General features: G+C 42.5%; 1 protein-coding gene across 3 annotated transcripts; it reads right to left on the bottom strand.

Annotated features, from left to right (window-relative positions):
* Positions 1-31,901: 31,901 nt before the first annotated feature.
* Positions 31,902-54,730, bottom strand: ints2 (integrator complex subunit 2). 3 transcript variants are annotated; one of them, XM_079508056.1, is made up of 25 exons: positions 54,595-54,730; positions 53,583-53,897; positions 53,344-53,482; positions 50,816-50,918; positions 50,488-50,601; positions 48,857-48,987; positions 48,211-48,381; positions 46,923-47,140; positions 46,590-46,715; positions 46,224-46,295; positions 44,602-44,716; positions 44,069-44,137; positions 43,672-43,806; positions 40,776-40,955; positions 40,265-40,376; positions 39,306-39,410; positions 38,600-38,764; positions 37,145-37,349; positions 36,153-36,278; positions 35,622-35,823; positions 34,847-35,152; positions 34,475-34,582; positions 34,043-34,148; positions 33,646-33,822; positions 31,902-32,630 (listed from the first exon to the last, which is right to left on the bottom strand). In XM_079508056.1, the coding sequence occupies exons 2-25, from the start codon at positions 53,873-53,875 to the stop codon at positions 32,449-32,451; spliced, it is 3,660 nt and encodes a 1,219-aa protein (XP_079364182.1). In that variant the 5' UTR covers positions 53,876-53,897; positions 54,595-54,730; the 3' UTR covers positions 31,902-32,448. The 3 variants fall into 3 exon arrangements, with proteins under 3 accessions (XP_079364182.1, XP_079364183.1, XP_079364181.1); XM_079508057.1 differs by lacking the exon at positions 54,595-54,730 and adding an exon at positions 54,516-54,532; XM_079508055.1 differs by lacking the exon at positions 54,595-54,730 and adding an exon at positions 54,068-54,084.
* Positions 54,731-72,089: the final 17,359 nt, after the last annotated feature.

The following is a 72,089-nucleotide window of genomic DNA, read 5'->3' as shown; positions in this document are numbered from 1 at the left end:
AGCTTTGCATAACGTTTGTAGTAGCTAATTGGCTGTTGTTGGTTACGTAACCAATCTATGTTTTACAATCGTTATCGTTACAAGCGTTATAGACATTTTCAAATTAGGGAGGAGCCTATGTGAGCGACTGCGGCAACCACACTTTGCAATTTTTCAAAATTGCGACTTTTCTAGTTATTATTATTAATTATTAAAATGATGACGTCATGAACGGGGCCTCACGATCCTTAAGGCCGCCCCTGGATAGCTCACTCGGTCAACAGAATTGCCCTCCACTACAGTACATCTCTCTCAGCAGCTATTTAATCCTACACAATACCTCCACCAGCACAAAAGGAGAAACACCAGGACAGATAAAGGTGAGTCCAGTAGTGTGAGTCCAGCTTAAGTCAACATTTCCCTTAAATGGTAAAGAAAAGCTAGCCTAGCACATTAATAAGGAGACGGCTGACAATTGATTATAATTAGGGCTGCACTGCAACAGCTATAGCTTGTAAAAGCCCTCCACAAGTCTTCCATCACATCGGTCATGCTGTCTCTGTGCCTCTGGGGCTGATCCGTCTCTACCCTGGAAGGACCAGAATAGAGGCAAATCTGGAGCTGTTCACCCTTGTGTAAGCCACCACGTTTCAATCTCAATTAACTGCCTGGGGAATTGATCTTGACTGAATGGAAGGAATTATGCAGAGTAGTTGAGATAAAGCTGAATTATCTGCCAGACCAGGCCTCACCAGCTTAAAGATAAATGTCCCCATTAATGGATGGGACAGTGACATGTGAATACTTTTTTGTATTGTTTGGTAACTTCATACCACCTTTACTTTATAACTTTATAACGCCTTATACGAATGTTTATAAAGCAGCATAGTCATGGAATGCATAGTATAGATAGTGTTGCTGTGTGTGTGTGTGTGTGTGTGTGTGTGTGTGTGTGTGTGTGTGTGTGTGTGTGTGTGTGTGTGTGTGTGTGTGTGTGTGTGTGTGTGTGTGTGTGTGTGTGTGTGTGTGTGTGTGTGTATATTGTGAAATAGGGCGACTGTGGCTCAAGAGGTAGAGCAGTAGCCTGGCTAATAAGCCAGACTAATATCACACAACACTGTCGCGGTATATCAGTCTGGGCTGGCTCCACTTGGATTTCATTTCCCGGGGAACATTTTCTCTTTGACGCAATTGGTCAGAGCTACTGTCAGTCAAAAGTCTCAAGCATTGAACGTCACTGTACCAAAGCCCGCCTATATTGCATACCGTGTCCCGATTGGTCCGACCTGTTCTCTGCTGTAGGAAAGAGGCGTGCTACTGAGCCTCGCCAGACCGTAATCCGCTGGTAGGCAACTTTTTTTTGCCAACGGCTGATTCGGTCTGGTTTATTAACCAGGCTAGTAGAGCAGGTCGTCCAATGATCCATGGGTCGGCGGTTCGAAACCCGGCTCCTCCTGTCAACATGTCGAAGTGTCCTTGGGCAAGACACTGAACCCCAAATTGCTCCCGATGTGCTGGTTGGTACCTTGCATGGCTTCCGTCCGCCGCAATCAGTGTTTGAATGTGTGTGAATGGGTGAATGTAATGCACAATCTATGTAAAGCGCCTTGGATAAAGGCGCTATATAAATGCACCATTTACCATTTTAGTTCCACCATTTGCTTGTGCTGATGTAGGCTAGTTAGTTTGTATTGTTAGCCAACATTAGAAAATATGAACACATGTTGGTTGTGAAGATTATAAGAAGAAAATGACACGATGAGGACTTCCATGGAACAGACAAAAATAATAAGGTATTTGTTTGGTGAAATGAATTGATTTTTAGCTTATTGTTGAATTATTGAAAGGTCATTGATTGGAATGCACTGATTTTATTGAATGAAACATTGAAAGCATTTTTTTATTTGATGTGAAATTAAGTACAAAATTAATAATATTTATTCGATTCTTATTCAACGCGTGTATTTATTTCATCGTCATTTCATAACCGAGGGCAGCTACACTAAGATTTAGACTTGTAGATGTATTTTATTGATTCTGACCCTTGTAATGATTCTGACAAATGACATTACAAGCGTCAGAATCAATAAAATACATCTACGAGAGTATAAATCTTAGGCTACCCCGATGTTTGCTAGAACCAAACAACATTGAACAAAACAGTCATTTCTATTGCAAGACGTGGCCTGGAGTGCATTTTTGTGGGCTCTCTGCAGCGAGCACACACTAGTAGGCCTATATACCGGTAATACAATACCACCCGTCATTTATAAATAATGTACTCGGCTCGCCCGTCCCATGGTCTCTCAACCATGACATTATTTGTCCGAAGTTTAGAACGTCCCATGGGGAACAGGGCTTGTAGGGCACGGGGGACCATGGGAGTCGAGTATGATTTTGCAACCATGCAACATTTACCCTAAAAAAAACCTAAAATAAACACGTCAACTCAATGTCATTACAATTAAGACATCAAGTTTTTCCAAATACCTTAAATCACTGAATATTCCTTTAACACCAGAATATACATTCATGAAAATGACAACATACTCATACCCAAAATTCATCTTAATGTCTGCAGCACACATTCAAGTCTTTAGCCCCTTTTACACGGTTTAGAGTGTTGACACACTAAACCCAGTGTTTAGTGTGTATTAAAGCCAGCATGCTAGATTTGAAAATAACATATTTTGGGCGATGATCTGGACATCCCGGGAGAAAGACAGTAGAGAATATATACGGCTGGTAATTACGTGCCATGCTACTCTTTCATTGCTGTAGGTAGAACTCTAACTGCGTACATATAGCTATTATTAGGGTTAGGGATTGGTAAATGGTGCATATAATATATATATATATATATATATCGCCTTTATCCAAGGCGCTTTACAGAGATTGTGCATTACATTCACCCATGCAAGGCATCAACCTGCACATCGGGAGCAATTAGGGGTTCAGCGTCTTACTCAAGGACACTTCGACCCAAACTCTGGGGAGCCAGGTATCGAACTGGTAACCTCACAGTTCCCTTCCAGCTGCTCTACCAGCCACTCTAGTCTTGAGTCACTGCCGCCCCGGATTGAGAATAATTGCAACTTTCTGGTGTTGATTTTGTGATTGTGCCAAATGTCTGGTGGTACGCTACAGTAAGTATTGATCTGTCTGGCTATAACAGAACTGCTGAATCAGAGTAAGAGTTTGTGCAAGACAAACCTAGGTGACAACCTTTTCAAATAAAGTAGTCCACAGGCTTGCTATCTCTCTCTCTCTCATACAGTATCTCCCTGTTGTATTATCCGTCATATGTGTTATGTATGTTACTGTGACCATACAGTACATCTATACATTAATCTATAATGAGCAACTTTGAGATGTAATTTCGTGTTTTTGTAGTGTATTTACGCATTGTACACGCAGGGACACCTTGTTCGCTGGTTCCCAATGTCTTCTGATACCTCTGAATTGAAGCAGCCAATCTGTTGGCTTGTGATAAGTAGAAATTACTGTTTCTGAGTAGAAAGACAGGCTTAGAGAGAGAGAGAGCGAGAGCGAGAGCGAGAGCGAGAGCGAGAGCGAGAGAGATCTTTTGGCAAGCCTGTATTTCCCTTGTGTCCATCTGGCTGTCACTCATTTTCCTTTTGAACTGAACTGGGAAATATCAGTGGCATGCTCCAGGAAGAGGTTTAGAAGACTTCATTTCTTGCATGAGTAAATTTACAAATACCTATACCTTGCTGTACTTAAGACTTGAGCAGAGAGAGACCTGTTCTCCACACAATAGCCAATTAAGGCATTTCCCAGAGAGCAGCAGACTGGGAAACCGCAACAGAGGTGACCCAACCCTGTCACGCTTTGTTGAGAGTTTTAAACCATGCCTTGGCATGCAATGTGACTGTGACATGGGAAAAGATGAGAGAGAGAGAGAGAGAGAGAGAGAGAGAGAACAAGCCACTGAAGCCAGAGTGCAGTAGGAACACATACTCATTGACTATGGAATCAGTGAATCATCATGGGCCCAGAGGTTTCCACATAATGTTGGAATGCTGCCTGGGTGACTAGTAGTTCCTAAGTGATTTCCATAACAACCAAAAGCTCCATTGGCAGGGTCACAAGCCCTAGCCTACAGTGGAAGCGCTGCTGATGTCACAGCAATGAAGCCTCATGGAGAGCCTTTAAATCCTATGCTTCTTTGAAGTAGGTGTTGTTTAACAAAGTATTAAACGACTTTGGTGGATAATGTCTTAATGCGCTACAATGCTAAGAACAAACAGTTCTTAAACAATGAGAGGAGAAAACATACGGTAGGATGCAGGATTGTTTAAAGAGTTGGGCTTATTAAGAGAGATAGAATTGATTGAGAATCTGAGATTCACAATTATCACAAAATAAGGTGCTGAACTCCACAACAGTGGTATTTAATCTTAATGTAGCCACTAGCCAAGCAGGATGTGCTGAGGTGTAATTTGTTTGAGAATTTATAGGTAAACATCACCCCCCTGTGGCCAATACCAATTATCAGTGGGCACTCACTACAGCAATTACCCCTTAACCCTGATCATAAGATCATAAAAGGATGCTTCACTGGGTGGGCAGAGGCATATTATGAGACAGACACAGCTGGCGAAAATAATTTAGTTACTCATTGCACTTCAGGTCTACCGTCTAGTATATTTTCTACAACATTTTCTGAGGTTTGTGAAGAGCCACACTCCATCAACTCTTGTACCATCAACTAGTGAGTTTAATTTATAATCACTTTACAGCTCAAATAATTACCAAAGCAGAGTCACTGAAATAAACTAATGAATAGGAGTCATAAGGGGAAAGTTTTTGGCACAAAGCAGTATTATTGATTTAAGGTAGGCCTAATAAGGAGCGCATAGTTAGTACCTAGCTGGGGACTCCCCAGCTAAATGAGGGAGTTGATAACCAAATGGACCCTTATTAGATCTTTAACTATTGACAGTGTAAAATGAAACCTTGCGGGTCCATTTGGTTTCATTTTACACTCTCAAGGGTTAAATTATTGTTAAACCTCTGCATTACTTAATTTACAAGAAGTCTACACAATTAGAGAATGTACAATAATTGTTATTTTGATCAACGTTTGCCTGTTATCTCTTCTAATGGTACCAAATCTTATCCAATGACAAAACATTTTAGGTCTAAGAGGCTAAACCACTGATGTAGAGCTTACATGCAATACTGTAACATGCTTTGAATGGGCACTATAGCCTACTGTTAGAAATGTGCAGGTGAAGAACTCACAGCATGTGAGGAGATCAACCTGAATTAAACATTAGATCATTTCTTGAATCTTACGGTGGGCCTCAATTTAAGTTCTCCTGATGCTTTCTGCGTAATGCATTTCAATGACACACTTCTACATGGTGTGTGTGTGTGTGTGTGTGTGTGTGTGTGTGTGTGTGTGTGTGTGTGTGTGTGTGTGTCGGGATGTGGGGGTCAAAGGAGGACTAAGTGCAAATTGATGTGACCCTCTCAGCACAGAGTCTTGGTCCCGGTAGAGATGTCTGAGGCTATGGATCATTCATCAATCATTGACAAGAACGTTTGACGAGAGATGAGTCGTAGCTTAATGACGGTGTGGCAGCGTTTAATGGCTATTGGAGACATGCTATTAAAAACGTTTTTTTTTTAATGATGACTCATTTTATGTGTCTGTGAAGTGCTCATCTGCCGCCATAAGTGGAATGTGTTTAACAACGCTAATACATTCCTGTGATCTGAGGGATGAATTCAACTATTGATTTTCTTTTCCCCCTCTCCGTTTAATCACTGGCGAGAGCTACCGAAACAAACCCAGACACTTTTTAGCAGTGCTTTTCATTCATCCAGACATTGATTCACTGCATGCTTCAGATTACCCAGCTCGCCAGTCAATAGTATTAAGAGTATTTCAGCTATTTGAAATATTACACGATTGGTTGGGGAGTCAATGCAGAGCACAGTGTCTCTGAGCGAATGGGGGATTCATTCATTCAAACATTTATATATGCTCGAAAGAAGATAGACGGGGCACCAAGGCTGGTAATTCAGCCTGACAGGGTTCGAGTGACTGCGGGTTCGCGTCCCGATCCCAACAAACTTTGCTGCGTGTCTTCCCCCCCATCTCTCTCCACGTTTCCTGTCTACCTACTGTACATCTATCAATAAAAGGCACAAAAGCCCCAAAAATATCCTAAAAAGAAAAGAAGATAGACCTGATGCCTATGCTTGCTTGGTACCTTTCTTTTATTCCCCTCTACACACCAAATCTTTCCCCTGAAAGTGGCTGACCTATTAACCCATTCAGGCCTGACGTCGAAATTTAAAAAAAAAAAGTTTTCTAAATCATGACAATTTTCGGAAAGATTTGAGGCACATTTTAACGATTTTTCAAAAATAGCAGACCTACAAGTTCATAGCGCGCCACTCGGTGGCGCGCTATGAGCTTGTAGATCTGCTATTTTTCAATAGCTAAATTATAACAATGTTTAAAACACCAAAAGGGGTTCCCGCCCCAAAATGGGTTAATGGTTAATGTGGTTAAACGCTAACGTGACATGGATGAGTTCCAGGTCTCAATGGATTAAGCCCACAATGCGTCGGAACGGGGTGCTCTTCATGTGGTTAGTCTAATGAGTAGAGTACTGCATGGAGTGATGGTCCAACGGGGTGCTATTCATGTGGTTAGTCTAATGAGTAGAGTACTGCATGGAGTGATGGTCCAACGGGGTGCTATTCATGTGGTTAGTCTAATGAGTAGAGTACTGCATGGAGTGATGGTCCAACGGGGTGCTATTCATGTGGTTAGTCTAATGAGTAGAGTACTGCATGGAGTGATGGTCCAACGGGGTGCTATTCATGTGGTTAGTCTAATGAGTAGAGTACTGCATGGAGTGATGGTCCAACGGGGTGCTATTCATGTGGTTAGTCTAATGAGTAGAGTACTGCATGGAGTGATGGTCCAAGGGGTGGTCCAACGGGGTGCCATTCATGTGGTTAGTCTAATGAGTAGAGTACTGCATGGAGTGATGGTCCAAGGGGGTGATGGTCCAACGGGGTGCTATTCATGTGGTTAGTCTAATGAGTAGAGTACTGCATGGAGTGATGGTCCAACGGGGTGCTCTTCATGTGGTTAGTCTAATGAGTAGAGTACTGCATGGAGTGATGGTCCAACGGGGTGCTATTCATGTGGTTAGTCTAATGAGTAGAGTACTGCATGGAGTGATGGTCCAACGGGGTGCTATTCATGTGGTTAGTCTAATGAGTAGAGTACTGCATGGAGTGATGGTCCAAGAGTCTAATGAGTAGAGTACTGCATGGAGTGATGGTCCAAGAGTCTAATGAGTAGAGTACTGCATGGAGTGATGGTCCAAGAGTCTAATGAGTAGAGTACTGCATGGAGTGATGGTCCAAGAGTCTAATGAGTAGAGTACTGCATGGAGTGATGGTCCAACGGGGTGCTATTCATGTGGTTAGTCTAATGAGTAGAGTACTGCATGGAGTGATGGTCCAACGGGGTGCTATTCATGTGGTTAGTCTAATGAGTAGAGTACTGCATGGAGTGATGGTCCAAGAGCATGTGCTTGTTTGGCATGTATGCACAAAAGCTTCTCTTGAACGAAGAAGCGCCTTTATGCAATTCATCTGAAGAAAGGGATTTTCAGGGAGCTTTTAAGCACTGCAATGATTTTAATTGAGATGATTTGTAAACCCATTGCCAATTAGATTAGAAGTAATGAATTTTCCTATAAAAAGGTAACAGCCATCTTGGGACTGGTTTAATTATACCACATTCTCCACCGTGTGCTGGGTGAACTAATTCTCTCTGCTGTCAGCTCTTTACAGGTCTATAGAAAGCCTGCAATATACAAAACCTGAAGACAACAATGTGCTATAATGATTTGTTTATAATGAGTGATTGTGGTTACCCTTGCTTTTTCGCTATTTCTGCTCTGCATCAGAACAAAAATCAATACTTTTCAGAACTGCACGTTAACTGAGGCCTAATGTTATCTAACACATTCACCCTCCAATAAACCTTAGTCTTCAACACCCCCTCCCCCCCATCCCCCCAACCCAGATCATTCATCAAAAGCACAAAGTGCTCTTTGATTAAAACTGCTGTGAGCAATGCATTACAGCTGACAAATAGCCTCCCTCTTATCCCTTGCACCAGCCTTATGATAAAGCTCCATCCCCACACTGCACCTAATAGGGGCCACTGTCACCTCATAGAGACCTAATTTAACACGTAATGTGTGGTATAAATTGAATAATGATGGCTTTCTAATGGGAAACAGTCACCCCCGAAGTGTCTTTCCTACTCCCAGTGGCACATTCTCTGTGTGTGGTGTGTTTCAGAATGGGATCTTGTGGGAGTGGAGCGAGAGAGGCCTACTAACAGTCCACTGAGTTTTGTTGCTTTTAGGGTAATTTGTTTTACCTCTATCCCTTAGGCAGTGCACGCACGCACGCACGCACGCATGCACGCACACACACACACACACACACACACACACACACACACACACACACACACCTATTGTCGAAATGAACCCTTTCACAGTGAATAGTTATACAGTTTACTGTAAGGAAAACAAACCTCTTATGTCAATTAATACACAATAATACCTTGCATACACTACAATACGTCTTGAGAATGAAATAAGCGCTTTTGTCTGACATTTGCAAAGATGACAGCAGAGGTGGAGGCCGGTGATAGTGGCTGAGACCTCCCCACCTCAAGCCTTGTCATTCATTGCTCGGCATGAAGCACAAATGCATGGATGCATGCAACCACAGATGCACTGCTGTTCTGCATGCGCACTGTGTGTGTGTGTGTGTGTGTGTGTGTCAGTCATACCTTGTTCCTTCATGCATTGGGTCTCCACCAGGCTTTCCACACATTGGTCTGTCGTTGGTCAGACAGGGGCTTCGCTTGAGGCAAATGACGACTTGTGGGTTTTCTTGCCATGTCTTCAACAAAAAAGCAAAATGTAGCTAAGCTATACTGTAAATGTAGGCAAGGCAAACTTAGATAGCAGTCAAATCTGAAGATCTACCCTTATTTCAGGATGTCTTCTATCAATTGAAATTACGAGTAAGCATCTATGACAAAAGGCCATAAAATATGACTTATTAAAATTACTAAATTTAAAAAACAATTAGAGTTGCAAATTGCGGCTAGAATTATCCTCTATCTGCAAATAAGTGTTTGTTTCATGCAGGTGATTATATTGTTCTAGTGTTGGAGAGTTTGGAAGCACTCGTTTTCAATAACTGCATTATGTTACCTGCACGGAATTTCTTGACAGAAAGTGGCTCATACTCATAGTTATTTCTCAGCGTGGTCATTATTCACAGGTAAACAACACAGCCTGCTAGCTTGCCCTGCTCTCTCACTTCCTGTGTCGTCTGCCCTCTTGTGGGTAGGCAGTGTAACCATGTGTAGGTTCACATTAGTTTGCCGCCTAGCTTTAAATATCATATTTATTAATTTATCCATGTGACTTGCCGCAGTCAATTTTATTGCTTATTGCTGTGTGTGTGTGTGTGTGTGTGTGTGTGTGTGTGTGTGTGTGTGTGTGTGTGTGTGTGTGTGTGTGCGTGTGCGCGCGCGCGCGCGCGCGCGCGCGCAGCGGTGGCCGAACGGATTGCGGAGCGGTCTTGATACCGGAAGGTCGCCAGTTCGCATCAGCGGTCCGACACGTTACAATTACCACCGCTGAAGTGCCCTTGAACAAGGCATTGAACCACTACGATGAAATGTTCTATGAGCAGGGCCTGGCTGGAAACAAGTTCTTGAGCTTAGCCCAGATACCCTGGGTAAATATAGTAATCATTTCATTTCATTTGTGTGTGTGTGTGTGTGTGTGTGTGTGTGTGTGCATGCTGGTTAAAAGTCGGTTGAATCGGCCCTAAAAGTAGGGAGGCATACTATGGTCCGACGGTGCATTATTATATAATATTCATCTATTTATAATTATTAAAGAGCTATATAGCCTACTAATAGTTTGTTCAGTATTGGGTCTCTCTGGCTCTTCAGCTCTTTAATAAACAGAAGATCGGGATACCAATTATATCAAATCAGGAGGTAGAACTCATACAGGATAAACAAGTGAAATTAGAAGTGAAGAGACAAAATAGTTTAATAGTCTGTGAATATCTTAATACCTGTGTACAAAGCCATTTACTTAACTTGTAGCCTATATAACTTTATATGTGCAACATATCCTGCACACATTCACAAGATGCTGTGCTTACTCCTATGTATACTCATGCACAAACACCAGCTGATACTTATACAAGTGCACACCTCAAATGTAGTCAAATTAGTTGTTTTCTTTCTGCTGTCTGCTACTGTCTCATTTTGCACTTTTGTTGAGCTCAAACAGTCATGACGACAGTGTCTATTATCAGTAGTTGGTTCATAGAAATATAGCCCTTACCACACTTGGGCTCAGACAGGAGCAATAGATGTCTGCTGGGAAGCCCTGCAGTCAGCTTCCCTCTCAGACCACCTCTCACTGCATTTGTCCATGTCAACCTGCTTGACAACCTTCATTCCTTCATTGAAAATGAGCTTGCTCATCCTTCCAGAGGTAGAGGCAGGAGGTGCTTTTTATGTACAGTAATTGCTTCTTGAAGTTCTCTAGTGAATGGCCTTAGGATTTGACAGCCTGCCTGGCAACAGATATTTTTTAGCAAAACGTTTTATGAATGGAGGTCAGTCAATAGCTTGTTGGACTGGCGGATATTAACAAAATAAGAAGTAAAGGAAAATAAAAGCTGCTGACTACCACTGATGGACAGGTTCAGATATTACAGAAAGCCAAACATTCTTAAATAAAACAATTCAGACCTCAGAATCAGCCAGCAGGTTGTCTGCAGGTCTTAAATATTGTGTTGTGCTTGAATTATGTGGGTATGTGTGTATACAATTCAGAAAGAATGAAAAACATTACTAGCCTACTATAGGAACGACTGAAAATAAATCACAGTTAACATTTATTTTTCAACATTATTCATTTCATAAGTAGGCCTATACTAGTATTTGATTCACTCAGCAGCTGGTAGCAGCTCTGCTCCTAGGCGTCATCAGTCAAAAACTCCAAAACACATCTCAAAGTGGCAGTCTTTCAGGAACAAATACAAGAATCTAAGCATAAACCCAAGATTTCTTCAGTAGCCTTGAAAACACACACACACACACACACGCACGCACGAGAGGTGGACTAAATCGACAACTCCTGCTGAATGAGATTCACACTCCCAGGAAGGGCTACTGTCAAACAGTTCCGTTTATCTGTAACGTATTGGATTATTGGAGGGGTGGTGGCTGTCACTTTTGTCAAAGCACTGCTTTCTGTTGAATATGGATTAGACCTCCAATCCTTCTAGAGTCATGACATGAAAGTTATATAGAAAATGTATGTCTTGTGTGTAAGTGCTGTCATTTTTGTAGGTGAAAGGTTGCATTTTAAACGGGTAAATTGTCATGACCACTGTAAAAAACACATCTTTCTAAGCCTAAATTTAAATTGTTTCTCAACGATTCAGCAAAGGTGAAGTTCCTTGAATAATAGTGCTTTTGTACTGTATTTGTTTGTAATAAAAAAAATTATAATAATTTTAGGAGAGACAGGGGGGATGATTATGGTCAGCCTGCTTAAAAATGATCAGAGACAAATGTCTCATCCCCTGGACACATCTGGCATGCTGGCCACCTCCTCCCTCCTCCTACACAAGAACATAAAACAAAACACTCAAACCAAATGGGAGTACAGACAGAACATACAAATACAGATGAGCACAGGCAGAGTGAAGGGGTCATCATCATCACATAACTTACTATCAATATCTAAAGATTTGACATACAGTTAATAGACCATATATGCCTTGCCTTAATATGCCTTTATTGTTGGTTTATTGTGTTTAATGATTTACAGTTGCATGCCATGTGATAGACTATTGCTTGACTATTACTTTCTGCTGGGGGGCACATTTTGGAAGTACCCTACATGCTCTCTCTCTAGCTCTTGTATGTTAACCCCGTGTATGTTAACCCCTTGTATGTATCTCTATGATACTATGAACCTGAGTCTGCTAATAAAGTTGAATTGAATTGAATATCCTTTAAGTAGCATGTGACGTGTCAAGGGGGTTTTCATGATTCTGAATCCATTCCAAGCATTAGCTTTGCACGAAAAACACTCCTTGACCTAAATTCGGCCATTTGCCCAAATGTTGACCTATAATCACATTTGTGATGACCTAATCACAGTTGTGATGATGGCTATGGCTGTTTTTTTTTAGCCCAATGAGTGTTTTCCGTGCAAAACTAATGGATTGCAATGATTCAGAATCATGAAAATCACATATAACTGGCATTAAGCTACTGAATTGGAATCTGTATCATACCAAAATATAAACCAGAGACATGAATACAAAGAAATTACGGTCACCTTAGGACTGAGAATGCATTGGGCATTTAAGTTAAATAACTCCGAAACTACAAATCATTTCAAAGTAAAAAGTTCCAGCATGTGTCTCCACAGTAAGCTGAATTATAAAAAGTGTGAATGGAGTTTCTAGGTGAAAGTGATTTTTTGACATGCCATAGAGCTGCCATTGAGCCCCATTATACATTTCTCAAATTTGAAAGCACTATATTTCTAAAACTATGAAACATTTCAAAGATTTATTTTCAGGCAAACATGTCCACCGTAAGATGAACCTAAAATAGGTTTGAATGGGGTTTCTAGGTGTAAGTATGTAGTACTAGTAGTAGTAGTTTGTGCTATTGCCATTGAGAATTCATTGGGCATTTAAGTTAAATAACTCCGAAACTACAAATCATTTCAAAGTAAAAAGTTCCAGCATGTGTCTCCACAGTAAGCTGAAGCTGAATTATAAAATGTGTGAATGGAGTTTCTAGGTGAAAGTGCTTTTTTGACGTGCCAATATCTGCCATTGAGCCCCATTGTGAATTTCTCAAATTTGAAAGCACTATATTTCTAAAACTATGAAACATTTCAAAGATTTCTTTTCAGGCAAACATGTCCACCATAAGATGAACCTAAATAGGTTTGAATGGGGTTTCTAGGTGTAAGTATGTTTTGCTATTGCCATTGAGAATGCATTGGGCGTTTAAGTTAAATATGGGGGGGGACATATTTTGACAGCAGAAACTGCCTGTCATAATTTCCCCCACCTCCCTATTCCAAAGCCCCCCCAGGTACATTATATATTTAAACTATTTTCAGCAATGGTACACTTATTTTTTCAGTGGGTAGATCTTGTTGAGCTGGTCATTTTGAAAGTAGATCTCACGTCATAAATGTGTGGGCACCCCTGATGTAGGACTAGTAGCATGCCAAAGTTTGTGCTATTGCCATTGAGAATGCATTGGGCGTTTAAGTTAAATAACTCAGAAACTACAAATCATTTAAAAGTAAAAAGTTCCAGCATTTGTCTCCACAGTAAGCTGAATTATAAAATGTGTGAATGGAGTTTCTAGGTGAAAGTGATTTTTTTGACATGCCATAGAGCTGCCATTGAGCCCCATTATACATTTCTCAAATTTGAAAGCACTATATTTCTAAAACTATGAAACATTTCAAAGATTCCTTTTCAGGCAAACATGTCCACCGTAAGATGAACCTAAATAGGTTTGAATGGGGTTTCTAGTATGTAGGACTAGCAGCATGCCAAAGTTTGTGCTATTGCCATTGAGAATACATTGGGCGTTTAAGTTAAATAACTCCGAAACTACAAATCATTTCAAAGTAAAAAGTTCCAGCATGTGTCTCCACAGTAAGCTGAATTATAAAAAGTGTGAATAGAGTTTCTAGGTGAAAGTGCTTTTTTGACGTGCCAATATCTGCCATTGAGCCCCATTGTGAATTTCTCAAATTTGAAAGCACTATATTTCTAAAACTATGAAACATTTCAAAGATTTCTTTTCAGGCAAACATGTCCACCGTAAGATGAACCTAAATAGGTTTGAATGGGGTTTCTAGGTGTAAGTATGTAGGACTAGTAGCATGCCAAAGTTTGTGCTATTGCCATTGAGAATGCATTGGGCGTTTAAGTTAAATACATATATTTTGACAGCAGAAACTGCCTGTCATAATTTCTCCCCCCTCCCTATTCCAAAGCCCCCCCATGTACATTATATATTTAAACTATTTTCAGCAATGGTACACTTGTTTTTTCAGTGGGTAGATCTTGTTGAGCTGGTCATTTTGAAAGTAGATCTCACGTCATAAATGTGTGGGCACCCCTGCCTTAGGTGGTACCAAAATCTGACTCAGCCCCTGGACATCAAAAACCTCCACTACAAATCTCAAATAGAACAGAGTGTCAAGTATGATAAAGAACAACGGACTATGGAGGGGTCAAAGCACACAAAATCCCAAGATGAAAAATATTCCACTTTGCTTTGTGTTATCACACTTTGTTTCTGTTGTTATTCAAGTTGCATGTTCGTTCCTCTCATGGGACCCTTGCCGCAGCCCAAGTCATCCGTCATCCTAATTGGGTGTGTTTAGAGAGCAACTGTTGTGTCTGACAGAGATGCTTTTCCACTCCTTATGGTCATTTCAAAGCCAGCACCGGCTGCTATCAAAGACAGGTAGCCATGTAAATGGAAGTAGCCGCTGAAGTGATTACACAGTTGGTTTGTTTTGCTCAAAGTTTTGACTTTGTGTGTAAATGTATGTGTCCTCTTGTAATCTAGCACCTTCATCTCCCTGCGCCTCGGAGCACAGGCAGACACAGCTTTATTGGAAGCCAGCAGCAGCGGTGTTTGGTTTGACAGCAGCTTGGTTGAAATGTTATTGGGTATGGAAAGATGCAACAAAAACATTATGCTGGAACGCTGGTCATGGAGGGACATCTCAGTGCATGCTACATTCTGCATTGCTTCCTTATAGAACAGATTAGATGACCCACTTAATTGAAAAAACCTTCCACAAAGTATTCTACTCTTATTTGTATGCCTAATGACACATACCCCAAATTTGTACACCAGGGTTAAAGTGGTTAACATACATCAGTTTTGTAACATTCACACAAGGTAAGTGTGTATAGTGGGCAGAACCATTCACATACAACACAAATTATTTGCCTTTAAACACAGTAAAAGTGTTAAAAGCAGAGTTAAATACCCTCTTAAATAAGGTGGGTCCATAAAAAGGAAGTTAGAGAAGCAGAGACCATGCCAGGTCCCCTAAAACAGGGGTTCTCAACCTGTGGGTCACAACCCCTCGGGGGGGTCACCAAATTATTTTGGGGGGTCCCCAAATTATTATTATTATTATTTTGTGGCTGGAAAAATGGAAATGAAGAGTTTACATAGTACACATAGTACATACATAAACTTTCCTTAATGGTTATATCTGGTTTCAGTATTCATTTATGCTATATTATCTCTATTATTAAGGTTATTTTTGAAGTCAGTTTGTATTGGGGTGGGGAGTTGAGAACCCCTGCCCTAAAACGTAATGTCTGGGAAACTAAACCACATTGATGGAGGGGGAAAAAGGTCATCTTGTTAACTCTGCAACTCTTCTTCTTCTTTGACCCAGAAGGTAGATAACATACCAAACGTACGCTGTGGTCCCCAACAAAAGAAGGTGGCTTTGGGAAGGGACACACCATACAAATCGAATTCCTGTACAAGCTTACTGTACATGGGTCTGCAAGGAATAAAAGGGAATATAATTCATCCACAAAAATATATTGGAGGAAATAATCCTTGAATGTTGGTTTCTGGAGGAAAATGGAAAACAGGCTGTATTTGAACAAAGTACTATAGTTGAATTGTGGTGGACTTTTTATTGTGTCTGGAAGCAATACAGGTTTTATCCTTAACCCATTTAGGCCTCAGGCCGATTCTAAACACACCTAAAACCTAACTTAAGGTTTCTGAAAATCTTCATGGTTGTATTTTAATTAAATAAAATGTTGAACTGGTCATTTTACATTTTCCCCCAAGGCAACAAGTTATTAGCCTGGTTTCCAGCCTGATTCACTGCGTATGCAGCAAATTAAGCTGTAAAACATGTTATTTTCAGGTAGACCTATTTGCGGTAAAACATTGTGTCGTGGTCAGCTGGTCTTCAAGACAAAGTTTTGATGCTGTATTTGTGCGTATGCATGTGTACGCATGCGTGCAGAACCTAAGGAGATATTTCCAGGTGTGTCGTTGGGGTAAGGTGCACTAGTAGGGGAATGCAAACAAACCATGGACACCACCAGAAAACAGAGACAAACATCTCATTAGAATATTACCCACATGCAAAAACAGAACATCTGGACACCCACAGCAACTCACATGGGTCCACACAGCAGATGTGTGTGTATGCTTATGTGCATGCAGGGGAATGTAAGTTTGTGTCAGAGAGAGAGAGAGACACTGTTGGTAGAACACACTTCCAGAATCCCTACTGGCCAGCCGTCACTACCATCCCCCCTCCCCCTGTCTCTACCTTCCCAGGCTGCCCTCCAGCTGCTTGATGTCCCAGTGGTCTGCTGGCCACCTCAGCAGCATATGTCAGTGTTTGGTTTGGTGAGCCGAGTGCAGCTCTGAGGGTCAGCCTTTCATCTGGTCCTTTGATGGGCCAGGCCTCACTGGTAACGCACGTACGCACGCACGCACGCACGCACACATTGCGTGTTTGAGTCCCGGTCACTTTGCTGCGTGTCTCCCCCCTTCTCTCTCTCCCCCTTTCCTGTCAATCTTCACTTGAAACTATCAATAAAGGCAGAAAAGCAAAAACAAATCTATAAAAAAAACAGGGGATTGTTGAATACCTACCAACAGTCCTAAAAAATGTGAATCCCTACTCTCCTATCACCCCCCCCCAATTGTTTACTGTAGGCCTACATATTTATATTTTTAATTTCTAATTGTTTAAATGATGTTTGTCATTCAATGTTTTGATGAATTGAGTACGAAGGACCCCAATGGAAACAACTATAGCCATAGTGCTTTCTTGGGTTTAAATCCTCCAGAACTTGTATTGAATTGTACTCTCCTGTGCTTGTCTTTGCAAACGGTTAATAAAGTATTCAATCAAGCTGTGGTTCCAAATCAAAGGTGAATTTCCATTCAAATAACTTACTGTCTTGCCTTCTCCAATGCTCATGCTCCAGTCGATACAGAATATAAGAAATCTAAATATACATCAGGACTTACTGTGATCCACTGTCTTCCCCTGATAAGAGAAACAAGGCCTGTTGAGACCATCAGCTTTTTGCCCTGATGAAAAGCACCATCTGATTTACCATCGCTGATTCGCTGCTAATTGGAATGCCACCGTGCTAATTAAATCAAGGGGCCACCTGGCGTGTGATTTGCCGCTAAGTGCGTGCGTGCGTGGTGGACTGTGTTTGTCCTAAATATGATGAACTATATTGCTAGTTATATCAACATTCCACATGATATTCCAGTTTATTTATATTATCTCCATATGTATGCCATGGCTATGCATGCCTGTCTCGTTTAAAATGTAACCAATAACATAAAAACCTTGACCTACAGCATTTCCATGACGTCCCAACGCATCAAGCGACTGACCTGATGCCCTGTCTTTTTAATATACCAGCCAGGACACAAAAAGTACACCTCCCAGCCCAGCACATATGAGAAAACTAACCCTGCTATATTAACATCCTCTCTGACCCCCCACCAAACTCCCCTCCGTGCTCCTCTGTCCAATCTTCATTCCATAATCAATAGTGTCAGCAATGGCGATAGTGAGAAAGGAACAGTGGGTTGCTATATGTGTGAGTGCAGTAGATCCTACTGGTGAGCGTTTATCTTTTCTCTGCCCCTCCACTGTGCTGTTGTCCTGTTTAATTCTTCTACAGGGAGACAGTGTCCTGTTAGTGGAGGAGGGGCATAAATATAAGTTATCTGTCAGACCCTGAAAACAGTACATTCACTTGTACGTGACATTAGAACCTGCCAAACATTTTCAATGTATTACTAGAATAAAGTTTGTATTATGGAAGAAATTAAGGCCCAGCAATTGGGCCTTACCCCAGAGAGTAATGCCAATACTGCAGGCCTCAGGTTGAATCTCAGCTCTAGGGATGATCAATCATTATGTAAACACTAAGAAATTCATGCACTTCATCCACACTTCATGTTCATCTTCATGTGTTCATGTGCTTGTTTTTGTATTGGTGCATTTTTATATAGGCCCACTGGCAGAGCCTGACCAGAGCGTTTTGTGGTGGCACTGCACTCCCTGCAGGGGCGTGGAACGTGTGTGCCGAATTTGAAGTCGGTGGGGCGAACGGTTCTCGGGTTACGTGCATTACAACCGTACACACACAGACAGACACACAGACAGAGACGTGGTGCATTTAAGTAAGTAAGTAATAGTTAGATATGCTTCTATATGGTGCAATAAAACAGATTTAAACACCAAACTCTTCAGCCCAAAACCTGACTGCAGAAATGCAATGAGCTCATTTCTATGCAGCAGCTTCACATAGAACGAGAGGCAACTGAAGTCAACAGAGCCTAAAACAATAAAGATGCATCTCAACACCACATATTTGTCTAAGCTTTCCGGAAAAATAAATTGTCATTGTGTTCAAAGCCACAACTACCAGTATTAAGATAATCTGCTCTCATGTGGATCACACAGAGACAATAGAACATTCTGTCAAGGCATGCATGGACACCAAAGTAATCCTGTACATAATCATGTACACTACAGGCAAGTGGGCCCCAAATCACCATCTCAGCCACCGAGTCCAACCTATAATGTGCTCATTCTGCTGTACGACTGGGAAGTGATTCTTCTCTATTACATTGTGTTTTTTCAGTGCGGTGGTGGAATACATTCACTCGATAGCATACTTACAGGCTACAGGCAATGGACCCTACTGAACCGGCTGCGCACTGGAGTCGGCTGCTTCAAATCAGCAATGAAGAAGTGGGGCTTGACAGACGACAGTGTGGCGAGCCTGAGCAGTCTGCCGAACACATAAATGGCCTGCCCCCTGCACAGACCTCCATGTGGGACCAGAGACAAGGGCGTGGCTACTCGATACTGAGTTGGACATTTGAGGATGATACACGAAAGAAGAAGAAGTTCAGCTCGTCACTCGTCGAAGTCACTGAACGGCTCTGCGTACCACCTGTTTCGAATTTGCACATAATGCAGGAGGCAGCAGCACGACCCGTTAATAAAAACGAGTGCTTCCAAACTCCAACACTTACAAAAATGGTGGTGCTGTACTGTACTGTACTGCACTGTACTGTACTGTACTGTACTGTACTGTACTGTACTGTACTGTACTGTACTGTACTGTACTGTACTGTACTGTACTGTACTGTACTGTACTGTACTGTACTGTACTGTACTGTACTGTACAAGCCCTCCTCCCTGGCCTGTGTGTGTCTGTGTCTGTGTCTGACACTTGGTGGTGAACAAACACTATAACGCTATTTTCGTGCTCGGACACAGCCATACACATAGCTTTCTTTTTGTTTTAAATAATTTGTATCCCATGATTTTGTAACCCATTTTTCACCCCTGTGTCAATTATCTAATGTGATCCTGGGCTCTACACACCCTCCGCCAACCTGGGGAGAGCAACGGACTTGAACTCAGGCTTCCTTCATGCCTGAGTGTCCAAGTTGCTCCTTTTACACCTGACAGGGGGGAGTTTCCCTGGTTGGACGTAGCGCGTGGAAGGAACACGTTATTCCAACCAGTTCCTTTACCCTAGGGGACACGGGGAGAACATGCAAACTCCACACAGAAAGGCCCTTTCACCAACCCCGCCTCGGGTATGGGCACTGATGACACGGAGGAGGAAACACGGCGCCAGCACCCACAGCGTCCCGAGCGAGAATCGAACCCAGGACCTTCTAGCTGTGAGGCGACAGCACTACCAACTGTGCCACCGTGCCCCACACACATAGCTTTCTATAGGAGTGGTTGCACCACTCAAAAAGAATCACCTGCACAGAATTTCTTGATAGAAAGTAGAGCTCCTAACATGTCTACCGTGGATTTTTATGAAACAAACACTTTGCAGATATACAAGCAGATCGCAAATGCAATTTGGATGATTGGGGAGTCAGTGGAGGGTATTGCAACTCTAAATTCATCCCTTTATAAAACAAATCTAGAGTTGCAAATTGCTGCTAGGCCTTAGCTTTCTGCAATTCCTTAGCCATTCATAATGAGTGAGACACTATAGTGAGTCAAGCACAATTTATACGTCCTCATACTGTACAATGGTGTTGAGCACTGAGGATAGCAAATCTACAAGGTTACAACGCTTTGCATCTGCAATGCAATGTGAGGCCGCTAGGCCGGCTAAGTACAGTGTACGACAAAGCATACATTTAGGGTATATGCACAGCAGCCATTTTGGTAAGAACTCTTCCTACTTCCGGGCACCTTCCCTACTTCCTTCACAGGTGTTACCAGTTACCTAATACTAATTAAAGCTCTCTGTTCCATTTAGTGTACGTGGTTCTCAAACTATTTTAATTTTAAGGAACCCCATAACTCTGAGAGTACAAATGGAACCAAATGGACCCTTACGGGTGAGTTACACACCCGTATGGGGCCATTTGGAACCCACTCAAGGACACTTTGAGACCCACTGCCTGGTGTAGCAGAGTGTTTCCAGTATTCCAACACACACAATAGCAGCTCCCTGACTGTGTTTGACCCGAATGGAACAGAGCCTTAATTATTATCATCGGTATAACACCTGTGAAGGAAGTGGGGAAGGGGCCCGGAAGTAGGAAGAGTAATTCTGTGTGTGCATACATACCCTATTAAGCATTATAGCCTCCCGACTACTGAGCTGTGCAGGAGAACACCATATAGGATCACCTCACTACAGGAAGCCCTGCATTTATTTGTATCCACAGAGAACGTGTTTTGCTACAATATCAATGGAGGGTGGGACGGAGGGAAGTAAAGAAAAGATACAATTTCACAGCTGAGCACACCCGCTTTGGCTGTGCGGAGGGGAGGATTTCACAGCTGAGGTAATAAGCAATCGGAGGGAATACGCAGGATCACATTTTCACACAGCTACTGATCTCATCAGGGAATGTGATCTCTCACTCTTTAAAAAGCTTTAAGTAAGCACATGCTTTAAAAGAGCAACACAAAGTCTTACATTTATTTACTGAACTCAAACCGATTTTTCTCAATAAAGGCTACAGGCTACGGTTTGAGGGAAAAGGAAGTTCCGTTTGATTGTTCCTGCCTGATGACTACAAAATAACACTACAACATGACGTAACGATATCATCGGTTCCAGACCGGTTCACACAGCACTTTTGGAACAGAGACCAGGCTTTCCTCCGTGGTGGAAAGCCTGGTGAGGCGAGGTTAGGCTGAGGCAGAGGCTGGCAATTGCACAGCTGAGGAGATTCCCACTGAGGGGATTCCCACTGGCAGAGCCTGACCAGAGCCTTTTGTGGTGGTTCTGGAGAACCGTGGGTCCGACCGACTCGATACCGGGCGATGCACTCCCTGCGGGGGTGTGAACCGCGTGTGTCGAATTTTAAGTCGGTGGGGCAAACGGTTCTCGAGTTACGTGCATTACAACCGTACACACACGCACGCAGACACACAGAGACGTGGTGTTCATTTATAGTAGGATGGGGGAAACCCATTGGAAAATCTGGCATGGGAAGTGGGAGTCAACTTGCATTTCGCAGTGCAGAGGGGTGTCTCTCCAAATTTGGTGAGGTCAATGTTCTCCGGTGTTTTCTACCGGGGAGAGGAGGGGGAGCAGGGGCGGGCGCTCAGATCAGTGAACCAATAGGATCCACCGGCTGTATTCGCTGGCACCCGCCCCTCTATACCATAAATCCCACTGGCTAAGCTAAATATTGCTCTCAAGAATGTTTTTGAAAACATTTGAAGCGAGAATAGACAATGTAGTAACCGAAAATGTATTCTAATTCATCAACACTTCCTTGTTTTCTACTGAGGACTACTTTAATTACCATGAGCAAGGAAATACTTTGTTTTGTTGTTACTTTTGGGTCAATCTATTAATTTATTTATTAAGTAGCCATGTGATAAGCAGGATAATTGATGACCAGCTGGTCATGTTGAGATTCTGAGAAATAAACCCGACGGGGTGATTAGGCACATAGCGCAGTTGCCATAATCACCCTGAAGGGTCCCTTACATCTATTATACAATTGAAAAGGTGTACCCAAAAAGCTGTACGCAACCCAGGAAAAAAAGTCACCAGCTACTACGTCACTGACACACTGCAACACACACTGCAACAACCCACTAAACACACTAACACGTCACAGACTTACCCTCCGTGTCGATCCACGGCTATCTCCTCATGTCGCGCAGCACGCCCACACTCAACACCACCCGCGTAAAAATTGTCATTGCACTGCCACTAAAGCCGGCTCCCGTCCAGACTCACAAACAATATCAATATCAATAATAAACACAAACACGCCACAAGCACCGACACCCCCGCCTAATTTGTTGCCACGTCTATGAAAACAAGCACAGAAAAAATGCCATTCAACACGCTACTTACACACACTACCACTCGCTTACAATACGCGGACCTGGCAACACTACATTCCCTCTCCCATTTGCTCAAAGCCCACCACGTGACCCACACACACATACCAAAAGTAGAAGAAGAAGAACAACAACACACCGCACACACTGATTCTAACTTGGATGGAGAGCGCTGCGATTACATACATACACAGTTAAAATAATGCAAACACGACCGCGTCGACACCTGGCGTGGTACAAGCGGGACGAACCGAGGCGCATATATGGATAAGAACAACAACACCAACACTACACGCACACGCGCGCGCTGCAACACAAAACAGCTACGTACAGTGTGTGTGTGTGTGTGTGTGTGTGTGCGTGCGTGCGCGGGGGGGGATTTTGGATCGCCTCGCGATGCAGCGCAAATGGCACAAAACGCTAATAATAATAATACAAAATAAGAACACTACACTAATAACAACAATAATATCAACAGTACAGAGAACAGTACAGTACACATGACTACAGTACAGTACAGAAAGAAAGCTCATATCAGAATATTAATCCATGTAATAATAATAATAATAATAAAAAATAAGAACACAACACTAATAACAACTATAATATCAACAGTACAGAGTACAGTACAGTACATCACAATATTAATCCATGTAATAATAATAATAATAATAATAATCATAATAATAAAAAATAAGAACACAACACTAATAACAACAGTACAGAGAACAGTACAGTACACATGAGTACAGTACAGTACAGTACAGTACAAAGACTTACAGTACAGCACAGTACAGTATAGTACAGTATACTGTTCCTGCGCCTTGCCATGCTCGCTTTCATACACAAAACCAAACAAGGTCACTCAGCCAGCTTGGCAACTTTGCGCTTTCCAAGCAAATGCATAAATGAAAACATCATGGGTTGCCATTGCCTTCTTCCCATTTGCGTATCGCATGGCGCTAGGATGAGCGGGCCAAAGGCCCGCGAAATTCTAGTATAGTACATTGCGGCAGTGGTTGGACGTGATCTTCCTACTCTTCCATTGAGACATTTTGACCCCTACTGGCAGATAGGACACTGGTTGACAAAGGAAATAAAGTTATTTGAAGCAGACAAGGGACTTACTTGGACAGTATACGCACAGCCATATTTATTGTAGTTCAGACATCATTGTCAATGACCATGTCGGAAAACAAAAATGACATGTTCCCAACTTGAAAAAAAGCATCTGAAAATACACAGTATTCAACAGTCAACACAGGATAAATTAGCCAATAGCCATGTCCCCCGGCTCTAATGCAAAGTCTACTGTGTGGCTACTATCATGTTTCACAATCGAGAACAGCATTGATTCCTAACTTTGGGCAACCTCAAGCCAACACACACACGTACGTACATACTATCTACCGTATGTGGGCTATCCATTTTCATCTATACTGTATCACCATATTCTCCTCTGCGCCACTTTCAGCCTTCGACCCCACTCCCCTAGATCATTATGCAAATGCTGTTTCAGCTCATTAAGTGTCAGTCAGCCAGGAGAGCCTAAAACAGCCTTCACACAGGAAATCAATCTGCCATCTCTAAAGGCCCACCGGCAAGGCAACACACACACACACACACACACACACACACACACACACACACACACACACACACACACACACACACACACACACACACACACACACACACACACACACACACACACACACACACACACACACACACACACACACACACACACACACACACAGCGCACAGTATTACTGAGGCTGAAGATAATCAAAACCCATAATTGCTTTTTAAATCACAACATTAATGACAAGATCTCTCGATTGTAATGCATTGTAATCACGCTATTAATATGGATATGACTGCAGCATTGGGAGCCATCTGTTTGGTTGAGGGAGCGTTGGACGTTTTCCAACAGACATACTCATTTTCAAGGACTGTATTTTGGCTTCCAACCACAGGCAACATAATCAATGTGAATGCCACCACCAGTGCATGGAAACCAGGGGCCCAAATTGATCCATCAATCACCCATTCAGACAATGTTTATTCAGCTTTGCCTCGGTTGGCTGTTATTCATACTCGGAAGATGTTTGAGCCCGGGGAGAAATAGCACGGTACAAAACAGGCTCCCTTTACGCAAGACTTAATTGATGCATTTGGATAGGTGGGTGATTGCCTTGGGTTACCTCTGGGTGGAATCAATTATACAATATCTTTTAACCAATTGAACACTATTATCTCTATCCCGTGGCAAACATTTGGCAAAAATAGATCCACAAGTGCTTGTAGTTCAGCTATTTTTGAGAGATTTTCTCTTGATGGAAAAGGTGGTTTAAAAAGCCGTCTTTGTTCTTTAGAGAAGTATGGCGAGCCAAGGATGCTCTGGAGGTTCCTTTTTCATGTTCAATGATCAAACTTTCATTTTCTTCTCTAACTTTTCCACAGTCACTGCAGGAGTGTAAATGTGGAGCATTTCAGTTACAAAATACGATTGGGGGCCGGGGCCCCATCTTACTCTTCACACTTCTTATGACTGGTGTATTTTCAGTACAAAAGAAGCTCTGCATCAACCCCCAGGTTGTGACGCAGTACTTCATCAGTAGTCGCTATAGGGGTAAAGGGACAGAGACCAAAATAGTCATTTTGCCTCAGGGTATTTTTGACAGCTCTACTTTATACCTTGACGTAAGAGTAATGACCAAACATATCCCTTGCTTTGCAATGACAATAATCTCTATTGGGCTTTGTTGTTCACATTTGCTTTCATTGTCTGTCTGCGATTTACAATTTGGGCATTTAGCAGACGCTCTTACCCAGACTTCCAAAGTCTTAAGTCTCAGGAGAGGATGATGCTGCCTGAAACTGAACAATTAAGCATTACTCACTCAGTGACAATAGGACATAAAGGGTTTGAGATGTGCACTTGAAGGACAGGGAATATCACTAAAAATAATAATTCACACTGTATAGACCCATTTGTTTGAGTGACACTCTCAGGAAAGAAGAGCATTAGAGAAAACTAGAACGGCCTACTGGGGGGGGGGGGGGGTGCAAGTCGGGAATAATGCAAGCCGGGAATGCATCCCCCACCCGTTTATGAACTATTTGTTGTATACCCGTTATACCCATTGTCAGAGTACCCAGTGCAGTACCCACTAACATAATGACCGATCGACTACATTTGGAGATACAGGGGTTCATGACGCCATCAGAAACTGATGACGTTGTGTTGATGACATGGTCATATGCAAATGTGGTGCTATTTACACACTGACACTTATATTAGCCAAGCAGCACAAGCGTGACGCAAAGCTCCACTAATCCATGAAGCCGAAGGATCGAGTTTGTGCACGTAGGTATGTACTGTATGCATGGGACCCCACTGTATTGGTGTATTTTCTTTTAATCACAGTTCAATCCAGGTTTGGATACATTGAGGACAATTCATCGAAGACTGCTTACACAACAGCCAAGATTCTGAGGTTCAGATTTTCAGAGGCTGGAGAGCAACCTGACTCAACTTCCTTCCATTATTTGATTTCTGTTTAATCACTACTAACTATACAAAGTTGGCGGCCAGGGTGAAATAGAATCCTGTCTAGAGTTTGACAATGCATTTTGTCTTCGTTTTAGACAGGCCCCAAACAGCTGCACATGGCTCTAAGCAAAAGCAAGCCCTGCAACTAATTCTGTGATACAAGTTTCTCTGTGTTACTCTTGAAAGAGAAAACTGTCATTACATCTTCTCGCTGTATCGCTTGAAGCACGACAGGATGTCAGCCACATACCACTGTCTGCTACTTCTAATGCCAGGCAATTTAAAACACGGGTCTTCTACCTGCTGAAACACGGAAGCGTCAGGTCTTTTTTAGTCTGCTGCTAATTGGCAAGCCTGCCTGCACTCCCCCAGAGTGAAGGAATGTCTGCTGGGAGAAGAGCTAGCTCAACACATCTTATCTCTCTGCAGATTTCTTCATCTGTTATAATTAATTGCATCTTTAAAAGAACAATGTGTAAATACGCTGCTGACACGCTGCCAATTAATTTTCAGCCGGCTCGTTTCCAACACTTCCCCCGTTCCCCACTCCACTGAGGTAAATTAAAAGTTTGGGAGGGTGTTACTAGGACAGCTTTAATGGCATCTCTTTGTTCCAGGCAACACATTGTGAAAAATACATTCAAGCCCAACAAAGTGCTCCTGCTCCATGTAATCAATTCCCTCAGCTTCTTCCAGACAAAGAAGACAAGGCACATAGAAGATCTGAGAGAATCCAATCTCAGTTGGTCTGTGCTTGTTCTTTGATCAGTTACAGCAAGGTTCTCTTACACTGAGGAAATGTGAAGAAAGGGAAATGCCATACCTGCCCGGTACAAATATGTTCAGACACAAACGTACACACGCGTGTGCACACACACACCGTCCATTGTGGTCCGTCCATTTGACACCTGTGCCATTTGTAGTATTTTGTGGTATTTTGTGACTCCATTCCTGTTGTGCTGTGAGGGTCCATGTCTCACTGTCTCAGTCTCAAACAGCAGTACTGACTCCACTGCAGCTACAAACAGCCACCTCTTGAGGTATGGTCATGGAAGAAAAATCAGATAATTCACACATATATACTGTATACACCATGCGCCAATGTCAGGACAGAGGTTACAATGGGAGGAATATTCAAGCTGAGGGAAATTAGAGAGGGATATTAAAAAGGTTTGTCATTTGTATTCACTATACTTTTTTTTCAATATTTGTATTGATTTTTACATTTTATGACAAATAAAATGTAGGACCAGTAAAAAGATTTTCTAGCATTGTTATACCACTGTCTCTCCAATAATTAAACCCATGGCCATTAAGGCCGGGAGGAAAGTCTGGGTTCTGCATGCCAAAGTTTGTGCTATTGCCATTGAGAATGCATTGGGCGTTTAAGTTAAATAACTCCGAAACTACAAATCATTTCAAAGTAAAAAGTTCCAGCATGTGTCTCCACAGTAAGCTGAATGATAAAATGTGTGAATGGAGTTTCTAGGTGAAAGTGCTTTTTTGAGGATCATGGCATGTCCTCTTCCATCTCTGGAGGACCTCTACACGAGACACTGTAGCAGAAGAGCCAACAGCATCATCAAGGACTCATTCCACCAACCTGCTGCAACTTATGCCCTCAGGGAGGCGCTATAAGGTCATCAATGCAAGGACAAACAGACTGAAAAATAGTTTCTACCCCAGAGCAGTCATAGCCTTAAACACTGACTCTGACACTTGACACTTTATGGACTAAAGGGACTTACTGTGCAATATGTCTTAAATGTAGTATTATGTATTTTGTTTTAAATGCACTTTAACTGGATTGCAATTTCGTTGTGTTGTACAATGACAATAAAGATATTCTGATGACATACATACATACATACATACTGTACATACTGTACATACATACAGTACACACAAGATGGCAAGCCATAGAAAGATAATTTCACATTTCCAGTTGAACAATTTTTGCAAGCCTTGCAATGTGTATTTTAGTCGACATTAAATTTTTCACCTTTTAAGCCCTACCAAGCTGGAGATCAGTTCACTTATCTTTGGTGTGGCAAGACTGCCCTCTGGTGAATGTCAGTAGTCCTCTGATTGACTGGTGTTTTCGTTTTGTCTTTTCTGTCTGTTAGTGCTTTTGTAAGTTTATTGTTGTTGTTTGTTCTCATGTTTGTTTGTTTCTTGTTTACATGCCATTTGTTAATGCAATTTTGGATTCATACAAACAAAGCCATTTAATGATCTTATGTCGATTGTAGTCGTACAATGAATGCTTCTCTTAACAATGAAAAACGAATAAATGAAGACATTTGGGGTTTTTGAAATTCAAAAGGTTAAGAATCACTGACATCTCACCATGGCCCACTAAAGGTTAAGAATCACTGACATCTCACCATGGCCCACTAAAGGTTAAGAATCACTGACATCTCACCATGGCCCACTAAAGGTTAAGAATCACTGACATCTCACCATGGCCCACTAAAGGTTAAGAATCACAGACATCTCACCATGGCCCACTAAAGGAGCAACAAACTCCTGCTATTAGTCCAGAACACTGAAGTGCATGAACGGCATCACATTGTGACAGTGAGGGTGAACATCCCCACTGGAGAATGTATGGTGTGCGCTTCGTTTGGCAGGTGTAAAGGCTCATTCGGATCCTGGTCCGCAACAAAGAACAGCATTATACATTCTACTTCTAAAACAGGGGTTTCACTTCGCTTCCAAGCTCACCTGACTTCGATTCACTGCATGTGTGAATGCAATCCGCATCAAATAAAGGAAAGGAAGCAACACTGCGCTGCATATTTTACGCAGCGCAAAGATGTCCCGTTACCGTGGATAGACGTGGGCAAATTAGGAGACTAGAGTCCTCATTGAACTATGAGGACGAGTACAATAATCAATTGCTTAAGGAAACACATAAAAACACTGTAGTGTACAGAATATTCTGTCTACTCGGATTCATTTTGTGCTGCTGTCTAGACTATAACTGTGCCTCCACATGCCCAAAAGAACAGTGCATGTGTGCGTCACACACACACACACACACACACACACACACACACACACACACACACACACACACACACACACACACACACAGAGTGAGAGAGAGAGACAGACGTCTAGTCCCCGACACACTGCATATGACGTTACCCTAATTTTACATCCTAACTATTACTCAAACAAAGTATAATTTTAACACCATAGATTTCACTGTGTAGTTTATGAATTGAACACATTGATAAAGTTCCTTGTTGCTGCAGATGACAGCGCAATGTGAACTGTGAAGGCAAACACTGCAAATTAAATATGCAAGAACGATGCAACTTCTCCGCCCATTCACATCGAGTCTACCGAAGTAGAGGTGACAAACCGAAATAGGGATATGTACAATATATTCACATTAGACAACCAGTATATATATATATATATATATATAACCTTTATCGATTTTAAAATTCCTTCTGAATAGAATCAGTCATGACTCTCTGAATCGGCATCCTTTTTAAATACAGCAGGAATGTCAACAAACACAGGACAGCGAGTACTTGTACTTACTGGTGATGATGGGGTCGATGTCCCTGGCCTTGGATGCTACATCGGAGGCACACACTTGACCCACCTGCACCAGCAGAGCTGCCACGTCGTCGTACAGCGGTGGGAACGCCTGGCAGAAGGCCACCAGGCAGGGCAAGGTGGGCATGAAGAAGGTGAAACGCTTGGCACGGGTCAGTACTAAAAAAAGAACATTTATTTAGTATACTTACATTAACGGAGAATATTATGCAGCACTAACAGGCAGCTACCAGAAGATGGCGACCAAACAAAGGCAGAGAGGGATAAACACGTAACATATACTGTATAAATGGGATAATGATGGAAAGATGTATTCATCTGCGACGAGGAAGTCTCAAAAGTAATGAAAATGCATTAATAAAAACATTGGCTGCATGCTAACCTGTAAGCAGGGTGCCCATGACGCTGATTGCCAGCCGGGCCACACTGATGGACTTGGGCAGTGCGTACTGAGTGCACAGATGTGACAGCAGCTGGATGGCAAATATCTGGCAGGACAAAGCAAAACCACAGCAACATGGTCAGGACAATGTTATAGATAAACATTTAACAAAGCATGAACAATGAAAGAACTCAAGTAAACAAAGACCCCAGACCTCGTCAGGTGACGAAGACCCAGTTGGGGTCAAAACGTTGTCATCCTTAACCAAATAAAATTGCATTGGCAGCTACTAAAGTGTATGTGTGTTTGCATGCATGTTCTCTGGAGCCTTTCTCCTGAATGATTATCATGGTGTATGTAATAACTTCAATCTGCCACAAAGGGGAAATGATTAGGATGAGGGTAATGAAGGGCTTCGAGTGGAGCCCTGAATGATGGCATCTCCCAGAGAAACTGTCTTTACTTCCTTAATTGTCAGGCATGTCCTAAACACACCATTGTTTGTAACCTTACATATTGTACTTGACTACCATTGGTAGAAATAATGTGTGGGATTGGAACAGTTAGAGGCTAAAGTATTTTATTACAAAATAAGGTAACAATAATGAATTGGATCAGCTGTTCCATAGAGTAATACTGAAGAGTGTTGATCCGCTTACCCATTATTTTACTATAATTGCACGCGCACACACACACACACACACACACACGTGCGTATATAAAATGGTTTTATTATTTTCCTTAAAAATGTATATTTTTCATTTCCTGAAAAATGAACATTTTGGAATTGAGGTTTCCTCCGGACAGCAGAGATATTGATATATCAGTTGTTATAACTATTGTCAAAATGAACACTTTCACAGTGAATAGTTACATTTTGTAAGGAAAACAAACCTCTTGTCAATTAATAAACAATAATACATTGCATACACTACAATAAGTCTTGAGAATGTAATAAGCGCTTTTGTCTGACTTTTGCAAAGATGACAGCAGAGGTGGAGGGGTGATAGCGGCTGAGAGGTCGACCCCACCCACACCTCCCCACCTCAAGCCTTGTCATTCTGTCATTCTCAGTAGGTCGTCCTCAGACGAGCCCTCCATCGTCGTTTCCAGTCATCCCGGCTCTCCATACATCTGGCCAGTTCGTTGGTACTTTGTGCTCCTGCATCGCTCTTGAGTACATCCACATATGTTAGCGTGGGACGCCCTTGTGATCGATGCCCGTGTGTTGGTTCCCAGAGTCATTGCTTGGCATGAAACACAAATGCATGGATGCATGCAACCACAGATGCACTGCTGTTCTGCACACAATAGGACCGTACTACTATTGCATTGCACGCACGTGTGTGTGTCTGTCATACCTTAATTGTTACTTTGTGCATTGGGTCTATTACTGTAGGTCTAACTTCCACCAGGCTTTCCAAACATTGGGGGTCTGTCAGAGGCAGATATGATGACTTGTGGGTTTTCTTGCCATGTCTTCAACAAAAGAGCAAAATGTAGCTAAGCTGTAAATGTAGGGGAGAATGGGGTAAGATGAGCTTTTCACTTAAGTTATCTTGGAAGCAAGTCAAAATTAGACAGCAGTAAACAAAGGGCCATAAAATATGACTTATAAATAAGTGGTCATGTGGCTCAAATTGCCCCGGGTTAGGGGTAAGTTCATAAAAGTCAAGGGGAAGTGACCCACAAGAAAATGGGGATGTCACAACCTGGGAAACAGTGCTCTAGTCTAAAGTATATACACACACACACACACACACACACACACACACACACACACACACACACACACACACACACACACACACACACACACACGTACATTCAGAGGTATATTATTTTTATTACAAACAAATACAGTACAAAAGCACTATATTATTCAAGGAACTTCACCTTTTATGAATCGTTGAGAAACAATTTAAACTTTGGCTTAGAAAAATATGCTTTTTACAGTGGTCATGACAATTGACCTGTTTAAAATGCAACCTTTCACCTACAAAAATGACAGCACTTACACACGGCATACATTTTCTATATAACTGCCATGTCATGACTCATTTACAGCACATGTCATACACAGAAGGAATGGAGGTCTAATCCATATTCAACAGAAAACAATGCACATGGAAATGCTGAGTGAGCCCATGTCCAATCAAAGGCTTGAAAACAGCCTGAAAGAATATGAATGCCTTTGACAAAAGTGACAGCCTCCATCCATCCAAGAATCTAATACGTTACAGATAAACGGAACTGTTTGACAGTAGCCCTTCCTGGGAGTGAATCTCATTCAGCAGCAGTCAGTTGCCGATTTAGTTTAGTCCACCAGTAGTCCACCTTTCCCGTGTCTGACAGTGCATTTGTTTGTGTGTGTGTGTGTGTGTGTACTATATTCCATGGAGACTAGAGCTGATGATGTCCATGAATGTGGCTTCCACACGGTAGCAGAGTTGGACATCTGGGTCTGTTCCCCCTAGCTCCTCTGTTGTTCTCTGTGGTACACTCTGCTTAGAAGAATCTCCCCCTGGAAGCAACACATCCTGCGGCTTCGCTTTCAGATACTGTAGTCCTAAGGAGAGATGACGCAAGGTTAAAAATGTACACCGGTATATCAATAGAGATTATATACAATATAAATATTGTAGTCTACGTGTTTTATATTTACTTTCACATCATTTATCACCTATCACCTTACAGTATGTCGCATTCACACCAGCATGCTATACTGCGATAAAAACGAGTCCTTCTGCATATTGTCACATAAGTGTGCTTTGTTTGGCAGGTGTGAAGGCTCATTCAAATCCTGATACGCAACAAAGAACCGCATTCTACTTTGCCAAAAGAACAGGGGTTTCACTTCGCTTCCAAGTGCACCTGACTTCGATTCACTGCAGGTGTGAATGCAATCCGCATCAAATAACGGAAATGAAGCTAACAGTGTGGTGGATGAATGAGGAGTAAACACAGTAATTAATCAATTGCTTAAAGAAACACATAAAAACACTGTAGTGTACAGAATATTCTGTCTAAACGTCAGAGGTCGGATTCATTTTGTGCTTCTGTCTGCAGACTCTGCAACTGTGCCTCCTCCACATGCCCGTGACACACACGCACGCACATACGCACAGAGTGAGAGAGAGACGTCTAGTCCCTGACACACTGCAGTGCATACACATTACCCTAATTTTACTCAAAGTATAATTTTAACATCATAGATTTCACTGTGTAGTTTATGAATTAAACACATTGATAAAGCTCCTTTCTGCGTTTCCCATTGCTGCGGATGACAGCACAGTGTGAAGGCAAACGCAGCAAATTAAATATGCAAAAATGATGCAACTTCTCCGCCCATTCGCATCGAGTCTACCGAAGTAGAGGTGAGAATGCGAGACCGTAATCTTGGACAAGTGACAAACCAAAATAGGGATGTGTACAGTATATTCACATTAGACAACCAGATATTTTATTTATTGATTTTAAAATTCCTTCTGAATAGAATCATACAGTCATGACTCTCTGAATCGGCATCCTTTTAAAATAGAGCAGGAATGTCAACAAACAGGACAGCGAGTACTTGTACTTACTGGTGATGATGGGGTCGATGTCCCTGGCCTTGGATGCTACATCGGAGGCACACACTTGACCCACCTGCACCAGCAGAGCTGCCACATCGTCGTACAGCGGTGGGAACGCCTGGCAGAAGGCCACCAGGCAGGGCAAGGTGGGCATGAAGAAGGTGAAACGCTTGGCACGGGTCAGTACTAAAAAAAGAACATTACAGTATACTTACATTAACGGAGAATATTATGCAGCACTAACAGGCAGCTACCAGAAAATGGCGACCAAACAAAGGCAGAGAGGGATAAACACGCAACATATACTGTATAAATGGGATAATGGTGGAAAGATGTATTCATCTGCGACGAGGAAGTCTCAAAAGTAATGAAAATGCATTAATAAAAACATTGGCTGCATGCTAACCTGTAAGCAGGGTGCCCATGACGCTGATTGCCAGCCGGGCCACACTGATGGACTTGGGCAGTGCGTACTGAGTGCACAGATGTGACAGCAGCTGGATGGCAAATATCTGGCAGGACAAAGCAAAACCACAGCAACATGGTCAGGACAATGTTATAGATAAACATTTAACAAAGCATGAACAATAAAAGAACTCAAGTAAACAAAGACCCAATAAGAGCGATATTGGAGCTGTGGTGCAGTGCAGTGATTCTGTTAAATATCAAGGGCAGTTTGATATGCATTAGGCCACGGACCCCCCATTTGATATATTTTGGGATTTTAATTTATTTACGATCAATTGAGTGAAGTCACGAGAGAGAGAGAGAGAGAGAGAGAGAGAGAGAGAGAGAGAGAGAGAGAGAGAGAGAGAGAGAGAGAGATACTGGGGCTAACCTGTTTCTCCAACTGGGGCTGGGCCAACAGCTCTGGAATGAAGTCCAGACATATATGGATGGAGGGAATGCCAGCCACAGTCAGAGGCAGCAGAGCTTGAGGGTAACCCTGAGTGAGAGAGACAGAGACAGAGGAGAGAAAAGAGAAAATAAGAAACTAGAACTTCAACAAAACCACATAAATCACAAGTGAATTATGTGGTTCGAAAAACTATTCGAACACACATTTCGAACACATCGACACCCAGAGTGCTCTTTTTCTTTTTAATGCGCACAGACTCCTTATAAAAAAGAAAATGAACACACAAACAAAAAGACGACATGACATTACACATTGGTTCTACAGTACATGGTGTAAAACCCTTGCCGTTACCTGGAAGTGGACCAGCTTGGCGATGTTGGGGTCAGCGATGAACATCTGATGCAGCAGACAGCAGATGAGACACTGCACCTCCCGCAGGTTACTGAGCAGACCTCCCTCCTCCTCCTCACCACCGCCGACCACCTCCATCTCCTCATCCGCCACCAGCACCTCGGGCCGTGCTCCTGGTGTTTTCCACTTCCCTGGAGGAGCCCTCATGCTCTGCAGAAGGCTCTCTGTGTTCCCGGCCCCAAGCTGCTGCTGCTCCGACGACGTGGGAAGACACACTTCCAACAACAGCTGCACCGCCGCACTGTCCTGAGGTGACAGAGAAATGAAGGAGATGGACACAGAGAGAGCGAGAGAGGGAGAGATAGAGAAAGAAAGAGGCAGACCGTGACAAAGACATTAGAGAGATTGTGAGTCAGAGATGCAAATACGTTGCGTCCTGCATCCATACACGCAATGAATTGATAAAGGACCCAATCATATCCCCCCCCCCCCCCTCTCCTGGGACGCAATACTGTACTCAGTACTGTATTCCTGTAACAGAAGAATCCATGTAAAAAATTGAGAAAATAACTTTAAAAAAAAATCCACGTAGAAATCGTTGTAGAAACACGACCGAAATTATAATCATAACACACAGGCGCTGCCACACAGCCAAGCATCCTTAGACCAGAGTTTTTAGAGAGATTGTGCCGTCATTGAGGGGGCACAAAACAGCGTGGTCACGTGACCCATACAGTGCTCCAGAGTGTCCAGGACTCTGGTTACATTATCCAACCTGTGCAGCCAGCAGGGCGTTCTTCAGCTCCTCCCTGGTGACCTCAGGCGTGTCAGGCTGTCCAGTCAGGCCCAGGTTAGAGATGGTCTGACTCTGCCGGTCGAACTCAGCCGTCTCCTTCATGTGGCATTGGAGGTAAGCCTTGGAGGCTAGCAGGTACCCATTCAACATGTGCAGGACAATATCCATCAATGGAGGACACCTGAGACAGAGAGAGTGGACTATTCAATATCAATGGAGACAGACATTTTGTGAAATAACAAATGAAGTAGGGCTGCAAAATGTTAATAATCAAAAGTTATGTTTCAGAATAATGTGTAGTAATTGTTTTTAAATGGTGGAAAAATCCACAAGGCCACAAGGTATCACATTGCAACGCATTGTGAGCTCATAGATCTGCCATTTCTTTTATAATTATTTGAAAATGTATGAAGATGTTTTGACATGGAAACGATTATGATGATTATGCCAAACAATTGTGATTTTCTCAAATTATTACTACAATTATGTAATAATGGTGACAGGCCCAACCTATAGACCCTTGGGTCACAGCGCAGTACAATGAGAGGGTCCACCATCAGGTCATTCTGACTGTACTTCTGCTGTATGAGGCCCTTGGCTGATGGCTGCAATGCGTTCACTGTCATCACCCACAACCTGCAACAGACACACTCATGTTGTCAGACGCATCACAATTGGGATGAGCAAAATATATGCCCTTGAGGTTTCAAGTTGAAATACAACACTTTTATTCCAACATGTAATATCCACTGGACATACAAATGTAACTTCCTTTCTGTTTTAGAATCAATACAAGTTAAGAAGCCATAGCTTTTTAACTTCAGGTTCTACACGGCCTGCACACCTCCTTGAATGTCTGGGTCTGTGCCAGATCTGACATGGCTAACCCTGCTCCCAGACTTTCACAGGCTCCTCCCGCCGGCCTTCAATAACATCCTGGAGAAGGGGAGAGTCTTCCCCAATGGAGCTCCTCCCGCCGGCCTTCAATAACATCCTGGAGAGGGGGAGAGTCTTCCCCAATGGAGAGTCTGACTTGTTTTATTTCTACCCTTTGTAGTTATCGTTACCCCCAACCCCCTCTGTTTCCTCTCTTTCTTTATGGGTCGATAGGATGCCTGCTCCCCGCATTGATGTTTCTGTAGGGGTATGAGGGTCACAGGAGCTCTGGGACCTCTAAAGAATGAAAGAGTAGCTGCTGCTATCCATTCACACAATACTCCTCCATACTGTAGGTCTAGGTTTAACCCCTTTACTGAATCTGTTCACATACACTGTAGGATGGGTTAAGGCATACATTGAAAATAATGGCCAAAAAACTAGAAAAACTGACACCATGAGTGTAAAGTCATGTAAATATAAGCACAAGATTATGGTAAATATCCATCACATGTCTGTCGATCAATTAACCGATGTGTTTTCAATTAATCACATCTCCCCTAGTGAACGGTAGCACTATCTGACACAGAACTTATGACCAAGTGCTGTGATTTGAGCATGCTTACCTGCGGGGCATGACAGTGTTGAGGCCCAGCCACAGCTTGTTTAGGGTCTGCAGGATGCGTCGGGGCCGGGGCACCGTGGACTCCAGCAGCAGGCCCATGCTGGCAGTCAGTGGCTCAGCATAGGAGATCAGGTCACTGGGTGACAGTGTCAGGTGGTCCAGGATGCGCATCAGCCTGGGACTGCTGGATGGCAGCTTCTGGAAGGCTGGGCAAAACAAAAAGTTGAATGAATAAGAACCATTTCAAAGAGCTCAATTTCAGTGGAATTCAGGGTCACTCTGGCCAGGCTGACCATGGTCCACAAGATTATTCAAGGACAGGTCCCTGAGGGACGCACAAACAAAATATCTCCACTTACCTGTATAAATGTAATTAATGGAAAGGGATATTTTACTTACATTGGTGCTACTCAAATGGAACAGCCTGTATACTCTAATCAAACTACTAATTTAATTTGATTTAAATATATTGGCTGTTGGAAACATTTCCAGTTTCAATAAGTTAGTATATTTTAACATGTATGGGTTTGTGTATTTAGTTTTAACCCATGTCATTGTGGAATGTCTTGGAAATCCTGGACTACATTGGGTTATACATTTTGCACACCTACAGAGGGACAGGTGCGTCAGAGAAATGAACTAGAATAGTAGGAGAAAGGGGTAAAACATTCATCAGTCACCTTCATCAGGCATCTGATACTTCTTCCATTTGAAATGAAAGGTCAAGTTGCGCTACAACTATAGAGGTTCTGATGTTAACTGCAGGATTAAATCCCCCGCTTGTCTCCTTCGGAGATGAAATGAAATGAAATGAAATGAAATGAAATGAAATCTATATTTACCCAGGGTATCTGGGCTAAGCTCAAGAACTTGTTTCCAGCCAGGCCCTGCTCATAGAACACATTTCATCGTAGTGGTTGATGCCTTGTTCAAGGGCATTTCAGCGGTGGTAATTTTAACGTGTCGGACGGCTGATTCGAACTGGGAACCTTCCGGTATCTAGACCGCGCCGCTATCCGTTCGGCCACCGCTGTGTGGCTAAATAGCCATATTTTACTTATTACTGCCCACTAGAATCCAGGAGATGCTGACAATTAGGGTTATGGAAATGCATTCACACATAATTATGCGTGAAACTGATCCTCATCAGTGTGTGCAAGGCAATTTTATCAGGGTCTCTATCAGACATAGACGCTCTAGCAGCACATAATCATGCATACACTGGAGGGGCGACACTCCACAGGATTAATCATGGATGGTCTGATCTGCATTAGAGACCATTGTGGTGATAAAGGCTAATAATAAAGGGTAGTAGTAGTATGGTAGTAATGCTAGGATCCCATTTTGCCAATGTCCAAAAGTCACCCCCTCCCAATTCCCAAGGCTACACTCCCACTGTCATCATTTCTGAAGATAAAAAGAAACATTCACAAATGTCAGTCGACATTCCTCTCACCCTGGTGGAGCTGGCTCTGGGTGTATCTGCAAGTGTCCTTGTCCAGAATGGTCCTCCTCAGCAGAGGCAGGGTGCCTGTCACCTCCTCCTCACACATCCAGTCCTCCACCAGACACAGGTGGGGGTAGTTGGTGGCCAGCAGGCGAAGCAGGGCAGCGTGGAGAACTGGAACAGCAAAACATATCTTTGTGTGACTGCGCGTACTGTATGTGTGACTTCTAGTGGTGCCCCAGCCCCCCCCCCACCCCCACCCTCCTGGCATGTGGAGAGGAGGAGAGCAAAGGAGTTCAGAGAAGTCAATGAATCTTGTGGCCAAAATTCTACAAACATCACACATAAGTCATTGATTGTGACTCATAGGTTAGCGAAGAGCGACATCTAGTGTAAAAACTAAAAACACAACACACGTGATTGGCGCTGTGGGCCTTGGAAAAAAACACATCAAAACACGTGGTTGGCAGGGAATGTTAATGGGAAAGTTTTAGAGTGGCTACATCAACCCCCGGGAAGATGTGCAACTAAAAGCTGAATTTATTTTGGCCAACCGTTTTCCCCAAAAGAACACAATGAATGCGAGTACAGGTTTTCATGGCTATAATCTTGGCATGGTGATCTAATAGATCACTACTGAACACACTAGGTGTTTACTTTGCTGCATGTGTAGAGAATAGATGGTGTGCCATAATGAAGGAGAGCTGCGTCTCACCTCCCAGCTCCTGCTGTAATCCATGGGCGCGGGTGACCAGGTACTTAATGGGAATCTGATCCATGAGAGCAGCAGAGTAGGACTTTGGCTTCTTCTGCATCAAGGCTACAAAACAAATCAAAACCAAAAACGAGACATCATAAAGGCTGTGTTGACAGGGAGAAATGAGAGGATAGAAAACTATAGAAATGTGTTATATGCCATGTTAATCATGCTGCTGCCCGTGTTGGACAGAACACCCTTGAAAATGTTCTTTTTCAAGGGTTTCAACATGGCTTTTTCCTATCCTAGTTCAATTATAGTTAATTGGAACTGTTTCATCTCAACAAGGCTTTTTCCTGGTTAAATGAAAGTTAAATAAATTAAAGTAAATAAAGGAAAGAGGGGGGAAGATAGAGGAGAAGTGTGTTTTTATTTTGGCTGTAGTAACAGTAGTATGTTGCCAACGCATGGAGGAGGGGAGGTCATTTTTCATTGACGCAGGTTCATTACCAACGCTGATGGGCATCATTACTCCTTCCTTGAAGGCTGCAGGAGCAGTTGGGTAAACAACAATTAAAAGAGACGGGCATAAACGGGCACATCAATCTGGACTAATGAAGGGCGGGGCGAAGGAGAGATTCTAACAGGAAGCAAATTCCTATGTGTTTTACACAATGGCAAATAAAGGAATCTGATCTGAGAAAAAACACTGACCAAGCTAGCTGCTCCATCTAACCTAACCTGCAGCTGTCCTGGTTAGCTTAGCTCCTGCAAGTCGTTGTACGAGAAATGCAAGAATCACTCCACAGCCACAGAGTGGATTTCCTAGTGCTTAACAAGAAAACAAATGTTGCCCTTCCTTCCTCTGACACAATGCCTCTTTCGGCAGAGGAGAAGAAGACAATGGAAGAGAGAGAGAGAGAGAGAGAGAGAGAGAGAGAGAGAGAGAGAGAAGGGAGGACTGATGCTGTATTTACCCAGTTGCTTGGTGCTGGCCAGGAGGTTCTCCTCATAGGTGAGGATGTAGTAGAGGATGAGGAGCTGGCTGGTGATGCTGTAACCCTGGCGTCCTCCTCGACCGCCCTCCCCCTGGTAATCAGAGAGAGAGAGAGGGTGTGGGTCAAACGTGGGGTCAGGTGTTTCACATCAGCAATCACTAGGTTAGGTAAAATAATAATAATAATAATAATCTGTTAAAGAGTATCTGCTGAAAGCTTCCAGTGTGCAGTTACGCTGTACACAGTATGAAAACACTGTGTGCACGCAACATTTTTTAATGAAGACATAAAACAGATATGAACCATTGTTATGTCTACAAATCTCTTTTACTCTTCACGTGTTTGAGACACGTGAAATAAACAATGGTCAAATGACCAACCAGTGCGGTTATCAGATGCAACCAACATGCAAAATAACACAATACTAACACATTTTCTGTTAGTGCAGTTAGTGTGTGTGCTGTATTCTAGACCTGAGTCAACAACTCACCCCAGCAGCAGAGCTCTGGAAGACATTAAGTATCTCTTGCTCTGTGATGGGCTGATTGGTGGCTTCAGGATTGGCCTTTGAGGCCGGGGTGAGGATGGAGTTGATGTAGGCGTCGATGAGGGGCAGCAGCTGGGTGTGGAGAGGGGTGGTGGTTTCACATAGCTGATGGTAGATCCAGTCCTAGAGCAGATACCACATGCATGAAATTAATTTGTGGCAAACAGGTAAAAGATCTGCACACCTGTAAAAAGCAGGTTCCTGTGAAAGCGCCCTGGAACTTACAACTTGCACTTCCAGCCCCCCTGTAAGAACCAGACTGCTGACAAGTATAAGCAGTGAATATTTACTTCACTGGAAAAGAGTGAGAGAGTATGTTTTGCACTCCGTCCGTGTGTGTGTGTCTGTCCATGTGTGGACAGCTAATCTCCGGCACTGTTGGCTTTATCGCAGCCATACTCTGCACACACACTCCCTGAATGCCACAGCTGAACCTCTGCACCAAAGTTTTCACATTGGCCTCTTATAGCGCCACCAGGAGGCTGCTTTGTGCAAAACAATTCATTGGACAGTACACCTACAGATTTTGTCCAAACATCACGCAAATTGGTACACAGTCTCTCTAGAGCCATTCAATGAAACGGGTCTTTCAGATTTTTCAGACTCCATCCTGATTGGCTAAGATTGGCTACCAAAGTTCGCAGGAGTGCACGGCTTCAAACAAAATGCCGCAAATCATGAACACATTGTGTGATTTCTGTGAAATTGTGCACGCACATTCCCACAGTGTTTTTACCTCTAACTTTACCTAAAACTTTGAATGCACACTCCCTAGAGACCAAGGAAAACCTTTGCCTGGAATTTTTCACATCTGCTCTTTATAGTGCCACCAGGAGGCCGACATAATATAAAACACATTTTGTCATATTAGTCCTTTTATCCAAATTATTATTATTTTTTTTAATAATTTTTATCCCACGATTTTGCAACCCAGTTTTTTCTCCCAGTGCCAATTATCTAATGTAATCCTGGGCGCTACACTTCCTCTGCCAACCTGGGGGGGCAGCGGACTGACCTCATGCCTCCTCCTATGCATGAGGAGTCCAAGCTGCTTCTTTTCACCTGACAGGGGGGAATTTCCCTGGCCGGACGTAGCGCGTGGAAGGAACACGTTATTCCGACCAGTTCCTTTCCTCTCCATCAGGCGATGGAGACCAGGAGTACTGCATGTTTTTCTAAGGGTACCTACCCTAGGGGACACGGGGAGAACATGCAAACTCCACACAGAAAGGCCCTTTCACCAACCCCACCTCGGGTATGGGCACTGATGACGCGGAGGAAGGAACACGCCCCCAGCAGGAATCGAACCCAGGGCCTTCTAGCTGGAGTAGCCCGCTTTGTATCCGTTTTGTACAAATCGCCACAACTCGTCAACGCAGCGTCCAATTGCGGTGAAACTGTGCATGCATATTCCCACTAGGCTGAGGAAGAAATGCCACTTGACAGTTTTCAAATCAGCATCATAGTGGCGCTACAACAGGCCAAGTCACGTCTCACACACGCACACACACACACACAAAAACATGTTTATATTACTCCTAAACATTTTGCCAAACATCACACACACTCCTATCCTCCTGGTGGAGACCTGTGCCCATTAACCCATTTAGGCCTGACATCGAAATAAAAAAAACGTTCGCTCTGAAAGAATATATATTCAAAGATTTGTGCCGCATTTTTCAAAAATAGCAGATCTACAAGCTCATAGCGCGCCACCGAGTGGCGCGCTATGAGCTTGTAGGTCTGCTATTTTTCAATAGCTAAAGCATAACATAATGCTAACACCAAAAGGGGATCCCGCCAAAAATGGGTTAAGGCACTTTTTCTAGTTTCACTTGAAACTAGAAAAAGTGCCCTTCTGGGCACAGGTCTCCACCAGGAGGATAGGACTGTGTGAGATGTTTGGCAAAATGTTTAGGAGTAATATAAATAAGTAATATGTTTGCCTTTGATGGCAATTGGATGATTTGAGGCATTTTGTTCCAAAAATGTGTTTTGCAAAAATCAACCTGTTGGTGGCGCTATAACAGGCCAATGTGAAAAGGGTGGGATATATTCCTCAGCCTAGTAAGAAAATGTGTGAAAGATTTGACGTAAATTGCATGCTGCGTTCATGATTTGAGGCTTTTGTTCAAAACGGGGCAATCTTGCAAACTGTGAAAGCCAATTATAGCCAATTAGGATGGAATATGAAATATGGGACAGATCCGACTTGAGCACATGACCATAGAGATACTGTGTAACGAATTTTGAGATTTTTGGACAGAATCTGGAGGAGTAATATCCAAAAATGTGTTTTACAAAACTCGGCCTCCTGGTGGCGCTATAAAAGGCAGATGCGGAAAATGCAGGTCAAAGGTTTGTCCTTGGCCTCTAGGGAGTGTGCATGCAACGTTTCACGCAGATCGGTGCAGTTTTAGGTAAACAATGTGAAAAGCTGCCTCATGGTGGCGCTATAACAGGCCGTTCTGGAAAATGTGGGGCAGAGGTTCATCGTTGGCATCCAGGGAGTGTGTGTGCAAAGTTTGGCATCGACCGGGTTAACGGTGCCGGAGATTAGCTGGTAACGGACGGACGGAAGGACGGACGGACGGACGGACGGACGGACACACACACACACACACACACACACACACACGGACGGAGTGCAAAACATACTCTCTCCCCATGCCTTCGGCCTGGTGGAGACAATAAACTGAATGGCCAACATTCCCTATACTGGAGCTGGGCTTGCGGCAACATGTCGAGCAGATGCAGCCATGTATACATTAGGACAGCTGTGTTTAAAGACAGTAAGTCTCCAATGACATCCAGTGAAGCAGTCAGCAGCCGTTCCTACCTTGATGGAGACCTTGTGCTTTGTGAAAGCCCGACTGCGCAGCAGCTGGTAGATGCAGTGAATGGGCAGGAAACCTGTGATGTTGGCACTCAGGTTGTTTGTTACTGCAACCCTCACAGCATGGGCAGTAACAACCTAAAAATAAAGGACAACACCAAGAAAGAATGATTTATGAAAATGACAAGTGACTATGATAAGTATCAAATATAAAGTAAAAACAGGGAATATACCTAGACTCTTTTTACCCCTTTACACAAAATCAATTTGCAAAAAAATAGCTTGATTTTCACATAAGTTTAGCCTATATTCACATAGTATCAGAATATGGATGTTAGGGTCAATGTGGTTAAGGGATATATCGTGAGGTCATTTCATTCCTGTGGGTGGTTATATGTACCTGCTCAGTAAAGATTTCCTGTGTGAAGATGGTCTTCATCTTGCTCAGAGAGCTAGGCTTTATGGCAATCTGAAGAAAGGAAAGAAAAAAACACAAGAAGATCAACACACTCGTACACACTCGGTGAATGAAAAACATCCTGCAGGAAATGGCACGGGCATTTAGTAATTCCCTCCCCTCACATTTCAGAAGAGAAATTCTACATGGCAGGCATAGAGGGTGAATTGATAAGACCGCCCTGGGGGTAGGGTGTTGTACAAACAAGCTCTCAATTCAATTTTATTACATATCTTAGCAGGGAAATACACACTGCAACTGCAAGGGGGAAAACCTACTTGGCTGACAGGGTGGACAACAGCTGCAGACTCTAGTAATAAAAACAGCAGAACTGGCTGCAGGGTGCAGAGTGGCGTTTGCTAGGTAAGGCATTGGCTGGTGGGTGTTTTTCTATGGTCTATTCTGTATCATTTGCTCCACTGCAGAGGAGGTAGGCCAGTCAGCCAGACACTATGTATCGATCACCCCCACCTTACCTTCATCCCCAAAGTGGCGCACACCAACTCGATGATGGAGGTGAGCTGGTTGCTATGGAAATACATGGCAACCAGTAATAGCATCTCTCCAAAAGAGGCAGATACGCCCGCAGCACTAGGAGAAGGGAGACGAGCACACACAAGAGATTTAAACATATTAATTCTGCATTAATTGAGGAGAGCGCTACAAGCTGAATATGCCTACTGTAACTGTATCAACAAGCATTCTACTGGCAGAGCGTCCTGTCTCCGCCAGGCCGGGCTGCCTAGCCACAGCAATGTAAATTGTGGGTTGCAGCCGTCACAAATCGATGCAAGGAAGCTGGGGGAGGGGAGAATAGCATTTCTACGATATATGGTGCAACTTTTTGCATTTGTGGCACCCTCTAAGGCTAAAGGTGGCCTTACACTAGCCGATTTTTTTCAATCTGAAATCTGATAGCACCACACACTACAGGATAATCGGAGCGGGGCAGAGCAAATTTCAAACATTCTTGATGTTGATCGGGCCGCGCTTTGAGCGGTCGGGCACCCCCCGAGCGTAGATAATGCCCGATTATCGGCTAGTGTAAGGCCACCTTAAGTCTATGCAGACGTGAAAGTGCTTTGGAGGTACATTGACTCTATACAGGCCGCTCAACATGCAATAACAAGCTGGAGTTGATTGAATGTCCGTTCATTCATGATAATATGGCACTTTTGTAAGAAATAGGGCCCTACCTTTAATAGAAAACCATAAATATGGTTATACGTTACTATATATTAAAACCTGTGTGGGTGCATGGCTGTCCTATAGGCCACAGAAGTACATCTAATAATTGTTTTCTTTAATATTTATAACTTGAATTTCATAATGGAAGTCAACGTGACCAGGCTGAAACGTTTTAGAGTTGATTACATATGACGTTTAGAGTCATGTCATAAATATGTCATAGACAATAGATGTCTGACATCAATCGCTGCTACATGAAGTCCACAATGGAGCCACACTGTTACCATGTGGATCTAGAGATCCACATTATTCAACGTTGTTCATGATCTCATGTTGTTTAGCTATCGGTTGTCTTCTTGTCCTTTGTCGGTAATATAATATAATATAATATAATATAATATAATATAATATAATATAATATAATATAATATAATATAATATAATATAATATAATATAATATAATATAATATAATATAATATAATATAATATAATATAATATAATATAATGTAAACTAATTAAAAGAAAAAACTGTGGAATAAAAACAAAAAATGTTTATGCCCATACAATGACCGTGGCTATTGGCACGACAGTGATGCGGTCAGGATCGAGACGAAGTCGAGTTCCGCAAGCATCACTGAAGTGAGCATCGCAGCTGTGCCATATATGGTCTGATCAGGTGCGGACTGCAGAGTTATTTTTTTAATGTGATTAGTCCAGGTGTTTCATCATATTGGTTTAAGCACAGGTAGAGAGCCTATTTCAACCAGTCAGATTGCTTGGTCGGAACTACCTTGGTCGGAACTATATTTCATTTTATACTGTCACATGACAAAAACGAATAATAAATCATTAAAGACTTGAGAAATTTTCGAGCAGTCACACAACTGTCTGATTAGATTCTACTCACCTCTCAAAGTACTCCTCTTCTTTAATCATCCAGCTCAGCCATATCACCATTAGCTGCTCCTGCTCTGGGGTGCTGGACACGCGCGCACACACACACACACACACACACACACACACACGCACACACGCACACACAGAGAAAACACCATTCATGCACAAGATAGTCCAGGATATGGACTGAATCGTAAAAGGCTGCAGTGTTTTGGCAGGAAGCCTGCGTTGGCCGGGAATCAAACCACAAGACTAACGGTGGGACCACCTGTTATTCAAGTGGGGCAGTGAGACCAGACCCACCGTGAAATGGCATTTCACGAGGATAACAGCTTTTCCATGTGTGTAGGCTGAAGTGCGGCTGAGCTTTACTTACCTGACCAGTGTAGGGAACGCCAGCAGCTTACAGAAGGAGAGGGACACAAAACGCACACCAGCAGGGGTGGCCGGTGGTCGGCTGGTCATCAGCTGAAGGAGCTGCTCTGCCTCCTCGTCTGTGGGCCTGAGGGCAACCAAGGAGCCATTTAGAGTGAGCTATTTAACTTAAGAGAGCTCTTTCACTTAAGTGAGCTCGTAAGAGAGCTTCAAGTTAACACTAATTATGCTAACAACAACAATACACAGTAACGAGCTGTGTCTGTCAACACACATCTAAAAACAGAACCTGCTAGGTGTAATTACAGACTTGGGGGTTTTAGAGACAGTATACCTGAGTCCAGCAATGCCCATGAGGGCACAGTAAAGGCGGAGCAGGGCGCTGGCCTTGACCACATGCTCCTCTCTGAGTCCAGAGTAGCCTGAGCTGCTATCCTCCATGTTGCTGTCGTTGGGCACGCGGGAGCTGCACGAGCGTGGCAGGATAGCCACCAGCTCCAGCAGCAGCTGTCTGCGCATCTGCCAAAGCACCGAGCTGCTCTCCCTCTTACGCTAGCAGCAAAGACACAAATAAGTCAACTGGTGTGTGTGTGTGTGTGTGTGTGTGTGTGTGTGCGTGCGTGCGTGCGTGCGTGCGTGCGTGCGTGCGTGAGTGAGTGAGTGAGTGCGTGCGTGCGTGCGTGCGTGCGTGCGTGCGTGCGTGCGTGCGTGCGTGCGTGCGTGCGTGCGTGCGTGCGTGCGTGCGTGCGTGCATGCGTGTTTATTTCTCCTATTTCCAGTTTTAAGGGTCTGTGTAATCACGAAACCTTAAAGACAAAAGTGTGTAAACACAAATATTGAAGACAAAAGTATGGACGCAAATTGTGATTGGCCAGAATTAGATGATGTATGATGATGTACAATATGGATAAGAGCGCCCCTCACTTCACACGGGTGTAACTTTTAACAGAGCAAGACCCAAAAATGATGGCTGGTTACCTGCCAAAGTGGCTGGTACTGTAGACAAACTTATGAGTAACAGTGGATCTTTAACAGCATTTGTCTGATGGCTAGTGTTAATATCCTGTTTGCACAGGTGTATCACATTATAAAGTCATTCTACACTATTGGTGGGGCTTACAACTAACAATTGTTTTTTACAAAACTTGGCAGAAGGGTACAGTAGATGGCCATGCTAAACAACCAAGAAGAAAATCTTACTTCCATTGGTCAAAGGGAGGCGCTATAGCATGATGCTCATTTTGACCATATATGCTCATGAGTAACACATTTGCCACTGTGACCTGACATCTGACTCTTCGATCTTCCGCCATTTAGAATTTTATGAAAATCAATTAAATCCCTAGTCCTCATAGAATATTTATTCTAGTGTAGAAGATTTTCTACACTCAATCAACGGGCCAATGAATATTATACAGGGGGTGGCTTCATAAAAAGGCAAATACTAAATAATAATAGGAATGCTTTCATGTACTGTAGCACCACAAACCGTTACATGCTTATCAGCAGCCATAGGTGCTGGCCCTCCATTGACCTATGAAAACAATATGTGGGCACTGAAGAGCTCATTTGTTGTGCTAACTGAATTCCTTAGTCAACAGCGGAAGTTGCCAGTCTCTCACCTGCTGCCCGTTACGGATGAACATGCTGAACCAGGTACGGACTTTGGTGTTGGTGCCCAGCAGGAGGCCACTGACGTAGGAGACCAGGGGGCTGACGGCCTCATCTGCAGTGTCTGGCTTGTAGTCCAGAGTAAGGGCTACACCCAGTCCTGGTAGGTGGCACTCCTCCACCTGCAGACACGGTAAAACAGTCACCCATTACTAGTGCCTAACCTCATAAATACACTGGGATTAGGTTAGGTTACATAATAGTCTAAATGGGACAACTATTACGGTATATGCAGGCTTGGTGACAGGCAGCAGTCTTATGACAGTCCTACAAAGGGACTGCAGCTGTATAAGTAAGTAGCCTTGCCGAGCCATGAGGCCCATAGGGCAGGAGCCTATCTCCTGTTTCTGTAGCGTGAGGCAGCTTGATGTACAAGTACACCCCCTGGACATGACGCTAGTATGTCGCAGGGATTTACCCCCAATCCAACCCTTGATGCTGAGTGTCAAGCAGGGAGGCATTGGGTCCCATTTTTAGAGTCTTTGGTATGACCCGGCTGGGGATTGAACCCCGACCTCCCAGTCTCAGGGCGGACACTCTAACCACAAGGCCACTGAGCTGGCAGCTGTATGCTGGTATGAATATAGTTCAACTGACCACCATAGCTCGAATGTTGAGGGCCTGTGATGGGTTCATCTGACACAGTTGCCTGAGGGCCTCGGTTCTGCGACGGCCACCAATGCTCTCCTCATCTTGACGTTCCCCATTCTTGATCAGACCCCTGCAGACTACAGACACAGTAGTACACACATGCATTGTGTAAATAGGTTAGATCAGTTACATTGGATTTGGTTATAAAAAGAAGATGCTTATCAATTTGAGGGGAAAAGCTAATTTTCATAGAAACAGCCAAAAGCAATTTCAGAATGAAATATTTTACTTCAAACACCAAAGATATAACTTGAAATGCCTAACTCTATCAGAGGGTAACTAAAAGCAACTGTACAAATCAGTCTATTCTCTTTGCCTGTTGAGAATGTATTTACCCTCTGGTGTTTGTTAAGCTACGTATAAATTGTGGAATATGGACATGAATTTTTCAAGCATGGCATAACCAGATGGACAGCAATGGACATCAAAGACAGCAAGTGTCCAAAGTAAACAAGCAAATATTTTATTGTATTTCCTGATAAGATACAATAGTACAAAATGCAGCTTTCATTCCTAAATTAGCATAATTTTAGATTTTATGTTAAGTGGTTACACAAATCGACATTGCAACAATATGTGATCCCAGTACTTAGTATACCGGTAACTGAATTCTTTATCTTGTATGGTCATGATTTCTTTTTTAATGTAAGCCATGGCTCTGGGTTTCCTTGCTTGCTTTTTGGCATGGTTCTGGAACAGCTATAAATACACTAAAGTGTAGAATCCCGACTCATTTATTTGCCCGTAAATAAGATTTAACAGCCATCAGAAGACAGCACTTCCAAAGCCACGTCTCACTTTGCCTGTACTTCACCACGGTTGGCAGTTTAAAAGGCAGAATGTTTATGGCTGGGCTGAGACTATGACATGACACTGAAATGATATTAGCTTCCATCTCCACCACTTCTGGATCATTTGTCATGAAATGAGCTTATAGTTACCAGCTCATGATCAATATGATGGTACTTGATGCTTGTAGAGGAGAGACAATTCCAGCGCTTCATCCTCAAAATTGATTCATTTCCTTTTCAATTGAATAAAATGTGTGTGTGTGTGTGTGTGTGTGTGTGTGTGTGTGTGTGTGTGTGTGTGTGTGTGTGTGTGTGTGTGTGTGTGTGTGTGTGTGTTCCATTAACAAAGCCAAAAAGGATTCCCTGATGTTGACTGCTATGTTACTCACGCAAATAAGCCATTGACTCAACACTGACCCTCCATGTGATAAGAATGCACTGGAGGGAGTGGGGCATTCCATTTCCTGCTAATGTGTCTCTGCAAGCACACAGAACACTCTGTGGGCCAGAGCGAGACCATAATGTTCATCATCAATCAAAAGGAGAATTAGAATGGCAACAACTAAATGGACTACAAAAACATGTAATGGCAAGTCAATTGTCTGCTTAAAATTACAGCGAGGCTTTCAAAGACAGACGCCTGCTGTAGCCTATGTTAAGTGAAGGTCCATTCCTGCTGTGGTGGATCAGCTTACAAAGTATATGAAGCACTGTACTAACTGTAATAACCAGGTGATGTGGCTCATGACGTTAACAGCTAACGGCCTTCTGAGACAGCAGAATTACCTTCATTGAAGCTGTCTGGGACGTTGGCAACCAGCAAACATAGAAACCAGTCCCCATTGCGGACATGAAGCAACGCCTCTGCCACATCCACGATGGGCAGCAAGGAGGGCAGCTCTACAGAAAAGAGAGAATTGAAAAACAATCTAATGCTCATATCGGGACATCCTTAAGTTGATCTATAAAGAAATATCTGAAAGATGCCAACAACTGCATTCAGAGCTGATGCTCAGTCTCAGATTTATTGTTGTACTGAAAGAAATCAAAAAATGTAATCATTACTTGAATAATCACTTAATTATCTGAATAACGTATGCACTTCTGTGTGTACCTGCTTGCAGAATACAAAGTACATCTGCCACCTCTTCCAAGTAAACAGGGCTTTCAAAGAGTTCAGATGACTTCAAGAAAAACTCTCCATTTGAATCTGCCACCTGAGAGTGAAAAGCAAAAAAGGCTTTTAAAATGAAACTATATGGGATAAGTTCAATATTCTCAACACAATCTCATAAAACAAAAACGTACAATGGATTCATAACAATGACTTTTAGATACTTAATATAGTAATGTATGTCGCCATAATGTACATAGTTAATAAATGTAGTAAATGTAGTACTATCTGTACCCCTCCAGGGCGAAATAATTATATATCCCAATTATTATTATTATTGGTGTTGTTTCAGTGTCAGGACATGCGTATCAAACGACCCAAGTAACCACAGTATACCCGCTAATCAACTTACAAATTACATATACATATATACATAGAGGCATTTCCTTTAATCCACCCGACACTGAAACATATCTTTATTACGTCACCATTGAGTCAGTTATACCAGTACTTGCACGCTCTGCTTGCGCACCAGTAGGCCATTTATGGCCTACTTGGGTGCAACAAGCAAGTAGGCACTCGACAGAGTGCAGTTCTAGTTATTATTTTGAATACAACATTTAATTAATTTAGTTATTTTTGAGGGGAGCTAGCCCCACCAATGCATGGCTTTCAGAAATACGTCATGGGCCAGCCAAGTCTATGGACTTTTAATGTTTGTTTAGAGACTATTTATAAATTCCCCGTCACCAGTCAAGTCTATGGACTCCTATTTACACACACCTCAACAGTGGGTGCAGGGCCAATCAAGGCAATCATGGAAGGAGGTAGGGCCCCGCACACCATTCTTTAGGTAAAGGAATGCTTTATTGACCAAGGAAGACAACATTTCGATCTTAATAGACAGACTTTAATGTTTGTTTAGGGTAGTAAATGATAATGTAAGATGTCATCGGGGTGATAACATATTGTCCTCGCTGCACTCCTCCCTCCCTCACTTCACCTGAGTGTGACTTTATATTAACACAAGAACAATAGAGCACCGAAGTCTTTTTTAGTTGCATTGAGATCCCCATAGGGCGATTTTAGGTCGCTTCATATAAGAACTGTGTTTGAAAAATAAACCGACCACCCCAGCCTTTCTGTCAGGGGAGTGGCTGTGCGTCGTTAATGATGTCCATTCATATTTGATACAGCCAGTTTCTGGAGAAAATGGAATTAATGTGGCCGCAAAAGCCTTGAAACTACATATGATGGCAATGTCGCTGCTAATATACGTCACGCCCAGCTGTCAACACATTGCGTTCCTGAGATTCCTCGTTGACGTAAGCTCAGCTGGTGGTGACTCAACTCGTACTAACCACGAGACATTAAATATCAATTAAAAATACAAATAAACGTAATTAACATTCAGTTTCTGTTGTGCGACGGGCAGATGCAGCCACCCGCCTATACCGGAAATGTAGTCCCTGGGTTGTTTCACTCGTTTCTAAAGCTTTTTGAGTGGTGCAAACCACTCCAACAACCAGCTTTGTCTGTATCTGTGTATGTGTGTACCTGTACGTGGCCCCACGCACGGGTGAGCATGGTTGCTATGGTTAGTGTGTGACGTCACTGCACCACTCAGTTCACACAGGTGTGATTTTTTTGTTACTCTTTGGGTATATTTGTACATTTCCACCTTCAGTCGATGCTTCATATCCATATGAGTGAAAAGGCCAGGGTGATCGGTTTATTTTATTTTAACACAGTTGAGTTCTTATATGAGGCGATCTAAAATCCCCCTATGAAGATTACAATGCAAATAAAAAGTAGACGAACCTGTGGATTGACGCCCTCTACCGACAGTGACGTCAGGACTTCGGTGCTCTATGGCTTCCATTATAGCATGCATAGCATAGCATAGCAAGCAACTTTTCAGGAATAGAAAGCCTGCAGTTTCTATAAGCTTGGATTCACCATCGATGATGTCACTGGTAGGCAGATTTCTTAACTGTCCACAGTCCTCCACTGAGACACAGACAGAGTAGACAAAACATTTACCATGTTATAATATTATGAGAATTAGTGAGGGCCAATTATATGAAGATAGGAAACGGGTTACGTTCCGGCGGTCCATGTTGTCACACTAATGTCACTATGGCAGCCATAGTCTTTGTATTGAGTTTGTGCTTGAAATGTACTGTAATTCTGCAAACTGTTAATAAATATTTCAATCAATCAATCAAAACCATATAAGGAGTTCCCAATGCAACTACGCCCAAATATGGAGTGTGTTGTCTAACCTAAATGTGTCGGAACTGGACTGACAGATAGAGATCTCCATATGGGCAAATTGGTCAGATTGTCGGTGCGACGTTTGTGAGAGAGAGGGCTGCATAGCGGCAAGAAGTTAAGAACTCTAGACGTGGGGGCTACATAGCAGCATACTACAGTGTCCTTAAAAGCCATTAGTAGTATCCATTGTACGTTTCCTAAGAAGAAAGGGCTCATAATCTGGGAGGCAAAGCCTCAAGGAGCAATCTCACCTTATTCATGATAGCCAACAGTTCACTGAGGGTCAGGCGGAGTCGCCTGAGGGGATCACTGTGTTCAAACTCCAAGGTCAGGCCATGTTGGAGTTGAGAAACTAAGATGCTCTCTCCATTAGAGCCTCCTGCTTTGTGTCTGCAGGGTACCAAAACAATTAATAGCATAAAATCTTAAATATAGCCTGTGTGTACAACACGAATGGGCAAGTACTTCATCTCACAAACACCAAGTTTACCTGAGTTGCTGCTCCTTCCGTGCATCCTGCTCCAGAGCATGGAAGTCAACTGACAACAACGCAACAATAGAGTTGACAGCCTCCACTCCAGACAGCAAGCGGAGGATTTGCTTCTTGTCCTCAGCCCAGCTCTGGCTCTGGTCAGCTGGGGCACAGAGAGCCATCCTCACTAGGCATGGCAGAAGCAGCCTCAGCTCTGGGCCACTTAAAGCAGCAAGCCGCACTACATCCACTTTCTGCATGGCTTCAAAAGCATAGGGGCTGACAAACTGCAGCCCTGCACTGTCCGTCATCTCTGCAAGTACTGGGTGAAACCTGGAGGAAACAAAGACAATGAAAGAATCTACTGTTGACCATCTCGTACTAGCGTACAGTTAGGCATCATACATTATAATCTTGTTGACTTGGGTAACATAACATGCCTGCATGAAAATAAGGTTTCACAAAACAAAACAATAATTGAACCCAAAGCCTTAATGACATACATTTGATCATGATTTAAGCTAAATCAGATATTGATGGATGTATTTGTCTTGGGCTGATGTGTTTCAAACTACAGTATTATAGGATTAATGTATCTCAAATTGAAATTGGCTAAGGTTGACCAGAATACTAACTTTCTACATTATAATTATCTTATCACAGAGCTGAAGTTATATCAACAACCAGCAGCTAAGCTAACGAACTATCGTTAGCTGGCTGGCTAAAGTTCACTGTCACTTCAATTATTAAATTGCAATATGTAATTGCTTTGCCGAACGGTTCATTTAAGCAAACCTCGAAAACTCGAGTTTATCATGCTAGCAAAGAAACACCGCAAACATACTGCCAAAACACATGACAGTACAACTACAGTAGCTATATAAAGCCAGCTAACATTCCATTCATTGATATCACAGCAAGCTAGGCTAAGGCAAGCTAGGCTAACTCAACTGAGAGTTCAGTCTTTGTCTTGTTCGCTGCGTGAACGTTAACGTGCACGGAAACAAACATACACAAATAATCGCCTTACCCTATACGTATGATTATGATTTGTGTCTTTTTAATATAAATGTACTATTTGAGACCTCAGACTGCGAATGCGTTTCCTAACGTTACAGAGGAGTGCTGTCATCACACTGGCTGTGTGCTGGCTGCATGATCCGGCCTCATACACACATACCAAACGCATGTACTGTGTTATGTCTGTGTTTGATGGCCGCCTCAATGCTTTTCCAATGGGACTGGTTTGACCAAACATTTGTGTTTGATGGGGATAGGGTTGGCAGAACCCAGAGCCTTCTATTATATGGCTCTGGCAGAACCCAGCCACTAAACACAAATGTTTGGTCAAACCATGTGACTCCCTTTGGAAAAGCATGGAGGCGGTCATCAAACACAGACAGAACATGGTTTGATACGTGTGTATGAGGCCTCCGTGTGTGAAGCAAACAGACAGAGCATCATCACGCGCCGATCATCTTCAGATATGATGGATGTGTTTGTCTTCGGCTGAAGTCTTTCAAACTACAGTAATGGGATTAGTAATACATCTCAAAATGAAATGGGCTAATAATATATGAGAGAGAGAGAGAGAGAGAGAGAGAGAGAGAGAGAGAGAGAGAGAGAGATTTCTCTGGATGCAAAAGTTAAGAATCTGTGCAATATATTTTCAATGCAGTATTTCCAGTATTGCTTTAGACTCAATTAGAAATTAGAATAGGCCTATGTTTGCAAAAACATTGGACAGGCAGTGATCACATCATAAGACCATATTGTTTTGATTCAAAGCTGTGACATCAAAGGTAGATGGTCAAACACAACCTATACGCCTATACGCACAATATTAATTCCGGTATTCCACAGGGCTCAATCCTTGGTCCTCTATTGTTCTCCCTCTACATACTGCCGCTGGGAGAACTCATTAGCGCCCTCGGAGTGAATTTCCACTTCTATGCGGACGATACGCAGCTGTATCTTTCCGTAGCCCCTGATGACCCCTCTGCCCTTGACCCACTCTTATCCTGTCTGTCCAACATTAAATGCTGGATGAGTGAGAACTTTCTCCAACTGAACGAGGATAAGACAGAAGTTCTTATAATTGGCTCTAATGAGCAAAAATAATTGATAAGAAATAAACTTGGTAACCTAAATGTAGGAAGTAAGTCGACAGTAAAGAACCTAGGGGTTATTATCGATTCAGATCTGAATTTCAATGCGCACATTAATCAAGCTATACCAAGGCAGCTTTCTTTCATCTTAGAAACATTGCACGCATTAGAGCATATTTGTCTTTAGATGATGCTAAAACGTTGGTCCATGCATGCTTTTGTCTTTTCTCGACTAGATTATTGTAATGCCCTCCTCTCAGGCCTGTCAAAGAAATCAACGGACAGACTCCAACTTGTTCAAAATGCGGCTGCTAGAGTGTTAACTAGAACTAAAATGAGAGAACACATTACCCCAGTTCTATCATCACTGCATTGGCTCCCAGTGGCTTTTAGGATTGATTTAAAAATGATTTTACTTGTTTATAAATCCCTATGGTCTTGCACCTTCGTACCTCGGTGACTGCCTACCTAGATATGTTCCTATAACCGCCCCTCAGGTCCTCCACTGCTGGCCTGCTTGAAGTGCCTAAAAAAATGTGTACAAAAAAATATGGTGAGGCAGCTTTCTGCTTTTACGGGCCAACAGCCTGGAATAAACTACCATTCCAGCTAATATACGCACCCTCTGTAGACATTTCAACTCAAGACTCACCTCTTCACTCTTGCTTTTAGTTGAGTTTTAATATCTGCGTTCCGATCTGTCCTGACTGATTTGCTGCATGTTGTGTTTTATTTTCTTCTATGTTTTTACACTTTTATTTTGTTCTTTGCCATTGTTCTATCATTTTAACTACTGCTGCATTTATGTATGAAAGGTGCTATATAAATAAAGTTTATTATTATTATTATTATTATTATTATTATTATTATTATTATTATTATTATTTGCCTACCAACTGTGTTGTTGTCAGTTTGTCACAGAGTAAATCCTGCTTCTTCTTTTTTACACCTGCTATAGATAATATAACATTTGAATCATAAAGGTTTATACTAAGCTGGAGGGGGGGGGGGCTTCCAGTAGACCAGTAGTTTTCAACCAGTGGTCTGGGGACCACCAGTGGTCCGTGAGGGGGTTTCAGGTGGTCCCCAGCTAAATGATGGAGAGTTGGTGACCAAATGGACCCTTCTAGATCTTTAATTAAACCAAATGGACCCGTACGATTTTGTTTAATTTTACACTCTCAAGAGTTACATTATTGTTAAACATCGGCCGCATTACTTAACTTACAAGAAGTCTACATAATTAGATACTGTAGAATAATTGTTATTTTGATCAATGTTGCCTGTTATCTCTTCTATCGTACCAACATCAATACAGTGTGGAATTGTGTCCATCCTATCCAATGACAACAAAACCTTCTAAGTTTTGGGTCTGAGGGGCTAAATATCAGGTGGTCCTATTGGCTCAAATGCCGAATAAATAACAGGCCTTGATACAAAAAGGGTTGAAAACTATAGTGTATTTCAAGTTGATGCTTTGGCAGAAATCAGAGTCGTGAGATTCAGCAAATTGTATAAAAGCGAAGATGTTTAATTGATAAAACCACTGCAGTATAGACTATAGCCTAATGCTATGTCTACATAAAATGCTACTGTATGTAAGTTACAGTTGAGCCTTTGCATACGCATGTAAGGTCGTCGAGGCTAGGGCATGTGTTCAACGGCAAGAATATCAGTGAAGTGTCTTTGAACACGAGGAAAGGACTAAGACTACATTATCACATACTTCTTATTATAATTATTAATATTATAACATCATTTCTAAAGCAGGAAAAGCTATAAGGCTTTCCTGCCACCTTGTGGTGTTAAGGGGAAATAGCAGCAGGCTCGTCTACAGTTAATACAAGGATTTGACTGTGATGTCAGTATGGAAGTGTTCCCTGGCTGCCATACACAATTTACAATTACAATTTACAATTTAGGCATTTAGTAGACGCTCTTATTCCAGAGCGACTTACATTAAGCAAGAACAAAAAGCATGGCAATACATCACATACATAAAAAGTAGTTATCATGAATCATACGTAAGCTAAGAACATAACAGTGGAATATCTATATAATGGAACTATGCATGTACTGTATACTTTATAGTGATCTACCTAAAAATGTCGTGGCTAGGGCCATGATGGAGTCTGAAGAGGTGGGTTTTCAGCCCTACGGTGGAAGGTTGGGAGTGAGGCTGCAGTTCTGATTGTATAATGGGAAGTTCATTCCATAGTTTTGGAGCCAGAAGGGAGAAGAGTTTGGGACGTGTGGAGCCTTGTCCCGGCATTTTTAGTGAAGGTACTTCCAGCTGCACAATGCTTAGTATTCATCCTTGTTCACGCTGCACATACATACGCACGCACGCACGCACGCACGCACGCACGCACACACGCACGCATGCACGCACGCACGCACACACATACATACATATGAGCATTTGTGCCTGTCGTAGACATGCGCAGTCGCAGAGCAAGTTCAGTCAGGGAACCTCAGTGCAGTTGCTGCCGGCCGTTAATTGGGCCACCTCAGCATCACGCTCTCATTCACATGATTCAGTCAGCCAATCACACTCTCTCACTCCATCTTCATACCGGCTACTTTAACCGGAGGTTTGCATTCCTCCTCCTACTTGCTTGCTCGCTGCTGCTACCGTATACCTGCGCGCTGCAGTATACAACCTTGCTTGCTGCTGCTGTATCAGCGTGCCGCTGTATACAAACCTGCTGCGCACCCACCTCCACCCCAGCTACCACCTGTCGTTTTGGATCTACTGTTTAGGTACGGGGGATTCGGAGTCCCATGGTCGGGACTGATGCGCTTGATCTGAGTACCTAAAAAGCAGATCCAATACATCGCCAAACCATAAATATACTGTATTGCTCATCTATATTCAATAAATATATATTACATCCTTCTTGAGTTGTCTGACTGAACTGATGGTTTTGCTATATCCATATATGGCCTCCCACCAGGTAAGCCATGCCCAATATGGGGTTCCTGATGTCATACTTACCTCACTGGTATAACAATTTACAATTTAGGCATTTAGCAGACGCTCTTAATCCAGAGCGATTTACATTTAAGCAAGAACAAAAAGCATGGCACCAACAATCCAGCCAGTATGATAAAAAAGCACTGCAGCCTCAGAGAGAGTGCAGTTTGAATCAACTTCTCCAATACTCATCTCTTCACCACAGATCTCTTCAAGACTGTTATCTACAAGACAGTTTCGACCAAGACTCAAAGAGCTCTAGAATCTAGAAGCGTACTTCTTTGGCTCTCCTTTTCTTTGGCTCTTGAGCTCTTCATTCTTCTACAGAGCAGGAAATCAACAGGTTTACTTCCATTCACCATTAACTGTCGTGTTAAAAATGTTTTCCTGGACGTTGCATCAGAAACGATCACCAAAGGGAGTTGGTCCTGCTGTAGCGGTGAGACACAAGCTGTACTACTTTGGAAGCAGACCTGACGACAGTGACGAGAACAAGGATGTGCGAGTCGTCAATACAAGCAACACTGACGAGATCAACAAGGATCAGATTGATGTGCAAGTCTTCAATACCGTGACTTTACTCTGGAGGAGGGTGACCCCAGTGACCCCTGGAAGAGGAGAACCTAACCTTAAGGTTCCCTCTAGGCGTGATGGCCACACAGCTGTGCTGATAGAATATACTGTCTACCTCTGGGGAGGTAGACATTGTCTACCTTTCAAACCTGAGTACTACAACCATCTTTATGAATTTGATGTCCACGCCCACAGATGGTTCGAACCACAGGTTTCTGGGACTGTTCCAAAGGGGAGGTTCTGCCACTCAGCCTGTGTCTTGGGGAAGGTCATGTATATTCATGGAGGATGGGTCCCGGGGACTGGATGCACTAATGACATCTACAAGTTGGACACCACCACAATGATCTGGACTTTAATTAACACCAGAGGAACTCCACCTCCTGATTCATGGTATCACTCTGCCACCATCATCGGGACAAAGATGTTTGTATTTGGGGGCAGCAGTTGGGGTGTGCATGATTCCTACAACACCATCAGAGTGTTTGACACAGAGACCAACCTTTGGTTTAACACACCTTCTGGACAGCTTCTTCCAGAAGAACGTATGCAGCATGCAGGCTTTACATACAATGGAGAGCTGTACATAATTGGTGGTGCAGGCAGGCAGGAAGAATCCCTCAATGATGTGTTGAAATTCAGTCCAGAGACCTTCTCCTGGAAGAAGGTTGAGCCCAAGGGGGAAGGACCGTCTTCGACGTTAAACAGTTGTATGGTGGGAGATCGTTTCATCCTCTTTGACAATGAAACGATGTGTCGTGGTGAGCATGGTAACCTGTGTGTCTTAGACTTCAGTCCTAGCCTCAAGACATTATGTAAGCTAGCAGTTATTCAGTACGATCTGTCTCAGTCAGAACTCCCACACAACATCAGGTGGGAACTGGCAGCCATGACTACCCACAACAACTGATTGAACAAGCAAACACATAATACATTAAAATGAAGAATAAAAAGTATAAAATATAGCTACAAGCAGCGATAAGCTTCACGTCACGCTGATTGGCTGTCTGTCAACCATGCATTAGCAGCGTCCAGACTCCTCCACACAAATTAATGGAAATGTGATTTCAAGGGGGAGTGGTTAACCAGGCTACTAAAATCCCAGGAGTGGATAGAGTGGATCATATAATTCATACAATCATATAATTGGGAGACCTAAAGGTCACAGGTCCTTTGACGAATGACTGTGAACTTCAGTTCTTGACCGTTTCCCATGAGCCTCTACCATATTATTGTCGAATTTGTGGAAAGCGACAGAACAGAACTGCCAGAACTGCAAAAAGTGACGGAAGAATATCAAAATCACACCCGTGTGAAGTGAGGGGCGCTCTTATCAAATATACATCATCGTGCATCATCTCATGAACAACTGAATTTATGTGATTGGTTGGTTAAATTTACGTCATACTAGAATGGTGCCCATGGGGCCATACAGCGGTGCCCGTTGGGCACTGGCCTACTTGGAACGATGCAAGTTGGAAATGCATGCCCCACCCAGATATTATGTCTGTCTCCCTTTTATTCCCATATATGGAGTATATAAGGGCCGATTCATACTCCTATTTTACCGCTGTAGTAGCCGAACCGACTTTTATTCGGCTCTAAAATAGGAGTATGAATCGGCCCTATAAGGGATGCCCAAATATGGAGTATATGCAGACAGCTTGTGGAGTTCTGTCACTGTTGCCTGTTTAATTTCAGGAAGGGGATGGGTAGATGAGCTGTGAGGTGACATGGAGCCACCATGCGCACCATCTAAGCACTCTCCTTACAGAATCCTCATCTTCAACCTGGAAGGCATTTTTATGCTCATTTCCCTGCTCTGCCCTATGGCAACCATGCATGAGAAACAAAGCAGCCTGCTAAGGGGGAGCTGGGGATAGACCTGTGTCTGGACTGAGAGAAAGATATAGATAGGTAGGTATAGGAGAGAGAGAGAGAGAGAGAGAGAGAGAGAGTTTAGTTTAGTTTAGTTTATTTAGGATCCCCATTAGCTGTTGCACCTGGCAACAGCTATTCTTCCTGGGGTCCTCACAGAATAATATACATACAAAAAAAACATTACAACATTACATATATCACAAAAGAAAAGAAAGAAAACAAAAAACAAAACAAAAAAATAAATACATTAAAACATAACTACGGTTAGTGCATTCACTCTAGATTACATTAACTGGTATATTGACATAAACAGAATTACAATTTCGCCATATATATAAGAAAATCCTTCAGTCTTTTCTTAAAGTGCCTTTTACCCTTAATTTCTGTGATGCATACTGGTAGAGAGTTCCAGAAAGTCATTGCCCTGTACATGACTGTATTCTTCATTGCATCAGTTCTTGGCTTAGGCACTGTAAATCGACCCATTGCAACATGTCTGGTATTATGTCTGTGTCTATCACTGGTATAATGAATATTTTTATATAGGCATTTTGGTTTTTTATTTGAACAAATGTTCCTAAAAAATCCAGCCAGACTAGCAGCTAATCTCTGCTCCACCAACAGCCATGACAGCTTCTGATGATTTAACAGTGTACTAGATCTAGTATTGCAGTTCAGGGCAAGGCGAGCTGCCTTATTCTGGGCTATTTGTAATTTACACAGGTCCTTTTTAGCTGCATTGGACCACACAACTGGACAATAGTCAAGGTGGGATATCACTAGTGCCTGGATGACCTGGACAGCAGATGTTGGAGTTAAAAACTCAGCACATCTCCTAATCATGGACAAACCCCCTCCCATTTTCTTAGTTATGAGAGAGAGAGAGAGAGACCAAATTACACACTACAGTAGTCCAACACAGTCAAACACTGTGAAATAGCACGGATTGGCATTTCCGTACATACACGCCTAGAAAACCCCAGAATCCGTACATATTACACTGATAAATGGTGCATTTATATAGCGCCTTTATCCAAGGCGCTTCAAGAGATTGTGCATTACATTCACCCATTCACACACACACATTCATACACCGATGGCAGCGGAAAACATGCAGGGCACTAACCAGCACATCGGGAACAATTAGGGGTTCAGAATCTTGCTCAAGGACACTTTGACAGTAACTCTGGGGGAGCCCGGGTTCGAACTGGCAACTTTATGGTTACCATCCAGCCACTCTACCCCTGGGCCACTGCCGCCCCCTGAAATCCTCCCCATAGACTGTGATGGAGAGGCGCCGTTTCTACCGAACTTGAGCCACGAGAGACACCACAGAGCGTGCTAAACCGCGTGAGTTCGGTAGAGCCAACTCAGCCCCGTCCGAGTTGTAGCACAGAATCATAAATAATCAAACCCAAACTCACCCAAACACAGTGAACAGCACAGATTGGCAATTCCGTACATACAATACTAGAAAAAAAGCAATATATATATATATATATATATAATTTATTTTTTTGAAAATCGATTTTCTCCGGACCTATCTGATTAAAACACCAACTGCAGGCAGTGCGTATCGTTCGGCCGTAATTGTCGTCGGAAGATAATAGGAGGGGCCTATTTTACAAAATATGCCATAAATCACGAACGGAATGTCCAATCCATCCCAAATTTGAATCACATGTCGCGGGTGGTTCAATCAACCAAGTTCCAAAAGCAATTCCATTTTCATCCATGGGGCGCCACAAATGCCAAAAATGTAACCGTATGGTGCAAAAACATGATTTTTGGGGGATAAATCCCCTCCGAATTACTTACGCATGATCACAAGGTTGACGTGACATTGTAATTGGCTAGCAACATTAGTGGGAGGGGCCTATGTAAGCGACTGCGGCAACCACACTTTGTAATTTTTAAAAATTGCGACCTTTCTAGTTCATCTTCTTTTGCTATTGCAGTTATATCAAATATCAAAGCTGTGGAACTAACTGAACTTTTTCTTTCTCATTTGGGACAAGTCTCATTCAAAGTGGTGGCACAAACATGGCTGTACCTGTCCTTGTTGAGGAAGGTCATGATGGGCACAGGGTTGAGCAGTTCCCTGCCCATGGTCCAGCTTGGTCTGTAGATACACTCCTCTGGCACCTTGATGGGGGGCAGACACTGGCTGGGTAGCGTCCTCAGAGGGGCAAACATCGAACAGCCCACAAATGCTTGGCACAGCTCTGGTTTGTACACAAAAGAATAGTCCTGACTCTGAGGAAGACAAGAAGGCACAGCAAGGGCGATGAGCACATAGAAGTAAAATATTATACAACTAGAACTGCACTCTGTCGAGTGCCTACTTGCTTGTTGCACACAAGTACGCAAGCAGAGCGTGCAAGTGCTGTAGACCTTTCAAATCTTAGCCTCACATATTGAATTATTAGATTTAGCTATTTGCTACGTACCTTCCAGTTTGCCTATGTCTATGTCTATGTAATTTCTGAGTTGGTTAGTGGTATCTTGGTCTCGGTGGTAATGGCCAGCTAGTCTCATGCTCCTTACTACTGAGTCTATTTCTCAGGTCTTCCTGAGTCATTAACTTGCCTCTAAAGCCGACGATGGTCGTCTATCCGAGCTAAAGGTCTATTTTGTCCTGGCGCAATACAAGGTCCAAATTGATCTATCCGGGCTAAAGGATTATTTCTCAGGTCTTCCTGAGTCTCGTCTTGTTGTCTTTAAGTTGCCTCTAAAGCCGACGATGGTCTTTTTCGTCTATCCGGGCTTCTTACCGTCAAGTTCTTCTCCTCCAAGGCTAAAGGTCTATTTTGTCCTGGCGCAATACAAGGTCCAAACTGACCTAGACCTCTATATATCGCTATGAAATACTTTTAACATCTGTTGAAAATATGGTAATTCATTATAACCTTTTCGAAATCACACTGAAACACCATCGATAACCAATTATACCCTGGCATTGGTACATATATTCATCACGTCATATGCTCATATTAGTAAGAGAAATCTATGAAAATCTGGTAACTAAATCGTTACCAAGAAATTTCTTCACCAATGTGTTTCTAAAGGTGTCTAATAACATGCACTAAAAGTTTGAAATTCAACTCCCGTGGGAAATTGAGTTATTATAGCATAATATGTGACCATACCCATAACATCCTATATAAGGCAAAAAAGTCCAAATTTCATCATTCTTTAAGTAGCATGTGACATATGAAACTAGGGGGTTTTCATGATTCTGAATCCATTCCAAGCATTAGTTTTGCACAAAAAACGGATATGGCCTAATTTAGCCCAAGGAGTGTCTTTGACACTAAGAAGTCAGTTCTGTGCCAGAGAGAGAGAGAGATAGAGAGAGAAGAGGAAAAAGTAGTAGTGCTACCGGTCTGCCTGCCATTCAGTCAACCTAGGGGAGTGGGTTGACTGGCTGTTTTTGATCAAACATTCTGGATGAGGAATACACTGTAATGTCTCTGTGACTGTCCACAGCTACTACAATCGACAATAAGACTGTGTGTGTGTGTGTGTGTGTGTGTGTGTGTGTGTGTGTGTGTGTGTGTGTGTGCGTGCGTGCGTGCGTGCGTGCGTGCGTGCGTGCGTGCGTGCGTGCGTGCGTGCGTGCGTGCGTGGGTGTATTTTTATTGAGGCTCTGAATTTTCACAACTGTTACAAACAGGTAAAAATCACACCCGTGTGAAGTGAGGGGCGCTAATATATAATGGTGATGTAAAACAAACAGTGCAAACACAAACATTAAACGCCATTAACAATAAAGAGACTATGATGTAAATGACACATTATGACGTAAATTTTCCATTCATTGTCAATGCTTTTACAAAACAAACTAAAGACAAACATTTAACCTGTGTATAGGAGGGGCTAGCGCCCCTCAAAAATGAAGGCTGAAGAACACCTGGCACAGGGACCTTGAGACTGACATCAAGCAGTGTGGACTGACATGGAAACAGCTGGGAAACAAGGCCCAGGATAGAGGACCCTGGCGGACTGTAGTCAACGGCCTATGCTCAATGAAAAGGAGCGATAGGCATAAGTGAAGTAAGTAAACAGGTAACCCACTACAGTAGGCAGTAGCTGGTGACTGATAGATAAATTCTGACATATAGATAAATTCTGACATGTTGTTTACACGTCATGTCAAGTTGGCCATTCCATCATATTCTGTTGCTCAACACATATAGAACTTGGGCCCAGACCGTGTTCCATATAGGTCATATTTGGTCATCTTGCCCTTTTATCATCATTTTACTCTTAGCCTACTGCCTGTTTACTCCGGGTTGTTCTCCTTATCCTATTTATGTCATGTCACCATCCACGTGCCTAATCATCTCAGCCCTATATTATCCTTTATATTATTTTATCATACTTATATTATGGATTTCCTGAGGCCACATTCAGAGTTAATATCATATATCTTGTTGACTCCTTATTCGGTCTCCATACTGTCTGTCCCCAGGCAAGTAAACTTGCCATAATGAGAGGCCTATTTTGATTTGAGACATCCATTTGACCTTGGTGGCCAGTGAGAAAGTAGATAGCCGACCATTTCTCTGTCGAAAGAGTTCACAGCTAGCAGGGAAAGAATGTTATCTTCAGGTTGCCATAGCAACGCCAGCCTCTGTGCTTTCCCGGTCTATGGCCATCAATGACGGAACCAAGGAAGATGTCACGATACCAGTCTCATCATCCATGTGCTGGTCCAATGAGTGCTCGACAACCAGCGCCACCGTGGGATATTGCGGAAATGAACTATCTCAAGCCAATGAACATTTTATCAACAACTGACGTCAGATGCAGTATAAGCCAGGAACATACTGTGAAGAGGAGTTCAGTTCAGGTTCAGTTCGGATCCATATTGGAACAATTGAATACTCTAAATTATAGTGATGTATTGTACTATTATTATTATTATCTGAACCATGTAGCACATTCTCTATGTAAATTGACTTTATTACCTACTAAAAAATTACAGTTAAAACCTTAAACTTCCTCAGAACTTTATTTCGTCTGTCTCCAATTCGTTTTTAAGGTATCCTTCTATTTTTTATGGTACCGTGCAGCTGTCATTCAAGATTTAAAGGGCTATCCACTCATTTGTAAGGTAAATACAGCACGGTATTTGGTCTCCCTGCTGGGTTATTGAAGGTATATATATATATTTACAGTCCTTTCTAATTAGCATTACAGAATAGATATAATTTATTTTGATCCATTAGATGGCCTTTCTCGCCATCTTTCCAACAAATTGATCCTTGGGGTCGCCGGAATTTTATTTCCATCAGTGACCATGTTTTGTAGCCCAGAATATAGTTGACCGCCTAACCTTTTCCGATATATTCAAGCGCTCCTCACAAGGTTGAGTTGTAGCTGCAAAGTAAGTTGAGTGAACAAAATAATCTGCACACCTTTATAAAGCAGGTTCCTGTGAAAGCGCCCTGGAACTTACAACTTGCAATTCCAGCCTCCCTGCAAGAACCAGGCTGCTGACGTTTCGGGTCAAAAGAACCTTTATATAATTTCTCTACAAGTATAAGCAGTGAATATTTACTTCACACTGCAAAATAAGTTAAATATGTAGTTTTTTTGGTGGATTTTGTTTTATTAAAATTTTAATAGTGATTTTCTAAAAATATTAAATAACTTCAGCAGGTATGTGTCATAATGCTCTCAATCCTTGGATTAAACAATTCTCAAACCCAATACATACTATTATGGCCATACCTCAATTAACGCAACGTGGCTTCTCTAAACTAGTACAGAATACAACAAAAACGGGCACATAAACGGGCATATAAATCTGGACTAATATCCAACTGGACCAATGTTTTGATTGATTGATTGATTGATTGATTGATTTATTAACAGTTTGCAGAATTATAGTACATTTATAAGTACAACTCAATACAAAAACTGTTAACAGTAAGTGGACGACACCATAAAGCATTACACTTGTTTACAATAGGGCCCACCATTTTCAATTCATCAAAACATTTAGAGACGTACGAATATACGCAACTATATAGTCAAAAGGAAATCCTCATAGGAGGTAAAAAGGGAAAAGAAACATATACAGTGAGGGGGAACAGGGGTGTGTGGGGGATTCAGATTTTACGGGGGCCAGTTTCGAATTGCAGCCGTCCGTAGGTGCCCTTTGAGAGCAGTTTTGAAGGAGTCAAGGGATTCGCATGTCTTAATGAGTGTTGGTAGGGCGTTCCACATTTTGGTGGAATAGGAGCGAAAGTTATGTTACTGTTATATCTTACTTTTCAGCTTTAAATATTCAGGATTTCAATTAAAATATAGCTGATCTACAAGCTCAAAACGCGTTTTTAGCTTGTAGATTGGCTATGTTTCTTCCAACCTGTATGCAATGTGGCCCTCTGGAGTGAGTGTGGAAAGTGGCCCTCTAGTAGGAAAATGGTAGGGTAGGAAAATGTGCCAAGTGTCCAATTTAATAGGAATCAATAGCTATTTTAAATCGGCAAAAAACCTTTTATGGCACATATAAGTACTAGTAGTATACGCCATTTAACAAGTAAGACGCGCGAACGCGGGAAGCGAACGCAGCTCGTAAATTGCAATAACAACAATTAGAATAAATTACGTACTTTTTTAAGGTTTTTTTTAAGTTCTCTCTCTTTTTTTAATTATTATTATTTTTAAGATTTTTTTTAAGTTAACTTTTTTTAAGTTAACTTTTTTTTTAAGTTCTTTTTTTAGTGTGTGTTTATGTGTGTGTGCGTGCATGTGTTTTTTTTTGTTTTTTTGTTTTTGTTTTTAAGTTTTTTCTTTTTAAGTTTTTTTTTTTAAGTTAAAGGACCACTTCACCACTTTTCAACTTCTCTTCCTATAATTGGTCCTAACTAATGTTCATGATAAAATACCACAATTTTTTCTTACTCAGTCTGTGTCTCATAGGAAGGCTGTGGGCAGTTCAGAAACCCGTCCACCAGTGACATCATCGATGGTGAATCCAAGATAATAGAAACGGCAGGCTTTCTTTTCCTGAAAAGTTGCAATGCAAAAGTTGAAGCCATCGTTCTCAAGATAATAAAAATCGAAATATATTTTAAAACAAATTTGTTTAAAAAATAATCTGCCTAATGATGATGTCACTGGTGGACGGGTGTCCAAACTGCCCAAAGCCCTCCTATGAGACATTAGTGAGGACCAATTATATGAAGAGATGTTGAAAAGTGGTGAAGTGGTCCTTTAAGTTTTGTGTGTGTGTGTGTGTGTGTGTGTGTGTGTGTGTGTGTGTGTGTGTGTGTGTGTGTGTGTGTGTGTGTTTTTGTGTGTGATACAGCTGCGCCCTCTGGTGGTGGGCCGGTGGTGTTACAGCGTGACACACAGAGACACACAGACAGTTTAGGCCATCTTCTAGTGCTCACTGCGTTCGCAAAAAGACATAGTTTGGACATCACAGTTATACTTCGTTGTGCGTGGGTGTCGTGCAAAAAAAAGCTGATCTACAACAATGTTCAACACATTGCAATAGGCCTATCTCACAGCCCGCTTTCCACGCCCACTTCCGGTAAATAGTGGTGTCTTTAACATGAGCATTTACACGTTTTTTTCTCTGGAGAATCTAAGTACATTTTCTAATGTAAAAATGTGACAGACCAATATTATTATGAAGCAAACAAGATGGTAAATCAGGTCGAACAGATAGAACAAACCTTACCTTGAGAAAACAAAAGTTGTAGACTTCTTAAATAACCTCTGTTAACATGTAGCGTCTATGGAGTGACGTCACGCTATCACCACTAACCCCGAAAGGGGGCGTATTTAGGGGGGCGGGGAAATTCTGTGAGATATAGGCTTATTCAGCGCAGTGTGTTTGTAGATCATTCACACCTGATCGGTGGGCGGAGTTTTCCCACGACAATTCGGAAGGGACGATGAAAAAAATCTTTCTTTTCTAGTTAGTTAGCCTCCCTCAACTTTCTACACTACTTTCTACGCTACTACACCACTACAATTTACAATTTACAATTTACAATTTAGGCATTTAGCAGACGCTCTTAATCCAGAGCGACTTACATTAGGCAAGAACAAAAGTATGGGAATACATCACATATATAAAATGCATTTATCAAGAAACATGCGTAAGCTAAGAACGTAACTAGAACATATCTATATAATGACACTATACATATTAAATATACATATATACTATACTATGCTATACATATGTACTATGATGTGCTATGACTACATACAATGCAATTATTGTGCTGTCTACATGACATGCTATAAGTCTGTTTCAAATGCTATCTAAGTCTAAAAAGTGCTATCTAAGGGGCTTTCTCCACTAGGCCTACTACTACTACACCACTACTTTCTACACTACTTTCTCTTGGTAAGTTTTTAGACGAGCAAGCTGAATATAATACAGAAATTATACTGTACATCACGTGGAGATTTTTAAATCCAACCTGAAAACACGCCTTTTTAGTCTGGCTTTTAATACAGTGTGACGTTTTAGTGTTTATTGTTGTTCATTGTTTTTGTTGTTATTTTGTTTGTTTTTGGCCTGTTTTTTCAATTGTATTACATGTTTTATTATTGCACTGTGATGGACTACGGTCTACCTGTTCTGGAAAGCACTTTGGGTCAACTGCTGTTGTTTTTAAATGTGCTATATAAATAAAATTGACTTGCCTTGACTTGACTTGACTTGACTTGGTCTCACTAAAAACTCTTTAGGTGCTTGTATTTGTCGGCCATTTGAATTCTAATTTCTAATTTATTTGACAAACACTAACATTATTCAGAAAACGGTACGGTGTTCAGAAATGGTTAATTAAACGTAAACTCACCATGACCGCAAGCACGTACGGGAGCAGCCAGGCCAGGCATGTTCGACCCATGATTCGACCGTGTTCCCGCATCCATGTCGGATCATTGGTCCGTCGGATATGCGTGTTCAAGTTCATCCCTTATATTCCCTGCATCTAAAAATAAATGCTAATGCTAGTAGTAGTACCAATAATTACATACTAAATGTATTAACTTTCTTTCAGTGATCACTGATCAGACATGATCATCACGGTGAACGTACGACAGAAACTTGCTGCCAACCTACTAGCCAGAACCTTCGATGGAATAAAGATGCTGCATCTCCCAAATGAAGTGCTGCAGCTAAGCTTCGACCCCAGTAGAAAGAAACTCATGTTCTTCCTTAAAGACCTGGAAGATGCTGTGAGTACATGACATGAAGACAACAAAATTATTCAATATTGCCACACAATATAAAATACTATGTAGCCTACTACATTAGTGTAGAGTGACCAGATCCAAACTGTTTATTTGAGGGACAGAAGTGTCGCTTGTGTGGGACAAGTGGGGATGGGTCAGGATTAGAAACGTATTACTTAAATTGCTATTAAATGCCTTCGACCATATAGGCCTAATTATTGCCTATCATTTTGTTATTAAACCCTCACATCTTGTTTTAAAATATTTTTGGTCATGGGTGGTATGGCCTTGGTACTGCAGCCTAGGGCAGTGGTTCTGGATATTTCTCATGTTATTTTAACAGGCTTAAAAACACATATTGTAGGAAAAGAGACAATGACAATGAGAGAGCTTTACAACAGAAAGACCACAGACCATGTTGGGTCACAATTTGAACACTGATGCCTGCCAGTCACAATGTGGGACAGGGTCTCAATTTGAACACTGATGCCTGCCAGTCACAATGTGGGACAGGGTCTCAATTTGTGGGATGCCTGAAAAGTCTTAGAAATGAGGGACTGTCCCACGCAAAGGGGGACATCTGGGGGCATCTGGTCAAGAGAGTCACCTGCTGTGCTAATATAGCATTTTTTTCATATTGCAGGCAAGGAAGAGATCCTTCCACCTTCAGGCTAGCCCATTGATTCACCGTGACGAACATAAAACCTTTTGGGCGGCATTTATGAGTTTGGTTACAAAACATTCCATTGTCAGAGCCAGTGATGGGTAAGTAATCTAATCACTGATCAGACATGATCATCACGGTGAACGTACGACAGAAACCTGCTGCCAACCTACTAGCCAGAACCTTCGATGGAATAAAGATGCTGCATCTCCCAAATGAAGTGCTGCAGCTAAGCTTCGACCCCAGTAGAAAGAAACTCATGTTCTTCCTTAAAGACCTGGAAGATGCTGTGAGTACATGACATGAAAACAACAAAATTATTCAATATTGCCACACAATATAAAATACTATGTAGCCTACTACATTAGTGTAGAGTGACCAGATCCAAACTGTTTATTTGAGGGACAGAAGTGTCGCTTGTGTGGGACAAGTGGGGATGGGTCAGGATTAGAAACGTATTACTTAAATTGCTATTAAATGCCTTCGACCATATAGGCCTAATTATTGCCTATCATTTTGTTATTAAACCCTCACATCTTGTTTTAAAATATTTTTGGTCATGGGTGGTATGGCCTTGGTACTGCAGCCTAGGGCAGTGGTTCTGGATATTTCTCATGTTATTTTAACAGGCTTAAAAACACATATTGTAGGAAAAGAGACAATGACAATGAGAGAGCTTTACAACAGAAAGACCACAGACCATGTTGGGTCACAACGTGGGACAGGGTCTCAATTTGAACACTGATGCCTGCCAGTCACAATGTGGGACAGGGTCTCAATTTGTGGGATGCCTGAAAAGTCTTAGAAATGAGGGACTGTCCCACGCAAAGGGGGACATCTGGGGGCATCTGGTCAAGAGAGTCACCTGCTGTGCTAATATAGCATTTTTTTCATATTGCAGGCAAGGAAGAGATCCTTCCACCTTCAGGCTAGCCCATTGATTCACCGTGACGAACATAACACCTTTTGGGCGGCATTTATGAGTTTGGTTACAAAACATTCCATTGTCAGAGCCAGTGATGGGTAAGTAATCTAATCACTGATCAGACATGATCATCACGGTGAACGTACGACAGAAACTTGCTGCCAACCTACTAGCCAGA

The sequence above is a fragment of the Electrona antarctica genome, assembly GCF_951216825.1.
Source record: "Electrona antarctica genome assembly, chromosome: 8".
NCBI lineage: Eukaryota > Metazoa > Chordata > Actinopteri > Myctophiformes > Myctophidae > Electrona > Electrona antarctica.
The sequence above is the reverse complement of the archived record's forward strand: the minus strand, read 5'-3'. Positions and strand labels throughout refer to the sequence as shown.

Coding starts and splice junctions, on each gene's coding strand:
- ints2 (XM_079508055.1), bottom strand. Junction 37,350..38,599: donor CCAGAGCCAGCTCCACCAGG/GTGAGAGGAATG, acceptor TGTTTTGCCCAG/CCTTCCAGAAGCTGCCATCC. Junction 32,631..33,645: donor CATCGACCCCATCATCACCA/GTAAGTACAAGT, acceptor ATCTCTCCTTAG/GACTACAGTATCTGAAAGCG.